The following is a 72,089-nucleotide window of genomic DNA, read 5'->3' on the forward strand; positions in this document are numbered from 1 at the left end:
TGGCGGAAACGGGCTTCCATACCTTCATGCTAACTTTTATCGAGTGAAAAGTGTTAGCGTTGATTCCTCCAGCTTCACTGTTTATGTTATGCTCTCTCTCTCTCTCTCTCTCTCTCTCTCTCTTTCCTTGTTTGAGGTGACCAAATACTTATTTTCCACCCTGATTTACGAATAAATTCTTCACAAATCCTACCATGTGGATTCATGGATTTTTTTTTTTCACATTCTGTCTCTCACAGTTGAAGTGTACCTCTGGTGCAAATTACTGACCTCTGTCATCATTTTAAGTGGGGGAACTTGCACAATCGGTGGCTGACTAAATACTTTTTTGCCCCACTGTATGGTCTACAGGTGATCTAATGGACACTAATAGTAATTTATTGGATTATGATAATTTTGTTACTAAATACAATTTTAATGCCTAATAAATTCACTAAATTATGTAAAGCACTACAAAAGAGTTTGTGTTTCTACCTAAAAATATAAAGGCACAACAACCTATGGTGCCACAACGCACCTCACTGGCAATTAAAGGAACACCCCTTTTAAACAAGAAATGGAACAACAGTTTCATAAGAAGCTGTTTACCAGATCAATTATTCCCCGGAAGACAAAATCGGAATTACATCCTACATAAATATATTAAAGATTCAATTAACAGATTTAGAACAATGGACTTTTTCTTTTATTCTTTTACACAGACATTCTGGTTTGATGTTCATTAATGGATAAAACCAAAGATTTAATCAATCCATGATTCTTTCTCCAGAGACAATATAACATTCGGTTTGATTTCACAAGATAAGAATGACGAACTGTGTTGTAAAACTGTTTTAGGTTTAGCTACATTTTTCATACACAAAAGTAGGATTACAAAATCATGCCCTGAGCCTGTTTTTTTTTTTTTTAAAGGAATTTAAATGATCTATAAAATCTTTGATATTACTTAAAATAAATAAACCACAAAAACAACATGATATTCTAAAGCATCTTCCCACTGATTTGGATACCTCAGATAAAATACATCTCCCCCTTGGGTTTTTTCCTTCTTTTTTGGCTTCACATTTGTGGCATTTAATTTAGTGTTACATCCTGTTCATTTTCTTACATCTGCATAGATGTCCATATTCACCATTTGTTTTTATTTTTCTTAGTATTGAGTATCGTAATCTTGTTGTAATTGATTCTACCTTTTGTATCTGCAAATTGCCATATTTATATGTATGCCTAAAATAATAATAATCATCATCATCATCATCATCATCATCATCATCATCATCATCATCATCATCATCATAATAATAAGTTTACTCTTTGGCCATCCCCAGGGATGAATGACATTTATCCCTCTAAAGAATCCCCAAGGGGATGACCAAAAGGTGGCCTTCCACCTTTTTGGAAAAAAAATCACCACTACACTTCTGCATCTGGTCCGTCTAATTATTGAGTTCCCAAAAACACTACCATTTTCTTTTCTTATTTTTTTCTTTTAGATTTCTCTGTGTTATTTCTATGTTTATGCTATCAAAAAAAGTTTTTGTTGTTAATCCTAAATTATTCTTCTTGGTCAGGAAATTGAAAACCACAGAGAAAGGGCATTTTACTTTACACAAATTAGGAAAATCAAATTTTCTAACCAAGACTCAAGAAAAACCTCAAATGATAAAAGTACACTTCCTTTCTGTTGTTGTGATGACAACAACGTGTGAGGGTCCCAGAATCTGGGACTCTCCACCATTTGACCCTAGAACTGAAGAAGCTTTTCAGATGAGAGGTGAAACATCTTTAAGCAACTTAAAGAAGTCCAGGTGCTTTTCTTTCCAAGCTTCTTAGACTATGTACCTGTTAGAAATAAAGACTTGGTCTGAATAGAGTTTGTGTGTGAGTGGTCTGAGTGATGGGGTCCCCAACTATTTTTGTGCCACGGACCGGTTTAATGTCAGACACTAATTTCACAGACTGGCCTTTAAGGTGTTGCGGATAAATACAACAAAATAAAATGATACAACCAAAACAAAATGTGTGGTATTTTGTAAATATAATAACAAATGCAAATTCACTGTGGAATTGTGTAACTTTATTAGCAGCCTCCTCCTGAAATGCGGCAAAAACATTGAGAGTAACATCCTCCTCTCTGCCCCTTAATGCTCTCTGGTCGCTATGGTAATGTGTAAACATTTCTTTCAAAATAAGATAACTACAAAACAAATATAAAGTATATGAGTGCACGTGGCACCAGGACGCTCTAGGCCGTAGGTCGATGATCGATTTTGTAATCATATCACCAGACCTGCGACCATATGTTCTGGACACTCGGGTAAAGAGAGGGGCTGAGCTGTCAACTGATCACCACCTGGTGGTGAGTTGGATCAGGTGGCGGGGGAGGACGCTGGACAGACCTGGTGCACCTAAACGCGTAGTGAGGGTGTGCTGGGAATGTCTAGCAGAGGCCCCAGTCCGCGAGATCTTCAACGCACACCTCCGGCAGAGCTTCAACAGCATTCCGAGAGAGACTGGGGACATTGAGTCCGAATGGACCATGTTCAGCGTCTCCATTGCCGAAGCTGCTGCATTGAGCTGCGGCCGCAAGGTGGTTGGTACCTGCCGTGGTGGTAATCCCCGAACCAAATGGTGGACACCAGAGGTGAAGGGAGCCACCAGGCTGAAGAAGGAGTCCTATCGGGATTGGTTAGCCTGTGGGACTCCGGAGGCAGCCGACAGGTATCGACAGGCCAAGCGGAATGCGGCTCGGGCAGTGGCTGAAGCAAAAACTCGGGTGTGTATGAGGAGTTCGGAGAGGCCATGGAAAAAGACTTTCGGACTGCCGTGAAGAGATTCTGGCAAACCGTCAGGCGTCTCAGGAGGGGAAAGCGGTGCTCTACCTGCACTGTGTATAGTGCTGGCAGAGCGCTGCTGACGTCGACTGAGAAAATTGTCAGGCGGTGGAAGGAATACTTCGAGGACCTCCTTAATCCCACTGACACGTCTTCCGAGGAGGAAGCAGAGTCTGGGGATGACCCGCCAATTTCCGGGGGCGAGGTCACTGAGGCAGTTAAACAACTCCTTGGTGGCAGAGCCCCTGGTGTTGATGAGGTCCGCCCCGAGTTCCTGAAGGCTCTGGCCGTTGTAGGGCTGTCCTGGTTGACACGCCTCTGCAATGTTGCGTGGAGATCAAGGGCAGTACCTGTGGACTGGCAGACCGGGGTGGTGGTCCCCATCTTTAAGAAAGGGGACCGGAGGGTGTGTTCCAACTACAGGGGGATCACACTCCTCAGCCTCCCTGGGAAAGTCTATGCCAGGGTGCTGGAAAGGAGAGTTCGTCCGCTAGTCGAACCTCGGATACAGGAGGAACAATGCGGTTTTCGTCCTGGTCGCGGAACACTGGACCAGCTCTTTATCCTCTCGAGGATACTTGAGGGTGCATGGGAGTTTGCCCAACCAGTCTACATGTGTTTTGTGGACTTGGAGAAGGCATTCAACCGTGTCCCTCGGGGTGTCCTGTGGGAGGTGTTGCGGGAGTATGGGGTGTCTGGCCCATTGCTACAGGCCATTCGATCCCTATACAACCGCTGCAAGAGCTTGGTTCGCATTGCCGGCAATAAGTTGGACTCGTTCCCGGTGGGTGATGGGCTCTGCCAGGGCTGCCCTTTGTCTCCGGTTCTGTTCATAATTTTTATGGACAGGATTTCTAGGCGCAGCCAAGTGGCGGAGGGCTTTTGCTTTGGTGGCCTCAGAATCTCATCTCTGATTTTTGCGGATGATGTGGTTCTGTTGGCTTCATTGGGTGAGGGCCTCCAGCTCGCACTGGAACGGTTCGCAGCCGAGTGTGAAGCAGTGGGAATGAGGATCAGCACCTCCAAATCTGAGGCCATGGTTCTCAGCCGGAAAAGGGTGGAGTGCCCACTCCGGGTCGGGGATGAGTTCCTGCCCCAAGTGGAGGAGTTCAAGTATCTCGGGGTCTTGTTCACGAGTGATGGGAGAAGGGAGCCGGAGATCGACAGACGGATTGGGGCTGCAGCTGCAGTAATGCAGACGCTGCACCGGTCCGTCGTGGTGAAGAGGGAGCTGAGTGTAAAAGTGAAGCTCTCAATTTACCGGTCGATCTACATCCCTACCCTCACCTATGGCCACGAGCTGTGGGTAGTGACCGAAAGAACGAGATCGCGGATACAAGCGGCAGAAATGAGCTTCCTCCGAAGGGTGGCTGGCCTCTCCCTTAGAGATAGGGTTAGAAGTTCGGCCATCCGGGAGGGGCTCAGAGTAGAGCAGCTGCTGCTCCACATCGAAAGGAGCCAGCTGAGGTGGTTCGGGCATCTCACAAGGATGCCCCCTGGGCACCTCCTGGGTGAGGTGTTCCAGGCATGTCCCACCGGGAGGAGGCCCCGGGGCAGACCCAGGACACGCTGGAGAGATTATATCTCTCGGCTGGCCTGGGAACACCTTGGTATTCCCCCGGATAAGCTGGAGGAGGTGGCTGGGGAGAGGGAGGTCTGGGCCTCTTTGCTTAGGCTGCTGCCCCCGCGACCCGGCCTCGGATAAAGCGGATGAAGATGGATGGATGGATGAAAATATATAGAAAATTTATTCATAACACACTGGAAAAGACCCAGGGAAACCGAGTTAACAATAAAAACCCTGAAAACCATACATTTCACATCCGAGCCTCAACTCTCATCGCCCGGTACCAAATCACTCCGGTCCGTGGCCTGGGGGTTGGGGACCGCTGACTCAGACCATGGCTCATATTAATGAGGTGGGTGGGAGGGAGTGGGGTGTGAGGGATAGTGTTTACTGACAGCCTGAATCGGGAAGGGGAAGAAGCTGTTTGTTAGCCTGGAGGTGTGGGACCTAACTGATGTTAGGCACCGAAGAGAGTGCAGTAGGTCAAAAAGGTCGTGGGCAGGGTGCAAGGGCTCACCTGTGATGGCCCTGTGATCCTGGAGTAGGGCTGGGCCATATTATACCATTCACGGTAATACCGGTACAATGTTAGGCAACGATAAGAAAATGAAATATCGCGATATAATGTGGTTGAAATGCGCATGCGCAGTGCCTTTGTTTTCATATGCACAATGCCGATAAACCATGGCGGCAACAGAGAATGAGAAGGGAAAAAGCAATCATTGAGTGAAACGGATGAACCAGAATTAGTTTGTAAAAATGGTGCCTCTTCAGTGATGTGGAACTGGTTTGGTGTTTGTCTGTCAGATACACAACAAAGCACTTTTTTTGTAGAACATGCAAGCGGGTCGTCATTATTGCCGTATTTGTCGTACACGGGTATTTTTGAAAACTGAGATTTTCCATTTTCGTTTTAAAAAAATAATCCCGTCCACACGTAAACGCAGAAATGAAGGAAAACGCTGCTAGGAACATGCCAAAGCAACAGGTGGCAATATATTCCTAACCGTGTAGAAATGTTGGCCAATCAGAAGTCTAGAAGCCTCCGTGGGAAATAGCAGAGGTGGGACCAAGTCATTTTTTTGCAAGTCTCAAGTAAGTCTCAAGTCTTTATCCTCAAGTCTCAAGTCAAGTCTCAAGTAATGTCAGGCAAGTCAGAGTCGAGTCTCAAGTCACTGGTGTAAAAGTCCGAGTCAAGTCACAAGTCTGAAACTTTGAATTTCAAGTCCTTTCGAGTCTTTAAAAAAAAAAAAAAAAACGAAAAAATAATGTTGCAGTTATATGCTAAATGTAAATATTAGACCATGTAATTTTAAAATCTGTTTTTCTCAACACATGACAAAATAGTGAACTTAGAAAATATACACAAATTGTGAAATTGCACCTCTTTAAAATGCAGCTCAATTAAACCTAGTTCCAAGAATAATTTTCACCGACAGTTCTGAGATAAGCTGCATGTTATTCTTGGATGCGGTTGTAGGACCAGCTTTAAAATCGCATGACAAAAATATCATACACATTAAAAAAACTGTATCACCAACGTAGCCTGGACAACATATGCTAGTTAGATGAAGTCAGCTATCTCATCTTAGCATATTTATATGCATATTTATAATCATACGGTTCTTGGAGTGAGTGCATACACTCATGAAGTTTAGTAACTTCAGGTCACTGCAACAAGCCCAGGTACAGTTTACCGACGGATGGGTACAGGACCTTGAAATGCACCGTGTAGAACGAAAGACCATCGTACCTATCATAAGTTTACCAGTCTCACAAATTGTCGTCATAAATACACATTCCTTAACCGTTTATTAATAGGACCTTTGAGCTCAACGGTAATTAATTAGTAGTGGAAATAATTTCTGGTACCCATCACAGAAATGTAGCAGTGACAACAATATTGTATGCTGTAATCGTACTGGGCAATTAGTGATACAAAAAACCTGTTTTATCCTGTGAATAAAAGTATATGTTTTTGTCAATGTACCATAATAACAGAAGCGAAACGCAATATTGTGTCAGGACAATTCACTATTTATGCACAATAAATAAAGGAGCATAGCGCGACAATTTCTGTTCAGCGCCAGACTTGCTTGTAACCTATATCACTAATTATGTTAGGAAAATGACGTATTAACTACTAAAAAACACTGACCTTCGTGTAAATGCTTGGAGCAGACTAACCTGTGAGCTGGAGTGTTCTGGGACGTTATATTTGATCTTTGAATGGCTGCAATCCAGGCCATCCGTCGCGTCTTTGTTACTTCGGAAACATGGCTTGAACAATTTCTCTTCAACGACGTAATCCGATAACAACCGATCTCTTTACCCGTCGGCTTCCCGTGGCTGTCATGCGACCGGCTATTGCAGTTAATAATACAACGGCTTCTTGACATTTTTGTGTTTCTTTTTATTGCTGTATAACTGATTTCAATTGAAAGCCTGCGTGCGCTAGTACCGCTTGCCACGAGTTCCCAGAATCCTTTGCGGTTCTACCCGTGAATGACGTCACATTTTCAATCTCTATATAATATGCATGTAAAATTTTATATTTGGGGTAAAATATCAAGTCTTTTCAAGTAAACCGGTTCAAGTCCAATTCAAGTCCCAAGTCATTGGTGTAAAAGTCCAAGTCAAGTCACAAGTCTTAGAACATTTTTTCAAGTCAAGTCTAAAGTCATAAAATTAATGACTCGAGTCTGACTCGAGTCCAAGTCATGTGACTCGAGTCCACACCTCTGGGAAATAGTAAACAAAGCTGGGGCATAGAAGCAGAACCGAGTTGTATGTGTGGAGGGACAGTAACGGTGTGTGTATATTTAAGCATTTAAACACTGCAGAGAGTACAATTAACAGTAACAGTATTGTAGAAATTCATTTCACCGAATACTTTGTTGACAGTGTGACGTCAAAAAAGGCGCACACCTTTGACGCTGCGTTTTCTGCGTTATATATATATATATATATATATATATATATATATATATATATATATATATATAAGGACAGGCCCCTGCACGGTATGTACCACCGGCAGGGCAGATAGAGGAGGTGGCTGATATCCAGAAATCCTACCAGTGGCTGGACAAAGCTGGACTGAAATACAGCACAGAGGCACTAATCATGGCAGCACAAGAACAAGCTCTGAGCACAAGATCCATAGAGGCTGGGGTCTATCACACCAGGCAAGACCCCAGGTGCAGGCTGTGTAAAGATGCCCCAGAGACAATCCAGCACATAACAGCAGGGTGCAAGATGCTAGCAGGCAAGGCATACATGGAACGCCATAACCAAGTGGCCGGCATAGTGTACAGGAACATCTGTGCCGAGTATAACCTGGAAGTCCCGAGGTCAAAATGGGAGATGCCCCCAAGGGTGGTGGAGAATGACCGAGCTAAGATCCTGTGGGACTTCCAGATACAGACGGACAAAATGGTGGTGGCTAACCAACCGGACATAGTGGTGGTAGACAAACAGAAGAAGACGGCCGTAGTGATCGATGTAGCGGTTCCGAATGACAGCAATATCAGGAAGAAGGAACACGAGAAGCTGGAGAAATACCAAGGGCTCAGAGAAGAGCTCGAGAGGATGTGGAGGGTGAAGGTAACGGTGGTCCCCGTGGTAATCGGAGCACTAGGTGCGGTGACTCCCAAGCTAGGCGAGTGGCTCCAGCAGATCCCGGGAACAACATCGGAGATCTCTGTCCAGAAGAGCGCAGTCCTGGGAACAGCTAAGATACTGCGCAGGACCCTCAAGCTCCCAGGCCTCTGGTAGAGGACCCGAGCTTGAAGGATAAACCGCCCGCAGGGGCGTGCTGGGTGTTTTTAATATATATATATATATATATATATATATATATATATATATATTATATATATATATATATATATATATATATATGAGAGGGCATAACATAAACAGTGAGGCTGGAGGAATCAACGCTAACACTTTTCACTCGATAAAAGTTAGCATGAAGGTATGGAAGCCCGTTTCCGCCACTAAAAAAAAAAAAAAAGATCCATAACTCGAAATTTCGAGTTATTAACTCAAAAGTTTGAGAAAATAACTCGAAATTTCGAGTTAGCGCTGCCAATAAAAAAATCTACGTGGCTGATGTCATTTCCTTGTTACCCAGAACGATATGGAGCAAAGGGGTGCGCACTCAAAACTGGATCGTGTAGTGAGCTACTGTATAACAACAAATGGCGCCAGGTTCTTCAGTTTTGAATGCCTTCCTACAAATGATAACTGGATAAACAACACTGGGATAAAAGGTATACAAAAACAGTGTGACAGCGATTGTTACATACAAAGTTGAATAGAATGCAACGTGAGGGTTAACCAAAGGTACCTATAAGGTCTCTGTTACACGCTAATGACACCTGTTATGTCTGATGAAACAGACGTTTTGCTGAAAGCATGCGTAATAAGTGTACAACACTGTATAAAACAAAATCACAAATCACCCAAAGCAGGGAATATGACTGACAACTATATAAATAAGGAACAAAACCAATAAAACTGTAACCAGATAACTGAGAAAATGTGGGATTGACTGTATTGTGATGCTGATTGTAGTTACAGTGCAAATGGACACTTAAAAATGCAGTTCCCACTTCTCCACCATAGTCAGAGCTCATAATGTAGGTAGGCACAGATACTTTGATGATAATATGGTGGCTTTATAATAGGTAATTTTAATTTACATCCTTCCTTACAGCATGGGAGACTTGACTGAATTCTTGAAACAAAGAGAAGTCTCTGAGGAAATTATACAGACCTTGGAGAATGAGAAGGTACTTAATTCCAACAAGATACTGGTTGAAATGCAACTTTTCCTCATTGTTCTTAAGTTAAAAATAGGATTGTATTTTCAAGGCTGGTTGTTTTAATAAATTAAATTATTTTTCCATCTTTAGATTGATGCCAGTGTCATAAGTCTAATGACAGATGAGGAGCTGAAGACTTATTTGCCATCATACGGTGATCGTCTAGCAGTACAGGGAGTGCAGAATTATTAGGCAAATGAGTATTTTGTTCACATCATCCTTTTCATGTATGTTGTCTTACTCCAAGCTGTATAGGCTCGAAAGCCTACTACCAATTAAGCATATTAGGTGATGTGCAACTCTGTAATGAGAAGGGGTGTGGTCTAATGACATCAACACCCTATATCAGGTGTGCATATTTATTAGGCAACTTCCTTTCCTTTGGCAAAATGGGTCAAAAGAAGGACTTGACAGACACAGGAAAGTCAAAAACCCTCTAGCAGATCATTACATGAAGGAACCTTTAAAAAAAAACAAAAAAAAAAAAACAAGCGCGTCCATGCTCACAGGTGTACACACAGGTGATCACACCCACAAACTACACCCTTTTTGGCTCCTACCTCAAAGCACACTGTGTTCTGTTGATCTTATGTGCTGCACAATAATGTTTAATATTTAGTATTTACTGTCATATTCCCATATATCATTGTGATGTTGTTTATTCTATTACTCTTGTTCTCTTCTGCTTGTTTTCTTTTTTCTTTCTCAGCAGGTGATCCAGGTGATCGATATATGCATTTTTTTTTTCTGCTCATTCTGTTGGTTTTTGTTTTTTGCCCTTCTCCCCTGTCCCTCTTCTCAGCTGTTTCTCTTTCCCTCTTTCTTTCTCCCCTTCTTTCCCCCAGTCAAGTCTGTCCTGTATTCAGTAAGTGAAAATAAAACAATAAAAGGGGAATCAAATGGACCATTACGGCAAGGCTGGGATGGTCAATTTGGTAAAGTAAATCCGTTGGGCATCTTTCTTTGCCTTTAGACAACAATTCTGATGGCAAAAGAGCCAAACGGGACAGGCAAGAGAAGAAAAAAAAAATAGTGAGATATCTTGCAGAGGGATGCAGCAGTCTCAAAATTGCAAAACTTCTGAAGCGTGATCATCGAACAATCAAGCGTTTCATTCAAAATAGTCAACAGGGTCGTAAGAAGCGTGTGGAAAAACCAAGGCGCAAAATAACTGCCCATGAACTGAGAAAAGTCAAGCGTGCAGCTGCCAAGATGCCACTTGCCACCAGTTTGGCCATATTTCAGAGCTGCAACATCACTGGAATGCCCAAAAGCACAAGGTGTGCAATACTCAGAGACATGGCCAAGGTAAGAAAGGCTGAAAGACGACCACCACTGAACAAGACACACAAGCTGAAACGTCAAGACTGGGCCAAGAAATATCTCAAGACTGATTTTTCTAAGGTTTTATGGACTGATGAAATGAGAGTGAGTCTTGATGGGCCAGATGGATGGGCCCGTGGCTGGATTGGTAAAGGGCAGAGAGCTCCAGTCCGACTCAGACGCCAGCAAGGTGGAGGTGGAGTACTGGTTTGGGCTGGTATCATCAAAGATGAGCTTGTGGGGCCTTTTCGGGTTGAGGATGGAGTCAAGCTCAACTCCCAGCCCTATTGCCAGTTTCTGGAAGACACCTTCTTCAAGCAGTGGTACAGGAAGAAGTCTGCATCCTTCAAGAAAAACATGATTTTCATGCAGGACAATGCTCCATCACACGCGTTCAAGTACTCCACAGCGTGGCTGGCAAGAAAGGGTATAAAAGAAGAAAAACTAATGACATGGCCACCTTGTTCACCTGATCTGAACCCCATTGAGAACCTGTGGTCCATCATCAAATGTGAGATTTACAATGAGGGAAAACAGTACACCTCTCTGAACAGTGTCTGGGAGGCTGTGGTTGCTGCTGCACGCAATGTTGATGGTGAACAGATCAAAACACTGACAGAATCCATGGATGGCAGGCTTTTGAGTGTCCTTGCAAAGAAAGGTGGCTATATTGGTCGCTGATTTGTTTTTGTTTTGTTTTTGAATGTCAGAAATGTATATTTGTGAATGTGGAGATGTTATATTGGTTTCACTGGTAAAAATAAATAACTGAAATGGGTATATATTTGTTTTTTGTTAAGTTTCCTAATAATTATGCACAGTAATAGTCACCTGCACACACAGATATCCCCCTAAAATAGCTAAAACTAAAAACAAACTAAAAACTACTTCCAAAAACATTCAGCTTTGATATTAATGAGTTTTTTGGGTTCATTGAGAACATGGTTTTTGTTCAATAATTTTATTATTGAACAACAACCAACCAACAACCAACAACAACAAGCATGATTTTGGGCAACCGGAGTGGGAGAGTGTGGGCAGAATCATTGCATTTGGATGGGTTAGAGAGACATATCTGCCTGTGAAAATTGCACCTGCCATTCTGGAACAAGCTGCCTTTGGATATGTAAAGAGTGATATTGTGGAGAATTTCCTTAAGTTCATTTCATTTATTTGTTCATTTTCAGGCACAACAAATACCTATATTGAACATAAAATGCACAAAACAAAAAACAAAAATTGCCTGAAAAAGGAGTGAGACGAAGAAAACTTATTAAATCCCACCCCTATACTCACTCATCAACAAAAAAAACAAACTTCCCGCAGCTACGCCCATCATTGCATACAGACCCATCAACAGCCCCGGGCACATACAAGCATCTAAACGGCAGCTCGCAAACAACAATTAGAGCCTTCATAACTGAATACAGAATATATAAATTATAAATTGCATTACCACAGGTAACAGGCAGTAATAACTACAAGTAACAAACACACATACATATACATACATATATATCTGCACACACATGTACATATATGTACATACATACGCACACTTTTTTTTTTTTGGAATCCATACCAGCAATGGTAAGAGAACAGACATTACAGAGCACACTAAAAGCATCATTGAGTATACTGTGACCAGACCAACTGTTTGTAGAGAAATTTAAATCTATGAATATTTTTGCATTGTTTCAATTGTAAACTCAGACTGTTCCAGATTTTCACACCACATACAGACACACAAAAACCTTTACGGGTTGTTCGAGTTCTGGGTAATTTGAATTCTCCAAAGCCTCTCACATTATAAACCTTTTCTCGAATTTCAAATCTAGTTTGTAAATTTGCCGGTAAAAGTTTAGTAAAAGCTTTATAGAAAATTATGGATGTATTGTAATTAACCAGATCCTGGAATTTAAGTAACTTTGCCTGAAGAAAGAATTTGTGAGTATGATCTAGATAACCAGCCTTGTGAATAATACGCAGTGCTCGTTTCTGTACTGTGACTAATGGATTAGTTGTATTTTTATATGTGTTTCCCCACACTTCCACACAATATGTAAGATATGGAAGAACCAGAGTACAGTACAGAGTACGAAGTGCATCTTTATCAAGGTATGGTTTCACTTTGTTCAAAACTGCGAGGCTTCTGGAAATTTTGGTTTTTATGTGTCTGACGTGGGGTTTCCATGAAATTTTGTTATCAATTACGACTCCCAAAAATTTGTTTTCACTCACATTATCAATTGGTACACCTTCAATGATAATTGGTAATTCTACATTATATTTTAAATTACCAAAAAACATTGCTTTAGTTTTATTTATATTTAATGATAATTTATTTATGTCCATCCATTTTTTTTATTAATTTTAGCTCCCTGTTTACGGTCATTACAAGATCAGTATAATCATCGCTACTGAAAAATATGTTGGTGTCATCTGCGAACAGTATGAGTTTAAGTACTTGAGAAACATCAAAAATATCATTTATGTATACATTGAAAAGTTTTGGTCCCAACACTGACCCTTGGGGAACACCACATGTAATACCAAGTTTCTCTGAATGGTAATGCCCTATGCTAACATATTGTTCCCGACCCGTTAGGTAACTTTTTAACCAGTTACCAGCTTTCCCTCGAATACCATATCTTTCCAATTTATCCAATAATATTGAGTGATTGATTGTGTCAAAGGCCTTTTTGAGATCAACAAAAATACCAACTGCATATTTATTTTTATCCAGTGTATCAGTAATTTCTTCTACTGCCTCAATTATCGCCATTGAAGTGGTTCTTTGCGTTCTGAAACCATACTGACCAACATTTATTATTTGATGTTTTTCAAGGAATTTTTCTAATCTGGAATTAAAAAGTTTTTCTAGAATTTTTGAGAATTGAGGCAGTAGAGAAATAGGCCTATAATTGGTAAAACTGTGTTTGTCATTACTTTTATATAGTGGTATTACTTTCGCAATTTTCATTTTTTTTGGAAATCAACCGGACTGAAATGATAAATTACAGATATATGTTAAGGGACTAGCAATATTCAGAATAACCTGTTTAACTACAGACATATTTATGTCATGATAATCCATTGAAGACTTACTTTTACATTTTAATGTGATATTTATTACTTCTTGCTCATTTGTAGCTGAGAGGAACAGTGAAAAGGGATTTGATTTTATATTACTGATATTTTCATTTTTATGACACGGGATGTCTGCTGCTAGTTCAGGGCCAACATTTATGAAGAATTTATTGAACCCATCGACAATATTACTCATGTTGTGATTTTCACCATTTGCATCAGTAAAATATTCAGGATATGATGTTCCAGAAGATCCTTGTTTAATTAAGTTGTTTAACACATCCCAAGTTCCTTTTATATTGTTTTTATTTTCATATAATCTTCTTCTATAATAAAGTTGTTTGCTCGTTCTTATAATATCAGTCAATTTATTTCTATATGCTTTATATCTTTGTTCCACTTCTTTTGTTTTTACTTTGATGAACTGTTTATACAGATTGTTTTTCTTTTTGCAAGCATTAATAATTCCTTTTGTGAGCCAAGGACTTTTTATCTTTTTTTTCTTTGTCATGTGTTCGTTTACAGGACAATGTTTATTGTACCACATAGTAAAAATATCTAGGAAATTATCATAAGCCTTGTCCACATCTGACTCTTCATACACCGAACTCCAATCTTGTTGTGCTAAATCGAAATTGAAGGCATGAATTGCTTTTTCATTTATTGTTCGCTTTGCTATCATGATCTTGGTATCTATTTTTTTTAAATCACAGTCACACAAAGTAAAAACTGGTAAGTGGTCAGTTATATCACAGACAAGCAGGCCACTATTAATTTGGAAATCCATGACATTAGTAAAAATATTGTCAATAATAGTGGCGCTATGTGAAGTTATTCTGCTTGGCTTTGTTATTGTTGGATATAGTGATAAGCTGTACATCGTGTCAGTAAAGTCATCAATGGCTTTTAACCTTGTTGGATTTAGCAAATCAATATTAAAATCACCACAGATAAATAGTAATTTTTGGTTCACCGAAGCAAACGTTTTTTCTATCCATTCATTAAAAGTGTCAATACTTGAACTGGGTGTCCGATATATGCAACTTATTATAACATTTCTCTTTTTGTCATTCATAATCTCAATAGTCAAACATTCCAAAATTCCATCAATAGCCATAGACATAGTTGTTACAACATTATAGTTTATAGAGTTATGAACATATATAGCAACCCCGCCGCCCGCCTTATTTAATCTATTCATGTATTTTAAATCATATCCATTCAAACAAAAATCTATTCCTTTATCGACATTGAACCAAGTTTCAGTGATGGCTATAACACTAAAGGGGCGAGAAAATTGTTGTAAATAGTCCTTAATGAAATCAAAATTAGAGTACATACTTCTGTTGTTAAAGTGAATTAATGAGAGCTTCCCGTCTAGGTTAATTTCTTTTTCATATTGTTCCTGAGTGAAATAATTACAATTTTTAACAAAAGTAGAGAGAAAGTTACTTTCAGAATCTATTTCTGGATCTATTATATTATGCTCCTTATATTCACAATCTAGATCAATTACTTTCTGTTGAAGAATTGATTTCAACGTGTCCATGTCATTTCCTGGTGTAATTGATACATTGGTGTCAGTTATACTTGTCCAGATCCTCCATGTTCCTCACTATCAGTACTTTTGCCTCTTCTGGTGTCCCGTTTAGCTTAATGAAAATCTTACAATTTGTTACCCATGTATATTGTATTTTACTGTTCTTCTTCAGTTGCCTTGCCTTCCTCGCGATGTCTGCGTTTTTTCGTGTCAGATGCTCATTAATGAAAACGTCCGTGCCTTTCAGTTTGCGTCCTTGTTTCAGCAGTGCGACCTTGTTCTTCCGATTGACAAATCTCATAATGACGGCCGGCGGTCTGTCACTCCTCCTGGGCAGTGAGTGACATGCTTCTATGTGCTCCAGATCCATCTCTATCCCCTTGCTTTGGAGGAAGGACGCCACCTGTTGCTCCACCGAGCGGGTCTCCTCGTTGCTGGGCTCCCCGACGTTCCCGGCCACCGCGCGCGCGTATGAGCGCGGCTTGATTTTAATACCGCTGATGACCACGTCGTTCGTACGGGTGTACTGCTCCAGCTCATCCACCCGCCGCTCGAGATCCATGATCCGTCTGTCCTTCTCGGCATTTTGGAGACGTAGCTGTTTTACCTCCTCCAGAAGCCCCAGAAGCAGCTCCTGCTGCGCCCTGACTGCGGCCACGTCTCCGCACAGCGCTCCGAGGGAGGTTTTAATGTCCTCAACCTCCTCTGGTGTTGGGCCTTTCTTGGGTGGCATACTGAAGCGAGAGCACGAGGCGGCCACCACGAGGGACCCGGAAGCGGAATTTCTGATGATGGCGCCTGGCTAGGCCTGCTGGCTGATGGTGGAGCCTGGCTGGGCCTGCTGGCTGATGGTGGAGCCTGGCTGTGGCCTGCTGGCTGATGGTGGAGCCTGGCTGTGGCCTGCTGGCTGATGGTGGATCCTGGCTGTGGCCTGCTGGCTGATGGAGGAGCCTGGCTGTGGCCTGCTGACTGATGGAGGAGCCTGGCTGGGCCTGCTGGCTGATGGTGGAGCCTGGCTGTGGCCTGCTGGCTGATGGTGGAGCCTGGCTGTGGCCTGCTGGCTGTGGCCTGCTGGCTGATGGAGGAGCCTGGCTGTGGCCTGCTGACTGATGGAGGAGCCTGGCTGGGCCTGCTGGCTGATGGTGGAGCCTGGCTGTGGCCTGCTGGCTGATGGTGGAGCCTGGCTGTGGCCTGCTGGCTGGGCCTGCTGGCTGATGGTGGAGCCTGGCTGTGGCCTGCTGGCTGGGCCTGCTGGCTGATGGTGGATCTTGGCTGTGGCCTGCTGGCTGATGGTGGAGCCTGGCTGTGGCCTGCAGAGCTATGGAGATGGTGGTGTCGATGGCACAAACAAAAGGCAGATGTCGCTGGATCAAATTTCCCCGGACAAGACACCATGAGTTCATGCCTGACTCTGAGCGTACAGTGTTAGAGGCGTGGCGATCAGACTTTAGCACCGTGGACCAAGAAGAACTTATAGACATACTTGATAACCACAGCTGCAGAAAGATACCAACAGCCTGCAATGCCACTGAAGTCCTATTGGAGCTTGCACACAAAACACTTGTCCAAGAGCCTGCCTACAGTGGGGCAAAAAAGTATTTAATCAGCCACCGATTGTGCAAGTTCCCCCACTAAAATGATGACAGAGGTCAGTAATTTGCACCAGAGGTACACTTCAACTGTGAGAGACAGAATGTGAAAAAAAAAAATCCATGAATCCACATGGTAGGATTTGTAAAGAATTTATTCATAAATCAGGGTGGAAAATAAGTATTTGGTCACCTCAAACAAGGAAAATCTCTGGCTCTCACAGACCTGTAACCTGACCTGTAAGTATTTGGTCAATAACAAAAATACAACTCAATACTTTGTAACATAACCTTTGTTGGCAATAACAGAGGTCAAACATTTACTATAGGTCTTTACCAGGTTTGCACACACAGTAGCTGGTATTTTGGCCCATTCCTCCATGCAGATCTTCTCGAGAGCAGTGATGTTTTGGGGCTGTCGCCGAGCAACACGGACTTTCAACTCCCGCCACAGATTTTCTATGGGGTTGAGGTCTGGAGACTGGCTAGGCCACTCCAGGACTTTCAAATGCTTCTTACGGAGCCACTCCTTTGTTGCCCGGGCGGTGTGTTTTGGATCATTGTCATGTTGGAAGACCCAGCCTCGTTTCATCTTCAAAGTTCTCACTGATGGAAGGAGGTTTTGGCTCACAATACATGGCCCCATTCATTCTGTCCTTAACACGGATCAGTCGTCCTGTCCCCTTGGCAGAAAAACAGCCCCATAGCATGATGTTTCCACCCCCATGCTTCACAGTAGGTATGGTGTTCTTGGGATGCAACTCAGTATTCTTCTTCCTCCAAACACGACGAGTTGAGTTTATACCAAAAAGTTCTACTTTGGTTTCATCTGACCACATGACATTCTCCCAATCCTCTGCTGTATCATCCATGTGCTCTCTGGCAAACTTCAGACGGGCCTGGACATGCACTGGCTTCAGCAGCGGAACACGTCTGGCACTGCGGGATTTGATTCCCTGCCGTTGTAGTGTGTTACTGATGGTGACCTTTGTTACTTTGGTCCCAGCTCTCTGCAGGTCATTCACCAGGTCCCCCCGTGTGGTTCTGGGATCTTTGCTCACCGTTCTCATGATCATTTTGACCCCACGGGATGAGATCTTGCGTGGAGCCCCAGATCGAGGGAGATTATCAGTGGTCTTGTATGTCTTCCATTTTCTGATGATTGCTCCCACAGTTGATTTTTTTCACACCAAGCTGCTTGCCTATTGTAGATTCACTCGTCCCACTCTGGTGCAGGTCTACAATACTTTTCCTGGTGTCCTTCGTAAGCTCTTTGGTCTTGGCCATGGCGGAGTTTGGAGTCTGACTGTTTGCGGCTGTGGACAGGTGTCTTTTATACAGATAATGAGTTCAAACAGGTGCCATTCATACAGGTAACGAGTGGGGGACAGAAAAGCTTCTTACAGAAGACGTTACAGGTCTGTGAGAGCCAGAGATTTTCCTTGTTTGAGGTGACCAAATACTTATTTTCCACCCTAATTTACGAATAAATTCTTTACAAATCCTACCATGTGAATTCATGGATTTTTTTTTCACATTCTGTCTCTCACAGTTGAAGTGTACCTCTGGTGCAAATTACTGACCTCTGTCATCATTTTAGGTGGGGGAACTTGCACAATCGGTGGCTGACTAAATACTTTTTTGCCCCACTGTATGTCTTTGTGCTCCCCTTTTCCCTGTTAATGCCCTATCGGCCCCCCTGGCTAAACTTTGCTAGATCCGCCCCTGCACAGTTACCAGCGTCAGCTACGTAAAAACAGATCCTGGTGTAGAACGTAATATTAAATAAATTCTAACAACAGCTTATCAAGCTTAAACGTGCTGCTGTTGTTTATCCACTGGTTTCCTCTTTCTGGTGCAAAGTGGGACAAAAACAAACAAGAGAGACGGACTCGCGACAGAAAAGCCGATCAGCTGATCATTAAGCAGTTTCGTGATTGAAGTAGCAGCAAGAAGAGGCAGTCGCCCCATATATCGTTTGTTAAGCTTAACGCAGGAATGCTTTACAAACATTCAGAGATGGACTTACACACTTGCTTTACTTCTCTCGGGATAACTTTGTCGGAGATGAATTGCCGCGTTGCTAGCGAAGCTCCAAATGCTATCCAGACCACCGACAGGTCCCGCATGCCACAGCCGCTCTATCACGTGATGCATACTGCTCCGACGTGCTAACGTTGTGAGGCGAGTTACGGCGTGTTGCAAGTTTTGTGAGGTGCTTTCGTGATATTTAATGGATCGGATTACATTTTTTATTTTTCTCCGATATCCGATCCAGTAATTTCGGTCAGTATCCCACCGATACCGATACGTAATATGATAAATATGATAAATGACCAGAATTGTAATATTTCTGACTGAGGCAAAACTTTCCAGATTCCAATCAAATTGAATCGGATCCTGTATCGAATCAAAAATGATTCTACAAATCAGTGACGATGCAGCCGTACTCAGCCCCCTAAACATTTTCCCTTTCCAGTTCACAATCAATCCTACCCCTAGGTCAAAAATATGTATAGGACAATTGGCCTAATCTAATATTTTGTATGAACCTGTCCAGCTGTCCAGTGATTGAATGACAAGTAGATGGAGGCAGGACTTCACAGCAGGGGCATACTCCATAATGTGGTGTGCATTATCATATGTATAATATATATATTTCTCACTTATTGTATTTACCAACATCAAGGAGTTATGAGCAAAGGAAGGCCACACCATAGTGCATGTTTAAATAGGGAAAGTTTATTCATCAAAATGTATTACGCAAATACACATTACATTTTTTTTTCAGCCCCCCAATCGAGAAAACAAAACCAATTACATGTTCAAAGCAACGGAACGGTGGCCCAATATCAGAGAGAACTCCACTCTTGAGTGAGCAGTGATAATTGAGCAGTCCGTTTTATTTTGCAGATTCAAGCTGCTCTTCAAAATTTTCGCCACCAGATGTCACCGGAGAGGACTGTGTTGAAAAGCTTCGAGTAATGAACCGTTTTTCAATACAAGCTTCAGTGTTTCAGAAAGCTTCATTTGGCCATCACTAATAATAATTAACAAAACTTCAAACAAACATATGACAAACTGACCTGCTGAAATGACACACGGGGGAACTTAAATACTGGTTTAGCTAAACCAAATGACACACATGGGGGAAAACAAAATGGCTATAAGCAACTAATACAAAACAATTAAACAAACATGAAACACCCCCCAGGCAATGAAGCATGTGGTGCAATCCAATTAGGCTGTCAGTGGTACTTCAGGTCTCCCAGCCCTTTGCCAGACAGGAGGAGAAGCCAACCCCCAGGTAACTCAAACAAAGAAAGATGTATTAATATAACATAAAACAGAACTTTGACCTTGCAAGGTTAATATGTGTGCACGCCATATAAACATTGGAAGGTGTGATGGAAAAATAAATACATTTAATAAAGAAACAATATTGAACAATAAGTAGAATATTTTAAAGTAGTGACTGTAAATTAAATTAAGTGAATCAACGGGTGGTGAGGTGTGGAGCTTACCATGTGTGGCATGCCATCACACCTGATAAAGTGTGTTTCTGCCAAATGATGATGTTTGTGGTGAAAGTCAGTATTGTTTTTTTACTAACTGTTCTGAAGACGTAGCAGGACGTGTCATTTGCAGGCCTGGCCACAAGAGGGTGGTCACAAACTTGGCTTAGTGCAGACAAACCAGTTATAACCAGTTCAGCCATATACTTCTTCTGGGTTAGGTTGATCAGGTTTAATGCTTATGTCCATGTGTATTCACCGAGGGAGCTGTAAGGTACAATGTAGCATTGTACCTTACCAGAATATGTTAGTGTGCCTCAGTGAATTACACTTTTCCCACTCAAGTCCTGTGGAGTCATCTGAATAGGAAGAACATGATCCAGGCAGTCAACACCTATGCCGCACCATGACATTTACTACTGTCAGATAATGGAAGTGGCTGATATTGAAAAATACTACAAATTGCTGGATAAAGCTGGACTGAAAGACAACACAGAGGTACTAAGCTGGAAGCACAGAAACAAGCTCTAAGCACAAGATCCATAGAAGCTGGGCTCTTTCATACCAGGCAAGACCCCAGGTGCAGACTGTGCAAATATAGCTCTGAGACGATCCAGCACATAACAGCAGGGTGCAAGATGCTAGCACGCAGGGCATGCATGGAACGCCATAACCTTGTGGCCAGCATAGTATACAGAAACAATTAGGGCATGCATGGAACGCATAGAGGCTGAGTATGGCCTGGAAGTCAAAGGGTCAAAGGATACACTGAGAATGACCGAGCTAAGATCCAGTGGGGCTTCCAGACAAACTAGCGATGGCCAAACTACTGGAATAGTAGTGTTGGGCAAGCAGAGGAAGTCAGCTAGATGTAACATTAGCAAGTGATAGCAACATCAGGAAGAAGAAACATCAGAAACTCAAGAAAATTCAAGAGCTGAGAGAGGAGCTAGAGAAGATATGGAGGGTGAAGGTAACAGAGCCCTCCGCCCAGGAGAAATAAAGATACTGCACAGGCCCCTCAAGCTCCAAGGCCTCTGGTAGAGGACAAATGCATGAAGGATAAGAGACCATCTGAAGGGGTGAGTGGGGAATTATACATACATACACACACACACACACACTTATTTCTCACTAATTCCCTAGATCTAGATTACTAAACTAGTAATCTGGCATACTGGGTGCCCGATGCCTGATGGACTGACACACGTGTGGGCTGATGGGTATATATATAATGTTTTAAATATAATTTGATATAGGGGCAGCATGGTGGCACGGTAATTAGCACTGTTGCCTCACAGCCTGAGTTCAATTCCCCCATCAGGCCAGGGTCTTTCTGTGTGGAGTTTGGATGTTCTCACGGTGTTTGTGTGGCTTCTCCCAGGTACTCCCACACTCCAAAGACATGCAGTTAGTGTAGATGGGTTAATTGGAAACACTAAATTGCCCACAGGTGTGAATGTGGTAGTGAATGTGAGTGCGACTGGTTGTCTCCTGTTTATATGTTAGCTCTGTGACAGACTGGCAACCTGTCCAGGGTGTACCCTGCCTCTTGCCCTAAGACAGCTGGGATAGGCTCCAGCGCCCCCCACGGCCCTAAAAAGGATAAGTGGAAATGAATGGATGGATAATTTTATATAATTATATAGGCTATGTGCCAGCTTGAAGGGCTGTTGTGCACCAGCACTGACAGCAACCCGTTCTTTACTTTTCATTAGTAATGCTGAATTGCCCAACCAAATCACTTAAAGCAACCAGCCCCATCCCTATCGTTCTTTTCAGAGAGAAAAAAATAAAGTAAAAATAGATACAGCAAAGTCCTCACTGTTGGTAGCATCAACTATAGAGAAGTGCATGATAAGGGACAGCAGAAAACAACCCACAAGCACAGGTGCATATTAGATTTATCAAAGTAGTAGTAGTAAAAAGAACTTCGCACCACCTTAAGGTAAGGGTAAATTTAGTTTTATTTCCAAAATATATATAAGTTCAGTGGTTCTTCCTATTACAAAAATATAAATGACAATAAAATCAGTTTTGCAAGGCTGCTTTTCTAATAACTGAAAGAAAACACAACATAACGTACCTATACCTACCTAACTGTTAATGAAAAGTATTTATTTTTTCCGAGCAAACATTTGGAATTTCTTTATTAGTACTGCTAACTTAACAGGTCAGGCTTAGTAGATTACAGATAGATTAAAAACATTAAGAATAATGTACAAACCTTCATTTTTATTTTAAGGTTTTGATTAAAAGCATTTGCTAAAAGCAAAACAGTAAATAAGCACAAAAGGGTATTAGCGCAAGTATACTGACACACATGGCCTACTTACTTCTGAATAGTTTTGTAAGATCTATGAAATAATGTAGCATTAGAATAAAACCTACATGTAGTATGCAGAGGCTGGGTAGAGCAAATAGGGACTGAGTTTACGATCTTCTGATGGAAAGGTGCTGTTCTCATGAGCCTGACGACGGTAGTACCTGCGGAGAGCAGGGCTGCCAGGGTGGCATTGTCTCACATGGAGGAAGTACTCATCAGGCCGGCTTGATGTATAACCACAATCCTCACATACAAAGATCTTGGAGCGTCTCTGGCGGTAAGCATACTGCTGATGTACGCCATGAATCTTTCTCATATGCGACTCCAGAGAGCAACGCTGTGTGAAAGCTTTCTCACACAGCTCACACTTGTAGGGACGGATACCTGTAGCAGTGAGAGACAAAAGACAGTTTCTCCTTTAAGCTTTCCACCAAGGCTGACATTGTCAGAGAGCTCATGTAATGACTGAACGCAGATTTTCCATTTATTTAAATTTTTTGTTGTTGATTTCCGTTAATGCCAGTCACTTTAAAGTTACTGTAAATCCCACAAAGGAATTCTTGGAGATTTCAACCAATTGTAAAAAGCTTGGAAAGAAAGTGACTGGACTTCTTAAAGTTTTTTTTAAGACGTTTCATCTGTCATCCACAAAGCTTCTTTAGGTTTAAAACCAAATGATGGAGACTCCCAGGTATTTAAACCCTAGCGCAGGGGTGGGGAACTCCAGGCCTCAAGGGCCGGTGTCCTGCAGGTTTTAGATGTGTCCTTGAACCAACACAGCTAATTTAAATGGATGAGAGGTGAACGGTCTTTAAAAATCTTGAAGATGTCCAGTCACTTTTCTTTCCAAGCTTCTTAGATTACCATGAACTGGATGACTAAGAACCTACATTTCAATCAAGTGCAACTAATGATACACAGCAAACCCATTAATCCCTTAATTATATTATCAGTAACATATATAATAAAATGTACTCCCTTGTAATAAAATTGATTGTGATTCTTTTAACCCTTCTTTGGCCCTGGGACCATTTTTGGTCCCTTTAGTTTTTCAGTTACAAGCCATTTGCACTGTGTTGAATGGAATATAGCCAAATTCTCTAAAAAAAAGTTTGGCATAATTTCATTTCAAAATTCAAGTCTGACTTCCTTAAATTAGCTTCAGTGGCTAAGCTAACAATACACATCCTCTTAGAGCCCTAGGGACCATTTTTGGCCCATTGACTTCCATTATAAACGCTATTTTTCACTGCAGAATTATTACCGTTAATGTCTTGGTGATTACTTATGTCTCCGTCTCGTTTTGGTCTATGAGCCTTAGAGTTGTAATTTTTTTATTTGTCCACCGGGTGGCGCCCTTGCTCCACATTTGATCCCTGCTGGAAAACAGCGGGCTGCTTGGACAGACCTGCGGGAAACGAAGCCTCATTTCCGGCGTGCAGCAGTGGCTTCGCCCGCTGATCGGGCGGGACCATTTTTCGGTCCCTAGGACCGTTAGAGGGTGCTTTTTTTTTTTTAGTCAACAGGAAATGACGTATTTGTTGTCACGTGGTATTGGACGTGTGGGCTGGAAAAAGCAGTCCCCGGTGATCGTGCCCCGGTGATCGTCGCGACTTACCCCGGCAACATGCACTTATTTCGGCCTAGAGGAGGAGCATTTGCCGCCTGGAGACCATTTTCTGGTCCTGAAAAAAATAAATAAAAGGCGATCGAAATGACTGTTGGTGCCAATCTTTAGTCCATCTAAAGGCCTAATTATAATAACAATTGAATATTACCTCAAATGTTTTTTTTGGAAAATATTCAAGTTTTATGTTTTTTGGGGCAAAAAAGCAGTGCGCTCATGTGACGAAACCGGGATATAAAGGGTTAAAATCCGCGAAATGTAATTAAAACTTGACATGAATATTTCAAGGAGAAGTAGGTCTAAAAGATTGGCTAATTTAAAGTGGAATAAAATATTAATATATAAATTTTTTATAGCACTTTTTTGGGCGTGGTCGATTAGGACCGATAGTGTGTGCATTTTATGAAATGCGCTCCTGCAAAAAAAATAAAAGGCGATCGAAATGACTGTTGGTGCCAATCTTTGGTCCATCTAAAGGCCTAATTATAATAACAAACAAATATTACTTCAAATGTTTTTTTTGGAAAATATTTAGTTTTTTGTTTTTTGGGGCTAAAAAAACAGGGCGCTCATGTAATAAAACTGGGATTTAAAGGGTTAAAACAATGAAAATATAATTAAAACTTTATATGAATATTTCAGGGAGAAGTAGTTTTAAAAGACTGACCAATTTAAAGTGGAAAAAAATATGAATATATAATCTTTTTATTGCACTTTTGGGGCGGGACCATTTTTGGTCCCCAGGGCTCTAAAGGGATGCATTTTTAAGGGTCAGCGAAGGGTTTTAATTTGATAAAGATTAGTGGATTCAACAAAATACATTTAGAACATTCCTAACCTGTGTGTGTTCGCATATGTCTCTTTAGGTCGAAGGTATCATTGAATCCTTTGCCACAGAACCGACAAGGATGCCTCTTCACCAAGCTGTGGCACTTCAAGTGGCGGGTTAACATGCGTTGTAGAGGGAAGATCTTGTGGCACACTGAGCAAACAAAGTCACCTGAGACAGGGGAAGTACGGGGACGTGGCTGATGGGAAGAGAACTACTGAATAAATATGACAAAACTTCACTGTAACAATCATCTTTTCTCTGCTCTGTTTAGCTTACAAGTAACAAACAGGATTACAAATTGCTAATACATGGTACAGTGTACCAAGACACCAGTACACCTTCCATGCAAATAGTTCCTTTATAAGCCATTAAATCATAACGAGTGGGTACGGAGTTCTTGAATTGATCCTATATATACACATTTTATCTGTGCAGATAAAATATTGCAGCCCCAATAATTAGTCTAGTGCATCACCCCTAGCTTTTTCCATCTTTCAGCAAGCATGGCATAAAAAAGCAGTTTTTTTAAAAATAGATATATTTTCTTAAATAGAGCTAAATTAATCTCACTGTATAATATTAGCCTTAAAAGTTTAATAATATTATCAAGAATGCATCAAGAATTTTATTTTTATCCTTTCCACAGCAGTTCAAAAGCAGATATGTACAATGCAATCAACAGACCTATATGAATAATGAATTTCTTGGCCACTAAAGGGAGTACAAATGTCGGTCTACTGAACTCAAACTTGATTGCACAGAAGACCAGTGAATAAGAAATGGATAGTTTTACAATTTGATTTGCATAATATGGCACCTTTTTCTTGATAGATTATGTTCACAGTATGAGCATCTATGAAAGCAGATGAAATTGCCAGCCATGTGTCCGTGTTCAGTAGTTAGGGTGTACTGAGAATAGCTCTAGTAAAAATCACAAAGTCAGCTGTTCTATTAATTGTCACAAATGCTTAACAGATTTTCTGTTAACAAAATAAATGGGAAGTTCAAAAGGGTCCTGTGTTTGAGTTTCTTTTCCCCTTTTTTTAGTGGTTATGACCTCATAGGGCAGTATTTTTCTCACATGTAAAGTAGTTCTGTCCCTCTCCAACATATCTGGCTATGTGTATATTTCTGGACTTACCTACTGCCTTAGAGTTGTATGAAAAATATGATTTTTAATCTTAATAACTAATTTAAAGAACTTGAAATAAATGGTTGTTTTTTAGTTAAATGGAAAATGTATCAGACGTGTTACATAAACTTGGAGCATTCCACATTATAGGTCAAATAATGAGCACATCTAAAATGACCTGAAAGTCCTCTACCAGAGGCCTGAGAGCTTCAGGATACTGCACAGTATCTTATCTATTTGCATGATTGGACAGGGAACTCAAATGTCATTCCTTGAATCTGCTGGAGCCACTTGCCCAGTTTGAGGGTCACCACTCCGATTACCACTGTTGCCTATATATATGGAAAAATGAATTCTGCTGTCTACCAAAACATCCTGACGGAGAATGTCTGGTCATCTGTTCATGACCTCAAGCTGAAGCCCCCTTAGGTTCCTGACCTGAGATTCTGTGGCATGACCTTAATAAGGTGGTTCATGCTCAAAAACCCTCTAATACAGTGGTTTCCAAACTTTTTTTGCTAGGCCCCCTTTGTTTTACAAGAAAAATGTTCGCGCCCCCCACCATGTGCCTTTTTTCACGTCACGCTGTGTGACACATTATTGTTTACATGAGATGAATTGCAGAATGGCGGATAGAGACAAAATACTGTTAATCTTACCATCTTCAGGTTTTACACGCTTGCATATACACACGTAGTTACTGTCCCTCCATTTAGAAAGGCAGAGGCGTCACAGTGTAATTATTTTACGTGTAGTTGTTTTTTTCCTGTGTAATATTCAACATTGCTATTAATACATTTTTCAAAAAATGCCTCTCTGTGCAAAATGGGTTCAAAAACATAAACAACTGTGGGATCCTGTTTGTCTGTGGTTTGGACAAGGGGAACAAATTGTGGCAGGATCAGCCTGATGTTATTTGTATCTCACTGTAACTTTAATGTATAAAGAACTAACATCTCCAAAATGTCAGGAATAGTTAGTCATTACAAGAAGTGTTTGTGAACTAAAAATCAAGAATGTGGGATTCTGTTTGTCCGTGATTTGGAGAGCCCAGCGCGTGCTCTCAACGCAGGGAAAACCAAGGCAGGGTAGACCTACCTTGGCACTTGTGTAGGTGAAACCAAAAGGAAGATATGCTTCACCATATTTTCTAGTCTTTGACTTGGAAGGATATTGGTTTGGAAACATATTTGGTGTTTTGGAGGAAGGAAGGTTCAGAGTTTAAGTAGTCATCATCATGGGCTCATCCGATTAGAATGAGAATAAGCAGTCAATCATTTACAGGTTTTGTCATTTTATTGAATTATGGTTAACCCTCTGTAGAACCTGGGACCATTTCGTGGCCTTTCCGTTTTTTAATTCCACGCCATTTCCACTGTGTTTAATGGAGTATAGCCAAATTTTCAAACATGTATTTTTTTCCCATTTTATTTTAAAATTTCAGTCTGAGTTTTTTAAATGAGCTTAAATGGCTGAATAAAAGGCATACATCCACTATCGAACCTCGTGGCCGATTTGTGCCCCATTGAAACCCATTATAAACGCTATTTTTCACGCCAGAAAAATTACGGTCAAATCGATCGTCAGGTTTCCGGCTTAGGTTTTGTTTTGGACTACAGGCCTTAGAGTTGTAATTTTTTTATTTGTCCACCGGGTGGAGCCCTTGCTCCACATGTGACGCCTGCTGGAACATACACATGTTCTCCAGCGGCCTGCTCGAGACAGATACCCGGAAAAGGCAGACTAATTTCCCGCGTACAGCAGCAGCTTGGCCCGCTGCTCGTTCCGGACCATTTTCTACCCTTAGGTTCGTTTGATTTTTTTTTTTTTTTTTTAATCAACAGGAAATGACGTATTTGTTTTCACGTGGTAGCGGAAGTGTGTGCTGCAGACACGGGAACCGAACCATATGCTCCGGCGCTGCGCGAAACACACCCGCGGCAGAGGCACTCCTCCCCGGGGGAGCAGGAGCAGCAGCGCCGCCTGGGGACATTTTTGGCTTCTGGAAAAAAAATTAAAACCGGATCGAAATTAATGTTCGTGCCAATCTTTTGTCCATCTAAAGGCCTAATTATAATAACAATAAAATATTACTTCAAATGTTTTTTTTGGAAAATATTTTATGTTTTATGTTTTATGTTTTTGGGGCAAAAAAAGCAGTGCGCTCATGTGACGAAACCGGGATATAAAGGGTTAAAATCCGCGAAATGTAATTAAAACTTGACATGAATATTTCAAGGAGAAGTAGGTCTAAAAGATTGGCTAATTTAAAGTGGAATAAAATATTAATATATAAATTTTTTATAGCACTTTTTGGGCGTGGTCGATAGTGTGCATTTTATGAAATGCGCTCCTGGAAAAAAAAATAAAAGGCGATCGAAATGACTGTTGGTGCCAATCTTTAGTCCATCTAAAGGCCTAATTATAATAACAAACAAATATTACTTCAAATGTTTTTTTTGGAAAATATTTAGTTTTTTTGTTTTTTGGGGCTAAAAAAACAGGGCGCTCATGTAATAAAACTGGGATTTAAAGGGTTAAAACAATGAAAATATAATTAAAACTTGACATGGATATTTTAAGCAGAAGTAGTTTTAAAAGATTGACTAATTTAAAGTAGAAAAAAATATTGATATATAACATTTTTAGAGCACTTTTGGGGCGGGACCATTTTTGGTCCCGAGGTTCACGAAAGGATGGGATTTTGAGGTTTTACCAAGGTTAAAGGAAGGAAAGACACACATGGACGGCTATCTCTCAGCTGCCGCCCCATGTGGGAGTGAAGAAAGAGTGAGGGGTAGGTGAGTGCAGTCCTTATATAACGAGTGACAGGTGAGCGCAATTAAGGCCAAGCACCACACCCAATCAAAGGTGAGGAAAAGAAACAAGGTGCATCTGGTGAAGTGAATGTGCTAAAAGGTGAGCCTTTACAACATTTGGCGATGCTTCATATCCTGCTTTGCGTTTGTGTGTGTATATTATGAACTCAATCAATCAAAAAAAAAAATGTAGTTATGGTTGTATTGAACTGAACTGATTTCCCAAGCACAGTGCATCTACCCCCCCCCCCCCCCCCCCCCCCCCCAACATACAAAGTTGTGATGAAAGCCACATATATATATCAAGTGGAAGAGAAAAAAATTACCCAGAGAATGTAATATAGGATATTACCCTTTCACTGATTACTGATTGAATTCACTACCATCTCATGCTTTTGAACTGTAAGCTCCAACAAACACCTCTGTTAACTCTGTGTCTTACATCACAAAAAATGTGAGTCTGATGATGCATATATTCCAAAGGCAGTCGTCTGTGGTCCTGCCTAAGGTCATGTCCTAAGAATCCTTGCCCAAATTTCTAACCTCCTACTAGTCCACCACTAGTCCAACAGTCACATGATGCTAATAACTATGCACTAAACACTGGGTTAGTTGTTCACATTAAAGGAGTGATATTGTATTTTGGCAAAGAAAACCTTTCTCACCTTTGCTCTGCTGACCAGTGCCATTGTACTGGGATGGTAGGAGCCCCGGAGCATCACAGTAGACCAGTCCGGCCTGGTATCAGCTCTTGGTCCTCCCAGTCCTGCTAAAGGTACTGGCACTATAATTCCTCTTGTTGCATCACGTCCTGAGGGGATTACTGGCTGAGGCATGGCGGCAGGCTCTTGGGTGCCAGGACTGCAGGATATCTGTTTTTCAATATTTTCACTCACTATGTAGTTAGATAGATAGACAGATAGGTAGATTACATGACTAAATTACGACATTGAAGTAAATTACTGTGATACAGACTAATTGTTACGGCTTTAACATTTTGACAGCAGAAATTAAACTTGAAGCCACTTGAAATTCATACCTTGTGGATTTTCTTCTTTCCACTCATGTTGTTCTGATTCTTTCCACTGCCATGCTCCACATGGCCCACGTTTCTTTTTCACAAGGAAAGACCTTGGCATCCTTTAAATCTGTCACTTCTTGGTTTTCTTCTATTTCCTGACCTCTCTCTTATTTAAACGTTGCCCCCTGATCCTGTCACAGTGCTAAGAGATTTAATTTGCTAATGTCCAGTGTTCTGCTCTTACAAGTGCAACCATCTCCTTTGACAGTCAGCAAGTAGAGTGTCCTAGTAAAATCACAGCACTCATTTTCATAACACTCTCTGGAAAGGATGGTGAATGTTTTAGCTCTGGTAAAGGATGGGCGGTTGGAGCGTCACTCTTAGCAGGAGTACACCTGTGCTGATTGTGCGTGTGTGCCATTTTAACTGGTCCTCCACCAGTTTTGCATGTCAGGTAGTGAGAATCCGGGGAGCTTCACATTCAAGTGGCCCTTGGCATGCAAATTTTTGGATCTGGACCAAGCCCTGGCCCCAGACAAAGGGCATGGCCTAAGTAACAGGAGCAAGCACAGTGGAGCCACAGCCTTAACTGCTAGGTAAATCAGCCCTTTCTCTTTTTTATGGCTTTTCTGTTGCAGTTGTTTGAAGGAATTATAGAGCTTCTTTGAACGCATACAAAGGACATTCATACTCAATAAAAAAGATGGCAAGCACTTGCAGTCTATTGACTGAATTGTTTACATAATTGCATATATGATGGCACCTTTTGTGTTGTCCCCTGGTACTTGCACAGTGAATATAGGAATAATTTACACCCTCTGTAGCACTGAACAGAAAAGCATTATATGGAAATATATGACAGTGAAAAAAGTATCCAGTATCCAGAAGTCTGTTAGATACTGATTAGGCAACATGAACATATAGAAAAGATTTTCCCTCAGTCTTGTGAGAACTGTAACAACAATTAATTTTGCTGATTTACAATCCCCCTTTGCTGCAGATAAACAAATGGACCCAAATTATGCCAGAACCACTAGAAGGTAAAGAAGCAAACTGCCCACTCTTGTCCAATTGTCTGCAGTTGGTGTATGTTTAACAGGAAAATGAACTGCATGTATCTTATTTCACTGGGCGTGCATAACAAATTCAAACAGTCTGAGTGTAAGTCAGAGTCTAAACCTCATCATGCAAATCTCAGTAGAGGTCACTCCAAGACCATCAGGAGGATCATGTAGTATAAACTGTACAGTAGTACAAACACAGATCTGCTCTACCTATCTGCTACATTTATGTGCTGTAAGTCCCATATTTTAACTGCTTACTAAGCATTTATATTGTAGATATTGGTCATTGAATATGAGGGTTCAGAAAGTGATGAATGTAATGCAAATCTGGAAAACACAACTGCAAAGTCTGTATTTATTTCACTTTATAAAGGAGGATAAGCATATATTGTCCTACTTTACTCAAGATATTAATTTGTGTAAGTAAAATATCTTCAGACAGACTAATTGAATTCAGATTTTGATAATAAATCTTTTGCTGTGTAATGTTAGTGTTTGTATTGTTAGTGTATTGTTGTATTGTTAGTGTTTCCTAAATGTGCTTTAAGGCTATTGACTATACTGTGAGGTTCCCTTCTGAAGCTGCACTCTAACTGTATGCAAAGCACATGCCTGTGTGCAGCAGCATGAAAATTAAATGGTAACAAGGCAGCTCCACATTATTTTGCAGTAAACAAAAAACTGTCCGTTTGAATAATATCTAATACCTATCACTCTGTCTACTCACTGACGTGTCAGTATAGTACAGAGTGAAAGAAAAAGCCACAGATTAAGATATTCAAACACAGCCTTCCTCAGAGGATAGTCACTGTTGCAAGTTTTGACAAATGCATATTAAACTTGAAAACATTTGAAGATTAAAAAAGGTAACCTTCATGTCAGTAACAAGAGGAGACTTGATAGCTTTCTTTCTTTCTTTACATTTAGGTGAACGGCTTGTCTGAACTTGAACATGAATGTAAAAGAGACTGAGTTTAGCTGTTCATGTGTGTCATGGTTAGCCACGCCCTTGTTTTCTTTTTCAGTTGGATGTAAAAGTGTGCTTGTGCATTTGTCTGTTGATTGATAGCAACTAATCTTTAGTAACTGAAACCACAATTTAGAGTTAGGAACATTTTATCAGCTGACATTAATGCATTGTATGAGGTACAAGGCTGCATAATTACTTCCCCAGGCTTTATATTACCTTTCACTGTATATGTATTGTGTCATAAGAGCTTTTTTAGTTTAGCCATTCAGTTAGTTTTGGACAGTTTCTCATATAGTGCTGCATATTGTATATACTCTCTCTCTCTCTCGATCGCTCCAACAAACATATCGATTCAAACTGACAATAACTGAGCTACAGTTCATTTGTCATTTGTTTGTCACTGTGAAATTTATATTTTACAACAATTTCATTCATTTGCAAATTTTTTAAATGTAAAAAAAAAAAAAGCTGTAACAATGTTTAAAAATCATACATTGTCTTTTCTGGTTATGTTATGACATCTTACCTTAAGAAAATGAAACATCTTGCATTCCTCTTTAATCAAAATTTGAGTCAAATCACAAATATCGATCCATATGATTATGTCAAGGCCTAGCGCTGTCTAGTCTTCCTGCTTGAGACTCTTTCATGGATGTCTGCCACTATGATGGTCCCTGGATCTTGTTCAGGGAGGTTATTGTGGTCTGCTCTTAGATCCACTAACCACTGAGCAATGTTTCATCCTTTTCCCATATTCTCTTCCAGTATTGCTCTTTCTCCAGCCTTGGCAGGGCTGTTCTAATTTCTAAGGCCACAGATACGGACTGCTTATTGTACTTCTTAAGCATCCCTTTCTTCATCACATCTTTTAACAGCTCTGGCAGTTAGTTGGCTGTCCTTTGTTCTGCCTTTATCTTGGCCTCTAGTTTCCTTCACCATAGAGGGTACTGCTTCTTGTGGCTGTTATCTTTTCAGTTGGTTGGTTTCAGTAACAGTAGCCGTAAGGATTGGACATAAATACTGCATTCACATCTTCTAGTTACTGCTGAAATCTCAATTTACAAAGAACCCAGAGTGGAGAACAAGTAAGATCAAATTTAATTGCTGACTATATTATGATTTTTAAAAGACAAATTAGTTGATTTAAGAAATTTTAAATGACTGTGTTTGGTAAGAGGGTCTGCAAATCAGGGATTATTTCTGTAAACACACTTGGTTTTGGCCTTGGTGTTGATCACCTAGTGCAGTGGTGTCCAAACCCAGTCCTCGAGAGCCGGTGTCCTGCAGGTTTTAGATGTGTCCTTGACAGTGTTGGGTAAGTTACTTTAAATGAGTAACTTAGTTACATTACTACTTACTTCTATCAAAAGTAACTCAGTTACTTCAAGTTACTCATTACTTTCAAAGTAACTAGTTACTAGGAAAAGTAACTTTGGTTTTACTCTGAATTCTCTTGTTAATGTGTTGCTTCTGTAACTGGATACCCAGCAAGACTGCCAGTCTTCTAGCTTGCTTACTTGCCACAAGTGCACTGTGCCACCTACTAATAGAAAGGAAAAAATAATGTGCATATTTCCACGAGAGAAATTCCACACCTGGACTGTCGCTGCCATGATTCGAGCCTACATCACAGCGTCATGTGCGCTTTTTACATCCAACACAAAAACTGCAGTCGTGGTGCTTTCGATTGTACTCAGAACTCGGAAATTCTGCCTTCCGAATAGGAAGATGTAGGTAACACCAGACTGCAGATGAGCTGCATACAGGGCTGGACTGGGACAAAAAAATCGGCCCAGGCAGTTTGACTAGAGAGCAGCCCGCCATTATAGGAAAAAGCCTTTGAATGAAAACAATCGCTGTTGTGACAGTGATGTACACTGTTCTGATGGTATATATGCATCAATCTATCAATCGTTTGTTGTAAGACTCAGATAATTATTTTTTAAAAGCTAGATATTTTAAATGAGAATAAGAAAGAAAAGTACTTCTTTGTGCCCCCCTCTCCCTGTTAATGCCCTACCTGGCCCCCTGGCAAAACTTTGCTAGGTCCGACCCTGCACAGTTACCAGCTGTCAGCTACGTAAAAAAATTATTATGGTGTTATTTGTCTCTCAGAAACGGTTTATAACTTCCCTTCAACTCATTCAAGTCACCTAAAAAGTAAACCTGTTTCTCCATCACCTGTTGAGCTCTGATGACTCAGTAAGAACATCTCCTGGTTTCATCTTCATGTTTCCCTCTCACCAGATAACCAAACCGATATCATGACCAGCAGCTTTTACGGCTGTGGCTCCAGCAAACATCAGCTGATACTGGAAGGTAATATTAAATAAATTCTAACAACAGCTGATCAAGCTTAAACGTGCTGCTGTTGTTTAACGCGACCTCCGCTGGTTTCTTGTTTCTGGCACAAAGTGGGCAATAAACAAACAAGAGAGACGGGAGTTGCGACAGAAAAGCCGATCAGCTGGTCATTGATCAGTTTCATGATTGAAGTAGAAACAGTTAGTTTCTCTTTGTGTTTTTCTACCCCTGTATTTAAGTTCCCTCACCCTTTGTGTTCCATGCTGCGTGTCTTATGTTATCAAGTTTGTATTATCGTGTCTGTCACATTAACCTAACCCAGGTTTTATGGACTGCCTGCCTGCAGACTTAAAGAACTTTGCTACAGCCACTATCTCCTCTGCCTCACCATCATCGTCAGAGCAGCAGCTGCCCAGTGTGCAGGCTGAATCACCCCAGCCTGTCATGGTCCTGGGCCATGTTGGCCCAGTATTCTTAGTTTTTGTGTGTTTTGTATTTTGTTCCCTATTTATGCCTTGGTTCCTAGGTTATTCAGTTAAGATGTTCCTTATTTGGTTACCTCCTGTGTGCCCTTGTGTATCTGTGAGCCCTCGTCTTTCCTTGTGTTTTATTCCATGTTTTCCCCAGCCCATTATGCCTGTGTTCTCCCCGTGCTCTCTCTCCTCCTGTCTGAACCTCTGTGTACTTCCTGTTTTACTTTACAGTCTCTCGTCAGTATGCGTCATGCTGTGTTCACTCCTGCCCTGTCTCGTTATGATTATCTGTGTCAGCTGTGTTCCCTGTGTGCTCCCACTTCCCTCGTTAGCCCTCTGTGTATTTATGTGTATGTCTCCATCAGTTCAGTGTCGCGTGGTCAATGTCTCCTCCCCGAACCTCTGTGTCTTTCTGTGTTCCCTCGGTCTTCTGTTAGTATTCCCAGTTCTGTTTCGTTTTAAGGCCTGCAATAAAGCAGTGATTTTGAGTTCAGTTCCTGTCTCCGTGAGTTTTGCGTTTGGGTCCTCATCTGCCTCCACACAGCCAGTTCATGACACAGCCCTGCGGTGATGCAGCTCTTTCTTCGCCGGCTACGGGAGTACGAGTCGGCTTATCCAGTCTCTCACCTGTGTCCATGCCTGTGTCACCACTGCAGCAGACAAGTGCTGCATTTTCTTCACCTCAACCGGTGGCTGCTTCCAGCACTACATTCATCTCAGCCGTAGCGGCACCGGCCTCCACAACCACGGCTTCCAGGAGGAGGCGGCGTCCAAGTCGTCACCACGGCTCACAGCAGCATGAGTTGGGAGATTATATTCTGAATCCACGTGTGTTTTTTAAGGAGAACAAACACTGCCTTAAAGGTTCATGGGCATGTTTATGAAATGACTGAAAAATCACCAGCCAAGTCTTCCACGGAACATCTTATCCCTCTGCACAATTACCTAGCATCCTTGTGTATTGATCATGCTACGCCCCCCGAATTAATAAACTGTGGACTTTTGTGCAGTCACCCTCCAGGTCGACCCCCTGATCCGCCTGACTGCGGACTCCTATGCCCTTGTGTTTGGACTGAGTGCTTCGGATTCCTTGTTTTTTGTGGTTTTGTTTCAGTTCTGAAACATGAATCAGTTCTGATGGACACGCATGGCCAGCTGTGCAGAAACCTCTGGAAGAGACTGAGCAGGGCCAGCAGGTGTGGAAACCTCTTGCTGTTGTTGAAGCTCAGGTTGAGGACTGGGCTTTGTGTCCCTTGGAACTGGAACAGGTGGTGGAATTGGCCGAACCCTAGTCGTCCCCACCCGAGGAACAGATACAGGTGCGGGGACTGGTTGGGTCCTGGCTACCCTCAGCCGTGGTGCAGGGACAGGTGCAGGAGGAAACGTACACCACGCATTTTAGTCACATGATGCAGTCATGTGACCAATTCAACTAAGATGGCAGACGGCACTGTATAGCTATTGTTTTGTTTGCTCTCAATTTTGACTGCCCTATTAAAGATTAATATCAGCTTTTACATGCTCTAGATAGCTCGCTTGCTTTTGCAACTTTCACTCTTGTGTTACTTGCAGCAACAACTCCACCTCATTGTCAGTCCATTTAAAAAACTCTGTGCTTTTCCTCGACAAAGTTTCAAATAGCTGGAAAGTAAATAAACAGCAGACAGAAATGACGCAGGTTCACCCGAGGAACAGGAACAGGTGAAGAGGGAGGCAGGGTCCGAGCCACCCTGTGAGCAGGAACTGGCTGACAGAGAGGTGTTGTTATAGTGACAGCAATGTCACAGGTGTGAATGTCCTAAATAGGAGCCTGAGATGGCAGAACAGTTTTTTGGGATTCAGGCTGATAAAAAACAGTCTTAAGTTTTGACAGGCTATCGGTGTGTTGAAGAGTCACTGGATTATTAGCAGAAGAAACAGGAGTCTTTTTGTGATGAGCAGGATTAAAAAAAACTCAGTTTCACTCAACACCGGTGAGTGCTCCGACTGCTCCAAATGATAAAAGCGGCAGTGGTGTAAGACTCGTCTCCTGTTGGCTTTGATGTATCTTCATGGCACAGGTCTTATTCTGTCATGGTCCTATTGAGGGGATGGAGAAGAGAAGACCCAAACAGGTTAATTGAGGATGTGGACAGTGTTTTTTGTGAAGACAGAACAAACGCAGCATGGGACTGACTGAATGACTGGCTGGGACACAGCGGGGTTGACATTGAGGGTTTAAATACAGCCCCCAACAGGGAACTAAGATCAACAGTCCACAGCCTATGCAGGTGGCCTTGAGGAATAGGGCAGAGAGTCAGTTCGTTCTCGTTATCATATCTCCTGGAAGAATGTTGTTGTTTTCCTCGGCGTCAACCTTCACGCAGCTGGCGCCATCGGGGGTGGGGGTATAGCCGCATTAGAGATGGAGGTAACTGGTTTAGGTCGAACGAACTGCATCCATTTTACACTCGTTCTAATGTCCATCACTGGTCTCCAGGTGTATCTCTCTTTTAAGAGCCATGAGCACCTCCAAGATCTTTCCCATATTTCGTTCAGTAAGAACAGTCTGAGCACTCACTGCTCGTCCCACAGTTTCGATCAGAGTGGCTAGCCTTGTGGGGTTTTGAATAGCAGTCACTGCTTTATTCAATTTCCGATAAGCCAGGGCCAAGCCAGCTCCAAACAGCAAGAACCCTGTTATCATGGTTCCGAATAAGTAGATGTCTTCAATGTCCTCGATGACGCTACCACCCTTCCATCGTGTATCCAGCAGGGAACGTCCTTCCGGGACACTCGGGCTCTCCCGAACCCAGGCTTCTGGTCGAGAATAGCGTGTCATTTGCATTAAGGGACCAGTTTATCAAATCCATAGTTCTTCTTTAGTTTTAGAGAACAAGAGCCAGAATGAGAGGCTCTCTCAGGGTTAGAGTCAGACAAGACAACGACATAGAAGCAGCAGCAGGGAAGCTAAGGGAAGGAGAGGGTGAAAGATGCGTCTGCCTACTCCAAAAGCCAGAAGAGAAGGGGGAGTTCAACTCCAGTGTGTGTGGGATGTGATGCTCCTCAGCCTCACCAGCTGTTGCCTATACGTCAGGAAGCTGGTGACCCACTGACAGGTGTTGGCAAGGATAGTGAACTGAAGAAGGTAACTGACGAAAGAGGTAAGTGACGGAAGTGACGGACAAGGTAAGCGACGCTGTCGTCAAAAAGACTTCGCCCGGCAGATTCCCCCGGCACAACATCGCCAGCCGGCAAAGATATTGTCGACATACTGGAGTCAATCGACCAACGATTGTCCAGTTTCAATGCAAGGCTGTCCTTGGTGGAGATTCTTCACCGCGAATTTAAATCCTTGCGAGAATCCCTGGAGTTCAGCCGGCAGCAGGTGGAAACGCTCGCTGCTGAAAATGCCATGCTAAGGGAGTCGGTGAAATGTCTCACAGACAATGTTACCCAGCTAAATAGAGAAAATAAAAAAATAAAAGAAACAGTTATTGATCTACAAGCTTGTGGCATGCGTGATAATCTCGTATTTTCTGGTATTCCAGAAGCTGCTGGAGAAGACGCGGAGACTACGGTAAAAAGCTTAATCAAAACCCACTTGAAGCTGCCGGAGAACACGGTGAAGAACATCGCCTTTGATAGGGTGCATCGCATCGGCCCCATGCAGGGCTGCGACCGGGAGACCACGTCCTATTGTGGCCAAATTCGGCCACTTCAAACAAAAGGAACAGGTGAAAAGCAGGGAATTAAAAGGAACGGACTTCAGCGTGAATGACCAGTTCCCCAAAGAGATCCTGGAACGATGTAAGGTCCTCTTCCCAATCCAACGCGGCTTCACCCAGAAGGGCTCCTGCGCTGTCATTGCTGTGGACCGGCTGTACGTGGACGGACAGCTTCATCGCGACCCCAATATCACTCCGTGGCTGTATTAATTTCACACCAGATAAGAATCCGCTACACCTTTTTCATATCCACTCACACTAACTTGCATTAAGTTAAACATCTGTTTAACTTAATGCCAAGGTGTGAGCCAAGGTGTGAAACTGGGCGTGGGTCCCAATCACGCCCAGTTTCACACCTTGGCTCAGGCGATTAGAGGATCATCAGGGGGTCCTTTTGTCCCTCTGTGGGGGGTTACGCCCACTAGGTTTATATCTGGGACTCTCCACCATTTGACCTTAGAACTGAAGAAGCTTCTCGGATGAGAGGTGAAACGTCTTCAAGCAACTTATAGAAGTCCAGACGCTTTTCTTTGCAAGCTCCTTTGACTGCGATGACCTGGATGACTGAGAACCTTCACAGACACATTGTTGGAAATCAAAGAAAAGGGCAGACTTCCATCAAATATGAATTCTGCAAACATTAATCTCCTGCTAAAACCAGGCAAAGACCCTGTATATCCCTCAAGCTGTCGTCCAATATCCCTTATAAATGTAGACCTTAATATAATCTGCAAAGCTCTCTCAAAGAGACTAGAGAAAATAACCCCCCTCTTAATTCATCCTGACCAAACTGGTTTCATAAAAGGTAGGCACTCATCAACAAATACACGTAGATTACTTAATTTGATAGACTACTCACACAGTAAAAACCTTGAAACTACAATATTTTCTTTAGATGCAGAAAAAGCATTTGACAGAGTTAACTGGAAATTTCTATTTGCAACTTTACACAAATTTGGTTTTGGATCCTCTTTCATTAACTGGTTAAAAATATTATATAATTCCCCAACAGCTTGTGTCAAAACAAATGACCAAACATTCTCCAGCTTATGTCTCCTGAGGGGCACCAGGCAGGGATGCCCACTCCCCCCTTCACTGTTTGCAATTTTTATTGAACCACTAGCAGCAGCAATTAGACAGAATTCAGTAATTAAGGGCATAAAATGCAAGAACGTGGAACATAAAATCAGCCTTTATGCGGATGATGTGTTACTTTTTCTCCAAAACTCACAAACCAATATCTCTGAGGTGATTGAATTGATAAACTCTTTTGCAAGAATATCAGATTACTCAATTAACTGGTCAAAATCTACAGTCCTTCCGATTAATTGCTCCTTCCATAATTTTTCTTCTACACCACTGCAATTGGGAAATATAAAATATTTAGGTATTAATGTTTCTCCCAAGCTTGCAGATCTAACTAAATTAAACCATATCCCACTTTTAAAGAAGGTAGAAGGCGATCTGGCTAGATGGAAATGTTTACTCATATCACTCATGGGAAGGGTTGTTGCTATAAAAATGATGGTCTTACCAAAAATAAATTATTTATTCTCAATGATCCCAACTAAACCGCCACAAGATTGGTTCAGATCTCTAGATTCATACATGTCCAAATTCCTTTGGAAAGATAAACCCCCACGTATAAGCTTAAAAACACTACAAAAGACCAAGGATAAAGGAGGATTAGAACTACCTAACTTTCAGCAGTCAAAGGAGCTTGCAAAGAAAAGCGTCTGGACTTCTTTAAGTTGCTTGAAGACGTTTCACCTCTCATCCGAGAAGCTTCTTCAGTTCTAAGGTCAAATGGTGGGGAGTCCCAGATTTAAACCTAGTGGGAGTATCCTCCCAAACAGGGACAAAAGGACCCCCTGGTGATCCTCTAATCGTCTGAGCCAAGGTGTGAAACTGGGTGTGCACAGAAAAGAAGATCAGACACCAGCGAGGGAGGATAAGAAGGACAGACGCAACAACATTGTCATCCCCTATGTAGCCAGTGTATCAAAAAAAACTCAGTTGAGTTTTCTCCAAGCATGACATCCCAGTGCATTTCAGACCCAGCAACACGCTCAGACAAAAACTGGTTCACCCGAAAGACAAAACTCCAAAACACAGACTTAACAATGTGGTGTATGCTGTACAGTGCAGCGAGGAATGCTCAGACCTCTACATTGGAGAGACCAAACAGCCACTTCACAAGCGCATGGCACAACATAGAAGAGCCACCTCCACAGGACAAGACTCACCAGTCCATCTGCATCTTAAGGATAAAGGACACTCTTTCGAGGATGCCAATGTTCACATTTTGGACAGAGAGGACAGATGGTTTGAAAGAGGAGTGAAAGAAGCCATCTATGTCCACTGTGAGCGACCATCTTTGAACAGAGGCGGTGGATTACGACACCAACTGTCTGCCATCTATAATCCAGTTTTGAGTTCCCTCCCCAGACGCCTTAATGCCCACTCACATCCTGGGCCATCTGACCTCAGGAATTCGCATGATAAGGTGGGGCCAGGTCTCACAATGAGCTCACCCGAAACCCTGGCTGATTGGGACCCACACCCAGTTTCACACCTTGGCTCAGGCAATTAGAGGATCATCAGGGGGTCTTTTTGTCCCTCTTTGGGGTCATACTCCCACTAGGTTTAAATCTGGGATTCCCCACCATTTGACCTTAGAACTGAAGAAGCTTCTCGGATGAGAGGTGAAACATCTTCAAGCAACTTAAAGAAGTCCAGACGCTTTTCTTTGCAAGCTCCTTTGACTACAATGACCTGGATGACTGAGAACCTTCACAGACCTAACCTTCAGCACTACTTCTTAGCCAACAGGCTTCAGTTTATCTCAGGATGGCTAAAACATATCTTCTTAGATGAACCTTGGCTAGATGTAGAACAAGCACTTTGCAATAATCTAGAGATTTCAGATCTACCATTTATCAGCTCAAGTCTTCATTAATCCCATGCAAACGTACACCTATCTGGAACAACCCTGACATATTACAAAACAATAATATGATAAACTTTTCAGATTGGAGTGGTAAAGGAATCAAATATTTAGAACATATATTAGAAGGAACAGAATGTATTTCATTTTACAGACTAGTTACACAATATGGGATCAACAAGAAAAGATTTTTAGAATATCAACAAATTAAATCCATAGTAAAGAATTTTTTTAAACCAGGTTAAAGTTGAACTACAAACACCACCAAGTGTGGTTCAATTTCTTGGTCTTAAAACCCCCAAATTACTTTCCAAAATATACAGAATGCTTTCTAAAACAGATGAATCAATATCACTTCCTATTGCAAAATGGGAAGCGGATTTATCAGTTAACTGAGACCAAAACTTCTGGTCTCATATCTGCTTAAAGACCTTTGATCTAATTAGAAATCCCAGTCTTCAATTAATTCAATACAAAATACTACATAGAGTGCACTATACAGGTCATCGGATGTCAAGATGGGTTTTACGTCTACCAACAACTACTCACACTGCCAAACCAATTCACTGGACAATTATATCCACGCTTTCTGGTTCTGTCCACCAGTTCAGAAGTTTTGGCGCAAGATATGTGAAGACTTATCAAAGTGTCTGAAATGTAACATTCCAACTTCCTCTTTAGTGTGTTTGTTGGGCAGCTTAGATAATGTCACTACAGAAAAGAATATACAGTATCCCATATGGTTTTCACTGCCCTATGCATAGCCAAGAAAACAGTCCTCGTGAACTGGAAAAATAAAAATAATCTGTGGGGAGGGTCTGTGCTGACGGACGTGGGTTACTGACCTGGTAGTCTGGCTGCCCCTGGGTGGGTTCGGGACTGGCGAGATGTTCTGGGGGCGCTTCGTCTCTGGGCTGGGGCTCTGGCTGGGCCTCGGGGGCTTGGGTCCTGGTTGGTGTGTTGCCGGGGTTGTGGGCGGGTGGGTGTATGGGGGCCCAGTCCTGGTGCAGGGTGCCACCGGTGCATCGAGCCACCTGGGGGGCTCTTCAACTGGTGGGGGAGGTTGTTACATCTTGCAGGAGCTCTCCTCTCTTCAGGAACTCACTCTGCAGGAGGGGGAGATACAGGAGAGGTGGAGGAAGATCTGGGCGTCTATTGTCTTGTGTAGTCTGGATGATGAGTGGCTGACGGGGTGGGTGCAGTTTTCTCTGAGGTGGGGTCGGGCGGGCTGTCCCGGGCTCTGTGGGGCCGGGCGGCGCTGCTGTACTGGGCCCCGGTCTAGATGGGCCTGGGCCCCCTTTCCCTGGCGGGTTGCAGAGTATGGGGGTGCCTACTGGGGTCAGCGGGGGAGCTGGCCCCAGGGAGGGGTCACTTGCCCCTCCCTTCCTTCCCTCCCCATCTCCAGCTGCCTCCCTCTTCCCGCTCCACCACAATCACCCAGACATGCAGGGCCTTGCGGTAAAGATGTGTCACCAGGGTGCAGGGGAGGCATCCCCCTCTGTCCCCTACTGGCTGCCTGTGCCTCAATTTTATCTCACAACTTAGACATTCACATTACTCACACTCTCATAACACATACATATAGGATCTTGGGGGTGGGCACGCTACACGGAATCCAAAAGCCCATCAGGGTGTACACCTCACCCCTGGCGTCGTTGCCCACCTCTCAATTTTAAATACACGTAGACATTGAGGGCTAGCAGGAGGGGCTATGCGCTTAGGAGGGGCGATCGTGGCTCAAGAGTTGGAAGTTCCCCTTGTAATCGGAAGGTTGCCGGTTCGAGCCCCGGCTCGGACAGTCTCGGTCGTTGTGTCCTTGGGCAAGACACTTCACCTACCGCCTACTGGTGTTGGCCAGAAGGGCCGATGGCGCGATATGGCAGCCTCGCTTCTGTCAGTCTGCCCAGGGCAGCTGTGGCTACAACTGTAGCTTCCCTCCACCAGTGTGTGAATGTGTGTGTGAATGGGTGGATGACTGGGTGTGTAAAAGTGTGTAAAGCGCTTTGGGGTCCCTAGGGGGGACTAGTAAAAGCGCTATACAAATACAGGCCATTTATCATTTACCTGCTACTCTCTGGCAGGTAGCTCCATGCCCTCCTGGGTTTTAAAGGCACCTTAGAACACACATGCATCAACACTACATATGAGCGGGCGGAGGGAGGTTTGGAGTCTTCACACACCCCCGTTCTCTGCGGCCTGCTGGAGCGGGGGGGCTACCCTGCCCAGATACACCTGCATCCACACACCCACACACACCCACACACACATACCTGCAAGCAGGGAGAACGAGGGACAGCAACACCATCAGCAAAACACATCTAATATAATACAAGTCCATAACTACTCAGGAACTCTGGGTCACTCAGATCCAGGTGTGCGATGTATGTGGGAAGACAGTTAAATACTATGGAAACACAACAAACCTTGTTACAAAAAAAAGTCGATAGCTGGCTCTCACTCAATGGGAATTAGTTCTTCTGATTCACTATATAGCCCATGGTTTTGCGAATGTCATATCACTAATGGCAGTCCTGTTCGTGTATTAATCACCAGGGGATGCCACATAAAAAGAGATGATGTGTGCCATGTCAGGGGTTAAAAATGGAATGGTATTGTGGTTTTTTCTTTTGTTTTTGTCACAACATGGGAATGACTGCAGTTGTCCATAAGTTGTGCATGTGGTACTTCAGCATCTAGCAGGCCTATTGAAGAGGAGGGAGCATAAAGAGGGTGACTTTTTTTAAGTGGCAGGTAATTTCAAATGCAATGTTTCTATCAGCTAAAAAAACATCATTAAACATACAAACTGTTTGCGTGCAGTTTGTCACAGTGTGATGCTAGCTAAAGGTCCAGCTGCTGTATTTCACAGAGAGAAAAGAAAGAGGATTAAATTTACTCAGAGATGGATAAACAAAAAGACAGGACAGGAGAGGAAGAGGAGAGTTTAGATTTAAAGGTAAGGACTGCTCAGTGGTACTTGATAAACTGGAAATTTAAAGCTAATGTAGCGCCTCTACTCAGGACCAGTACACTCTCACTTCAAATAGAGACCCTAGACATCTTACTAGGTTCAGAATGAGGTTTTGTTTTGGAGACTCACAAAAGGAGTTGGCTTGGAAGTGAATAACTGGGACCTTTGTCTCAGTACCATTTATTAGGGGTGGGGGAAAAAATCGATACTGTGTAGTATCGTGATAGTTTGTTTGCTAATAATGTATCGATACAGGGACAGCAGAAATCGATATTTTGTTACAAAAAAGGTTTTTGTGCTCAGAGCATGTTGATCCTTTTTCTGAGCAAGAATCCTGACATTCCTTCACTGTCCAAATGTGTTTAACTTGTTTTTTGATCTTTAGCAGGCTACAAAGGCTTGGTGTGTATTCCACACTGGAATGCACACCTACATCCTGGGAGCATGGGAAGAGGTCGTACCTTGTTTTATTGTTTTATGGTAGGATAAACGTAGCTATATCTGTTTTAGTCTAAATGCCTTTTGTTTAGATGAACTGCTGGACTTCCAGACCAGCAGGTTTAGGGAAGTCTTTATGGGGTCACACTCTGACCCCCCCCCCCCCCCCCCCCCCCCTACACACACACACACACACACAGTATAGGGCTTTGGAGTTGACGTCACGCCGCAATGCATTGTGGGAGCGCAGCGCCATTTTCGGGGTCTACGAATCAAAAAAACACACTGTGTTGGAACGACGACTACAAGAAAGATGCTTAAAAGCAGCTCAAAAGAGAGTGAACTGTATAGAGACCGATTGCGTCCAGAGGCGAAGCAGCGGTACTTGCAGAAAATAGCGTGCATTGGAAATGTGGACCCGTATGAAATACAGCCGTGGAGTAGAAACCCCGAACACCTAGCGCTACTGACGTAGCCTGACATATTTTCGTACCTTGTCTGTGGAGTCAGCGCGTACAAGTCGTCATTCAAACAAAGGTAAGTCAGCTCGAGTACTGCGTGTGAAATGCGTTTGATTTCCCTGCAAACATTCACATTAGTGCAGCATAAATTCATTCATGAGGGGAAATTACAGTGAGAACATGTGGAGGCTGTTAGAGGGATAACAGTGAGTTCAGTGCATTGATGTGACATTGTCCTGAAGGATTTAGTTATTCTTTATGGTTAAAGAAATTGCACTAATTTATTCATATTTATTATAAATAATCCTAATTATACATCTTGCTTCCATGTTTGTATCCTGTGTCACTAAAAATACATTTTATTTTAGTTTTATACATTGATTAATGACCTGCAGAATCTCCTTATCATATTAAGTGATTCATAATTGTCACTTTATGCTTTCCCCATCTCTAAAGTGATGACATCCTTGCATTACATACTTTAGGTTCATTCTCTGCAGGCAGGTTTCTGACAGAGAACAGACAGATTTACACTATAACATGCAGCGATGGACACATAAAGAAATGAAAAATCACATGTATGTGCTAACTTTCTAAACACTTTGTTACATTTATGATAAAGTAGATAAAACACATTTATGTCGGCCATGGCTCATTAGTTCTTGTCTTTAAATGAACTTTGTCTGTGTGTGTTTCAGGTGCTGCACTCTCAAAGACTGAATGAACCAGCATTGCAGCCATGGGTCACTGTGAGCATCACAGGGAAGGTTGAAGTCGCCCACTGCAGCTGTATGGCCGGAGTCGCAGAGAACTGCAGCCATGTCGCTGCTCTTCTGTTTAAAGTAGAAGCAACAGTCTTGATCGTGGCACAAGGACTGTTACAGATGAACCTGCTTACTGGGTTTTGCTGGGTAATGTGACCAAGATACAGCCAGAGGTTGGCCATAAGATAGACTTGTCCTCTTCAGCTGCCCAAAAAAAGGCTCTTGATCAAAACATAAACAGACCATCCGTAGTGACAGGTAAAAGAAGCCGTCCTCAAAAAAGGAAAATCCCACCTGCTACTGTGGAGGAGTCTAGATGTATGCCTGTAGTGCACTGCCGTGTAAATAATTTGCATTTACTGAATATGTACTGACTGAGTCCCACTGTTCAAAAGTTGAATAAAGAAACAAACTAATTTTTGCCTCTTTTTATTTTATTTTATTAAAACCACCTTATAGAGCATCACATCAGTAACAGTGTAGAATCCATGTCATTTATAGTTTACAAATGACAAAATGTTTACACAAAATCATGAGTGTTTACATGATATCACCCACTACTAACATTACTTTATTTACTGTATCTTTTGAAAAAATAACAGCACAAGACTTAAGAACATTTAACAGGAGCAGGTTTCATTCTTCCCTGGTTTTATTATCACACTGTTCACCAAACGCAGCAAACCTTCACCATCTTATCCAGGAGGGTCACCTCTTCACCCTCACATGGAAGAAGTAATCTGATTGGCATGGTGGTTTGTTTGAAGCAGGTCCCTCGTGTAGCGCTGGGACCCAGTCACGATGTTTCATCCATTTCATAGGCTGGTTTGCTGCAATAATGCCAAATAATTAGCAACTCTATAAATAGACGGTAGTTCTGCAAAATCACTCAGTAGGATGTTTGTTCTAATTTGCTATGAGCTCAGAGTGCATTGAAAATGAAACTAATAGGCTATAAAGAGTGATATGAACATATTTAGAACTTACCGGAATGAAACTGTCTGGAGCACCAACAGATATTTGGAGATGGAAGAGAACTGGAGCTCGTCTCACAGCTGCTATCCAGGCTGGACGCCTTCGTTTGCTAACATCGATACACGAGCTGCCTCATGTTGCTTCCAGGTTGGGAAAGAATGAAAAGATAAACCCTTTTCAAGCTTATTTTCTTGCTGGTCGTGCGATCGAACATTGCAGCCGACCACACAGCAAATACGAACCATGGCTGTTGTGTGTGCCTTCGCTCCCTTTTCACTTGTGCTAGACCCCCAAAATGGCGGATCAGGCCAAAATCCTTTCCACGCCCACCCCCGTGACATCACGCTCCAAAGCCCTATTCTTTGTTCACATGTATACCTATGTAGGATGTTATATGTTAATGACCCTGTGCATATTCATGTAACCACAATAAAAGGAGTGCTATGGGGAACCTGGCTGAGAGTCTGATGGAGGTCAAGTGGTGGGACGACACTTGGCTCCAGGCAGGTCTCCCTCATGCATGAGTAACACAAAGAACTTTGCCTACTTGGTGTTCAATGCTTTTGCTGTGTTTTTAAATTGTCTCGTTCCAGCGGTGGGCCTGTGCTAGACAGACCCAACAGGGTGGCTAACAGCTATTAGCAGCTAGCATCGCATCTAGCATTGGCGTCGTTTAGCTCAAAGCACACAACACTTATAACCAGTGTTGGGAAGTAACGGAATACATGTACCGCCGTTATGTATTTAAAATACAAAATATGAGTAACTGTATTCCGTTACAGTTACTGTTTAAAAAGGTGGTATTCAGAATACAGTTACTTTGTTGAAATCAATGGATTACACTGCGGTACTTTCCTGTTTCATTTTGTCGCGGGTCAGGACTGTTTGGGTTTTGTTTGACAGCTACGTTCTGTTGTTCCAGGCGGCAGCGTTACGGTTGCCATGGTTACAGGGCGACGCTCTCTCTCTCTGCGACTGTGCGTTTCCTGGGTGAGAGAGCGCCTTTTCGTTGTTGATGTTGTTGTGCTAAGCTAACAGGCAGAATGCTACAAGCATAGCTCTAAAGAATGTAGCATCATGGGCAGTGTAGTCCGTGTTGCAGGGAGAATGGACTGCCATACACGTTATGGGTCTGAGCGCGAGGAGAGAGAAAAAGGGGAGTGGAAAGGTACGAGTTGTCATCGAGGAAAAACGGGAGCTGGAAGCATGTAAATATAATAATAACCACTTCAGCCAAGAAGAGTGTCTGACGAGCCTAGTTGTAAGTAAGCTATTAAGACTCGACTGTACACCGTGTTCGTGTTTTCCTCCAAAAACAATAAGTTCCGTTGGAGCAGCCTTTCAACGCCTCTCTCTGTCTCTCACAAGAAAAGTTGACCCACACAACAAAGTAAAGCTATTTTTCGGCTACAAGCCGACAGGGACCCCGCCGTATTAATCAGAGGTCCCTTTACTACAGTTCGGAGTCGCGGACCTTCAGTAATAGTAATAAATCACACAGCAATAGTACATTCACGTTGTTGTAAAAAGCATGATAATATATTAAGTAATCCAAAGTATTCAGAATACGTTACTGTCATTGAGTAACGTAACGGAATACGTTACAGAATACATTTTGGAGCATGTATTCTGTATTCTGTAATGGAATACATTTTAAAAGTAACCTTCCCAACACTGCTTATAACACACTGTAAAAAACAACAGGAGAAGTGAAACAACACGCCAGATTCTCATAGCTCCCGATTGGTTTTTGTTCAAAGGTTTCTGAGCTGAATCGGCTAGTGAAATACATTATCTAACTTAACAGGTAGCTAACAAAAGCATGTGACTCACCGGGATTTTCAGACACAAATAACTTGACAGACGTTATTCCCTTTGTGGTAAGAGTTCGGGGCCTAATAAAAGAGTACCTTATTAGCATTTATACGTAAAACAATCTGGTCTCATTAACCGGGTTGCAGTATTGCATACCAAGATACTTTTTCCATGTGCTCCGACACATACTTGACCGCCATCAAAGGGAAGATCTCACAGGAAGAGACAGGTAATACTTCCGGCGCACTAGACGCAAGGTCGTCAGAACACAAAACTGCATCACAGTACCCCCTTGTGACAATAACAGGCTATAGCCTTAGATTACAAAAAGGGATTTTGCAGCCCTGTATTTTACATGGGTTACACTAACATGTAACTCCTCATGTTTTTAAATCAGATATTGGGTCTGTACACGTGACATTATGTTTTTCGTGTTGTTAAATGTGCTGCAAAACAAACTGAGGTAGACTAACTGCTATTTAAAGGCTAAATGAGAATACTCTGCAGGTTAGAGAAGGATAAACAAGTTGGTTTGCTGTACTATGATGGATTTAAAATAAAGAACAGTGTATGTGCCTCACTGGCTGTGGTTTCATGGTCAGAGTAAGGTTACATTAAGTGTAGCAGAAATTCATATGAATTTTAGCTGATGATACTTAGATCCACTGACTGAATTCCACCTTCATATCTTGTTGAATTCAGTTGTGTACATTCACAAAGAGCAGCAGGTCAGCTGATCACAGCATGTACCCTAAAGAAAATCTACTGGAGCTCTCAACAGAAATTATTGTGAGTTATGATTTTTTTCCCCACACTGAGCCATTATAACCAACTTTGGGGGTTCCCCCACCTGCCAACCCCACTTTAACCCTGTTTAGAGCCCACTTTTTCTGTTTAGAGGCAAAGTCACCCTCTACAATGTAGGCAATAGAATATATATATATATATATATATATATATATATATATATATATATATATATATATATATATATATATATATATATATATATATATAAAACACCCAGCACGCCCCTGCGGGCGGTTTATCCTTCAAGCTCGGGTCCTCTACCAGAGGCCTGGGAGCTTGAGGGTCCTGCGCAGTATCTTAGCTGTTCCCAGGACTGCGCTCTTCTGGACAGAGATCTCCGATGTTATTCCCGGGATCTGCTGGAGCCACTCGCCTAGCTTGGGAGTCACCGCACCTAGTGCTCCGATTACCACGGGGACCACCGTTACCTTCACCCTCCACATCCTCTCGAGCTCTTCTCTGAGCCCTTGGTATTTCTCCAGCTTCTCGTGTTCCTTCTTCCTGATATTGCTGTCATTCGGAACCGCTACATCGATCACTACGGCCGTCTTCTTCTGTTTGTCTACCACCACTATGTCCGGTTGGTTAGCCACCACCATTTTGTCCGTCTGTATCTGGAAGTCCCACAGGATCTTAGCTCGGTCATTCTCCACCACCCTTGGGGGCATCTCCCATTTTGACCTCGGGACTTCTAGGTTATACTCGGCACAGATGTTCCTGTACACTATGCCGGCCACTTGGTTATGGCGTTCCATGTATGCCTTGCCTGCTAGCATCTTGCACCCTGCTGTTATGTGCTGGATTGTCTCTATATATATATGTATATATATATATGTATATGTATATATATATATATGTATATATATATATATATGTATATATGTATATGTATATGTATATATATATATATGTATATATATATATACATATATATATATATGTATATATGTATATGTATATATATATATATATATATGTATATAAAAAAAAAAAAAAAAAACACCCAGCACGCCCCTGCGGGCGGTTTATCCTTCAAGCTCGGGTCCTCTACCAGAGGCCTGGGAGCTTGAGGGTCCTGCGCAGTATCTTAGCTGTTCCCAGGACTGCGCTCTTCTGGACAGCGATCTCCGATGTTGTTCCTGGGATCTGCTGGAGCCACTCGCCTAGCTTGGGAGTCACCGCACCTAGTGCTCCGATTACCACGGGGACCACCGTTACCTTCACCCTCCACATCCTCTCGAGCTCTTCTCTGAGCCCTTGGTATTTCTCCAGCTTCTCGTGTTCCTTCTTCCTGATATTGCTGTCATTCGGAACCGCTACATCAATCACTACGGCCATCTTCTTCTGTTTGTCTACCACCACTATGTCCGGTTGGTTAGCCACCACCATTTTGTCCGTCTGTATCTGGAAGTCCCACAGGATCTTAGCTCGGTCATTCTCCACCACCCTTGGGGGCATCTCCCATTTTGACCTCGGGACTTCCAGGTTATACTCGGCACAGATGTTCCTGTACACTATGCCGGCCACTTGGTTATGGCGTTCCATGTATGCCTTGCCTGCTAGCATCTTGCACCCTGCTGTTATGTGCTGGATTGTCTCTGGGGCATCTTTACACAGCCTGCACCTGGGGTCTTGCCTGGTGTGATAGACCCCAGCCTCTATGGATCTTGTGCTCAGAGCTTGTTCTTGTGCTGCCATGATTAGTGCCTCTGTGCTGTCTTTCAGTCCAGCTTTGTCCAGCCACTGGTAGGATTTCTGGATATCAGCCACCTCCTCTATCTGCCGGTGGTACATACCGTGCAGGGGCCTGTCCTTCCATGATGGTTCCTCGTCTCCCTCCTCTTTCTTGGGTTTCTGCTGCCTGAGGTATTCACTGAGCACTCGGTCAGTTGGGGCCATCTTCCTAATGTATTCTTGGATGTTCGTTGTCTCATCCTGGACTGTGGTGCTTACACTCACCAGTCCCCGGCCCCCTTCCTTCCGCTTAGCGTACAGCCTCAGGGTGCTGGATTTGGGGTGAAACCCTCCATGCATGGTAAGGAGCTTTCTTGTCTTTATGTCAGTGGCTTCTATCTCCTCCTTTGGCCAGCCTATTACCCCAGCAGGGTACCTGATCACGGGCAGGGCGTACGTGTTGATGGCCCGGATCTTGTTCTTACCATTCAGCTGACTCCTCAGGACTTGCCTGACCCTCTGCAGGTACTTGGTGGTTGCAGCTTTTCTAGCGGCCTCTTCATGGTTCCCATTCGCCTGTGGGATCCCCAAGTACTTGTAACTGTCCTCTATGTCTGCAATGTTGCCTTCTGGTAGTTCAATCCCCTCAGTTCTGACTACCTTCCCTCTCTTTGTTACCATCCGACTACACTTCTCCAGTCCGAACGACATTCCAATGTCATTGCTGTATAGCCTGGTAGTGTGGATCAGTGAATCGATGTCTCGTTCACTCTTGGCATACAGCTTGATGTCATCCATGTACAGGAGGTGGCTGACAACTGCTCCGTTCTGTAGTCGGTATCCGTAGCCAGTCTTGTTAATGATCTCACTGAGGGGGTTCAGGCCTATGCAGAACAGCAGTGGGGACAGAGCATCTCCTTGGTAGATCCCGCACTTGATGGTGACTTGTGCTATGGGCTTGGAGTTGGCCTCTAGTGTTGTACGCCACATCCCCATTGAGTTCCTGATGAAGGCTCTTAGGGTCCCATTGATCTTGTACAATTCTAGGCATTCCAGTATCCAGCTGTGGGGCATTGAGTCATAGGCCTTCTTGTAATCAATCCAGGCAGTGCACAGGTTGGTCAGTCTGGTCTTGCAGTCTCGGCTGATTGTTCTGTCTACCAGTAGCTGGTGTTTTGCGCCTCTGGTATTCTTGCCAATTCCTTTCTGTGTCCCGCTCATGTATTGACCCATGTGCCTGTTCATCTTAGCCGATATGATGCCTGACAGGAGCTTCCATGTAGTACTGAGGCAGGTTATTGGTCGGTAGTTGGAGGGGACCGGTCCCTTCTTGGGGTCCTTGGGGATCAGGACCGTCCGGCCTTCAGTTAGCCATTCCGGGTGTCTCTCGTTAACTAGCAGCTGGTTCATTTGTGCTGCCAGACGCTCGTGGAGTGCAGTCAGCTTCTTCAGCCAGTAGGCGTGAACCATGTCGGGCCCTGGTGCTGTCCAACTCTTCATACTGGAGACCCTTTCTTGGATATCTGCCACTGTGATGGTTACTGGACCCTGTTCAGGGAGGTCGCTGTGGTCAGCCCTCAGATCCTCTAGCCACTGAGCATTGTCGTTATGGGTTGCATCCTTCTCCCATATGCTCTTCCAGTATTGCTCCGTCTCCAGCCTTGGTGGTGCTGTTCTCTTATTGTTCCCTTGCCACTGAGAGTACACCTTTGCTGGTTCTGTGGAGAACAGCTGGTTTATTCTCCTGCCTTCTATCTCTCTGGTGTACCTCCTCAAGCGGCTGGCCAAGGCTGTGAGTCTTTGCTTGGCAGTTTCCAAGGCCTCAGGTATGGACAGCTTGCTGTATTTCTTAGGCACCTTATTTGTCGCACCTTTCTGCAACTCCGTTAGTTGGCTAACCTCCCTCCGTGCTACTTTGATCTTGCCCTCTAGCCTCCTTCTCCATGGAGGGTACTGCCCCTTGTCGCTGTTCAACTTGTAGCCAAGCATCTCACTGATCACTGTTGCCGTATTGTAGATTAGCTTGTTAGTGTCGGTAATCGTGGTTGTAGGTATTGTCCGTAGTGCTGCATTAACATCATCTAGCAGACCTTCTGAGGGAACTTCACGTAATCTTGGTAACCGGCTACGCGGGATCCAGGTTTCAAGCTTGGCCATGATCCTATTTTTCAGGTCAGTTCCTCTCGCACTCAACGATCCTTCTCCTATCGCACTTGGGGCTATGTACCCAATCTCGGGTGGGGGTGATGATATCTCCCCCCTGACCTGGCGTCCTGACTCCTCCTTGCCGTAGCATTTGTGTTGTACCTCGTCAATCTCTAGCTGTGAGAGCAGTCCCTTCTTTCGAATGTTGGAACACTGAGCTACTAGTTGTTTCGCCGTCATTGTGGATGTTGGGTATCGAAGAATCCATAGGTCCCTCATCCTATTCATGTAGCCCCTTCCGCCGGGGTTACTTGCATAGTAGCATTCCAACAACGCCCTGTTTTCGTCTCTTGCCCACCGATGCCTTCTTGTTATATATACATATATATATGTATATATATGTATATATATATATATATATATATATATATATATGTATATATATATATATTGTTCACTCAGGACAAATTGCCTTGGGAAACAAAATCAAAGTAAAATTGCTCCCAGCAACACAACTTTTTTTTTTTCTCATAATGTTCTATGGCTCCGTTCCTCTTCACCATCTACACTTCTCCCACATCTCTACCCAGTGCTTTCTGCAGAAGTTCTCTGATGACGCTGCAATAGTCGGCCTCATCACTGATGGGGATGACAAGGAGTACAGAGGACTGACCCAAGACTTTGTGGACTGGTGCCAGCTGAACTACCTCTAGATCAACACCAGTAAAACCAAGGAGCTGGTGGTAGACTTTCGCAGGCACAAACATCCTCCACTGCAACCACTGAACATCCAAGGTATGGACATTGAGGCTGTGGACAGTTACAGGTACCTTGGTGTTCATCTGAACAACAAACTGCACTGGATTCATAATTTAGAAGCCTACTACAGGAAAGGGCAAAGCAGACTGTACCTGCTGCGGAGACTCAGGTCGTTTGGAGTAGAGGGCCCACTCCTGAAAACCTTCTATGACTCTGTGGTGGCCTCAGCTATCTTTTACGGTGTGGTCTGCTGTGGTGGCAACATCTCTGCCGGGGACAGGAAGAGCCTGAACAGGCTGTTCCGCAGGGTCAGCTCGATTCTAGGATGCCCTCTGGACCCAGTGGAGGTGGTGAGTGACAGGAGAATGGTGGCTAAGCTGTCATCCCTGATGGACAACATCTCCCACCCCATGCAGGAGACTCTGACAGCACTGAGCAGCTCATTCAGTGGCAGGCTGCGGCACCCACGGTGTGGGACGGAGAGATTTCGCAGGTCTTTCCTCCCCACTGCTGTCAGACTCCACAACAAAGACTCCAACTGATCAAACACACACATCCACACATGTGCAATAACTCTAAGTGCAGTACTCTTTTTCTGACAAAGTTGTATTTTTACTCAGTTGTATAAAGCATTTGTACTCTATTTTTTATCCTACTGTATATTTTATTCTACTGTATATAGTATTTTATTCTATTCTGTACAGTTGGGTACAGTATTTTATTCTTATTGTATTCTAATTTTTGCTATATAACTTTGCACTGTCCACTTCCTGCTGTGACAAAACAAATTTCCCACGTGTGGGACTAAAGGTTTTCTTATCTTATAGTCTGATGTTGTAGTCTTCACACTTCTTTTCTAGTCTGCTTAAGGCCTCAGTCACACTTGAGTTAAAATAGGACAGCAACCTCCATGCAAGGACAACTGGTGGTTGGGGGGGGGGGGATTGCATTTGCTGTCTGGGACCGATTGCATGTTTTCTGCACACTACATTAAAAACCCAAAGGAATGCAAGCATTTGCCCACATGGGACAGTAATGTTATCTATCTTAGTAAGAAAAGACTTTCTCTTTCCAACCAAACAATACCTAATTGTACTGTGATTAACATTAACATTTAGCATGCTGACTGAAGTCTCAGATGTAGTTCTTGGGCTTTTTGCAATTTCTCTGTCCTGGAACAATCTTTCTGAACACCTGAGATCAGCTAAAACCGAATAAATACACCTAAACATAGTTATACATCTGAGTAAATTATTTTCTGCTAACCTCTTCATAGGTCTTCTCTCTGTTAGTATCATATTTTCACTCTTAATATGTTCATTTTACCAGAGTTCACAGGGATACTCTGTAACCCTGAGTGTTTGCATTTTTGAGTGTTTGCACTCTTTAATAGTGCTAAAAAGCTGAATCCATGGGTAACGAAAAAGACAAGTTATAATTTTTGACCCAGCACAGGGTTTAAAATGCTATTATTTGTAATAGCTTATCAATAAAGCAAGTCTAAAACCTCTTTTAACATTTTTTTTATTTTAATTTCTAGTGGATTGCAGAGACATTATAAGAATGAGGAACTGCAAAGTGATCATGAAAAGTAAGAGGAAATGAACAACATTCAAATACGACTAGAGATGGCTATTAAAGGAACAAAGCTTGTCACTGACGAGGTGTTGGTTTCATACATATGTATGTGCATACAAATGCATAACTATTTAAAGTCAACACACATGCGAACATGCTAAAACACTGAAGCTGTGCGAATACATATTTAAAAGCAAACTTCAATATTTCAGTAGATGGGGGTTGAAAGTTTGGCAAAGTGCTGTATAAAGCACCAAAACACAAACAGCAACAACACTAATGATAATAGTTAATAGAAGGTAAGAATACACCACTCTTATTCTGCAACAAGAGGATAGTAAAGCAAGATCTGAAGCAGTCACAATTGTTGTAATGAAGACTGAGGGATTACTCATTAGATTTTAATTTGTAGGTTGAAGCCTAAACTTGTTGCTGTTACTTTACTATGACTTTTATTTTTACTACCTACCTATAATACAATGAATACAAACATAACAGTATTGCACAAACGTAATTACAGAAATTTTTGTTAAACCACACATGTGCTCTTTATCTGAAATAGTAATAATAATTATGTCAAGAGGACTCGCTCTAATTAAAAACAACAGCTTGATAGAAAAGAAAAAGCAGACAGAAATCAGAGCTATACCGCAGGGAGACAGAAAATGGGGGAGGTGTGAAAATATGAATTTGAAAGAGCGAGTTGAGACGAGAACAGGAAGAAAGAAAAAAACTGTCTAGGAAATGACAATACAAAGGCAGAAGTGCAAATGCTTGCTGCTAAAAAAGTCACAGAGCGAGAGAGCAACTCAAATGTGCAATCAGGGATGACAGTAGGTTCTACAGACACGATTCATTTTGAAGTGAAGAAATATTGTTAAAAAACAAGTGAAACGCTGGATATTGACCAAAGCTGAAATATGGGGTGAGTCATTTTCTTACATTAGTTATATTAATAAAAATTTTTAAACTGAGGAAAGAAACATATGTTCATTCTAATTTTGAATGACTCGTGTAAGAATGTGTAAAACAACACCGACTCTCATAGTGCTCTCTATATTTTACCGAAAAGATATTTAGTTCTGACTACATTTCCTGTTGTCTGCAAGTGTCTGAAGCTTATAACAGGTGCTTCAATTATTATAGTTATTGCGCATAGACTAAACATGTATCTGCATTTCCTTTTTTATGATAATGTTATTTAATCCAAGAAAGCATTCTGGGGAACCAAAACCTTTTGAGAACTTGGTGCATATGACAGGTGAAATACAGTCCATATTAGGCATTGTACTGATCACAGGAAGTGGTCAAAACATGAAAACCTTTGTGACAGGAAGTAAAGCTTTCCCACAGGCTACAGACATTGCAAGTAGCAGACTGAAAACAAGTCAGTGTCATAATGACTTGTAGAGAGATGTAGTCTTTTTATTATTTCATTAATTTTTGCATACAAACATTCAAACCACACAGGATAAATACATAAAGGTATAAATGTATAATTGTTTTAATGAAATAATCATCAAAAATACAAACACATATTTGCCCCATTACTTTACAGTGTACAAATTTAGGGTTCTGAACCTCTGTAAAGCTATGAAGCATTACTTACTTTTCAAATGTGCTAAACAGATTGACTAACTAGAGGAATTAATTTGATTTTATATACAAAATTTGAACAGTTTAGAAATAGAAAAGAAAGTCCACCCTGTATGTATTTTATAGAATTTGAAAAGTTCTATGTGTCAGGACATAATAAATAAAAAGTATATAAAAGAATATGATTATTTAAAAAAAAAGGTCTTTGCTAGGTTCTAAAATAATTTTAATATAATCTGGATGTGGAGTTATATAGGTCATATCACACAATTATAACATATTTATTTAACAAAAACCCAAATTTAGTGTGTTTGTGCTTATATAGTATGTTTGGGATTTGCCAAATATTGCATGGTTCAGTTCCCAAATAGCCAAACTCTAGTGTGGTCTGTCTGGAAAACATTGTTCCAGAAAGCTTGTGGTTTATTCCGATAAAACTTTGCAAATATTAAATGTTCTTTAGCAAGAAGAAACTGTCTCCTGGCAGCTCTTCCAAACAAGCAACAATGGTCTTTTTATGGATAGAAACAGTGAAGAGTGACAGGAAAGCAGCGGGAGAGACAGAGAAAGAAATGAGGCAAAGGGCCGCAGGTTGTGTTAAAACCCGCACCGGCTGCTCCCAGCCATACGGCATGTGGTCACCTGCTCATCCCAGTGAGCTAAACCAGCACCCAGTCGGTCTATGCTTCAAGCTTGGGTCCTCTACCAGGAGTCCTGGGAGCTTGAGGGTCCTCAAAAGTATCTTTGCTGTTCCTAGGACTGTGGTCTTGTGGACAGAGATCTCAGATGTCATTCCTGGGATCTGCTGGAGCCACTTGCCCAGTTTGGGGGTCAGTACCCCGAGGCACCATTGCTGCCTTCACCTTCACATCACCTCATGCTCCTCTCCTAGCCCTTGGTATTTCTTGAGCTTCTCGTGTTCCTTATTCCCAATGTTGCCATCTTCTTCTGTTTGTCCACTAAGTCAGGGCTGACTTGGCATAGATGTTTCTGTACACTGTTCCAGCCACTTGATTATAGCGTTCCATGTATCCCCTGCCTGCTAGCATCTTACACCTTTCTGTTACGTGCTGGATCCCAGCCTCTATTGATCGTGTGACTTAGACTTCTCTGCATTTAATCATACTTGTTATTAATATCTGGCTCTCTTCTACAGCATGTCATTTGTCCTGTCTTCTTTCTCTCACCCGAAATGGTCACAGTATATGGCCACCCCTCCCTTAGCCTGGCTCTGAAGGAGGTTTCTTTTTGTTGAAAGGGAGTCTTTCCTTCTCACGGTCACCAAAGTGCTTGCTCATTGGGGGTCACATGATTGTTAGGTTTTTATCTGTATGCACTATTGTAGGGTCTAACTTACAATATAAAGCACCTTGAGGTGACTGCTGTTGTGATTTGATGCTGTATAAATAAAATTGAATTCAAGTCAATTGAACTGAATTGTGCTTAAAGTTTGTTCCCATACTGACATAATTAGTGCCTCTGTGGTGTCTTTTAGTCATTGTCCTGTCATTGGTAAGATTTTTCAATAACAGGTGCCTATCCTTCCATTGTGGTCCCTCCTCTAGCACTTCTTGTGTCTCGGGTTTCTGGTGCACTAAGCACGCGATCATTATAGCCAGCTTCTTGATGTACTTATGGATCTTTGTTGTTTCATTCAGAATAATGGTTCTGATACTTACTACTACTCGGCGTCCTTTCTTCCACTTAGCGTACAATCTGAGGATGCTGGACTGGTGATACCCTCTAAGCATGATAAGGAGCATTATTGTCTTGACTCAGTGGATTTTATCTCATCCTTTATTTAGTGGAGCTTATTATCTCAACAGGGCACTGATGTTGCATATACCTACAAACATTTGTGAAAGAATGGGTTGGTCTAAGGGGCTCAGTGAATTCCAACATGGTACTGTTCAGAGCACTATGTTGGAGTACCAAGCAGAGTTGAGATTCTGAGGCCACAAAAGTGGAAGCCTTCTGCCACCTGGCTACTTCTAGAAATTCTGTACATAAAAATTATTAACAGAATTGGTGAAAAGGGGTAGCCCTGGCGAAGACACGCACCAGGAATGAGTCTGTCAATGTCTGTTGGCAATGCATACATTGCTCCTGCAACAGTTGTACAGAGACTGAATGGCAACGCCTGAAGCACCCCCCAGTAGGACACTCCAAAGGACACAGTCGAATGCCTTCTCCAAGTTCCCCATACACATGTAGATGAATTGGACACACTCAAATATTCTTCCAAGGATAAAGAGCTAGTCCAGTGTTCCATGAACAGGATCTGCATTGTTTGTCAGTTAGGTTTGACTAATGGACAAACTCTTTTTCAGCAACCTGGCATACATCTTCTCAGGGAGGCTCGTATTCATAAAAAAGCATTTTGTAAATTATTTATCATAACCTTGGTTTTACTTGGCCTATTACAGTTTTTCTCGATTGCTAAAACACATTTCTTGAAACTACGCCTCATATCCTCACAACTGTAAACACAAATCCATAACATCTCACTCAATTTCCCAAACATCCTATTTCCAGGTCAAAATGAAGCTCTACACCCAAAACTATTCACTCCTGCTGAAAAACCAAACTTTGCCCTCAGACATCAAACACAAGCCCTCAAAAACACACACACCACAACAGAGTTTTGCACACTGGTACAATTAATTCAAAACAATAGTTCCAAAACAAATAGGTTGCTTATGGTTCTCCCCTTCAAAACCCTTGTCACATGATAAACACAAAAGACACAACCAATGTATGTACAGTGGCACATTGTCATTCATGTACTATACAGTACAACACACACCAGAAACATTATCCCACCTCAGCATCTTGTCTTTGGTCTGGGTCAGGCCAGAGAATCTCATCCACATCACAGGCTATATTGGCCCCAGCCAGGCAGCGGGGGTAAAATCCTCTTGCATGCCTGATCCACCCCTGGCATGCATCTACTGATATGTCTAGGCAGGCCTCTTCCATGGCCTGAAGGAGGTGAACACGGACATAAGGTTCTCGGTCATACACTTTCCACCGCCATGCCGAAAATAACTCCTCTATCGGGTTTAGAAAGGGAGAGTATGCAGGCAGAAAGATATTAGAAAACCTTGGGTTATTGGTAAACCAGTCACGAACCAGAGCAGCGCGATGGAAGCTGACGTTATCCCACACAACAACGTAGTGAGGCTGCTCTGGCTGTGCTGGTTCCCTGTAGTCCAGCTGGAACATATGTTGTCTTAAACCATCAAGAAAAGCAAGGAGAAGCATAGTGTTATAGGGTCCTAGTACGGCATGGCGGTGGAGTACCCCTCGTTGGCTGATGGCTGCGCACATAGTGACATTCCCCCCACGCTGACCAGGGACATTTACAATAGCCCGATGGCCAATTATGTTCCTCCCCCTTTTCCTTCTTTTGGTCAGGTTAAAACCTGCCTCATCCACAAAGATTATTTCATGGGGAACAGGCCGTCCTTCAATCTCAAAGATTCTCTGCAAAACACATAACACAGTAGAGTCAATCGGTACCCTGAACCACAGTTCAAGAGTGCTGAAATGGCAGCATAAACTGCCATGCTGTGATGGTACACAATACTTTATACAGTATCAAAACTCATACCTGAACATATTCCACACGTTGGTTTTTCACTCTGTCAGAGTTTCGTTCGAAAGGGACTCGGTATGCCTGTTTCATCCGGAATTGATTCTTTCGGGGGATGCGGTCAATTGTGGAGAGGCTGATGGCATTTATGCCTCGAAAAAGATGATCATCCTCAATCACTCTCCTTTGAATCTCTTGCAGGCGGATTACATTATTTGCAATTACCATGTTTACAAGTTCCCTCTCTTGCTCCTCCAACAAAAGCCTTAACCTGCCTCCACCAGGTGGTCGTCTCTGTGTCCTACAAAAATAGAAGCACTCATTACTGTAACTGTCACACATTCATTTTACAGGCAAATAATGGAAACATACTCAAGACACATAAGTTCAGTAACTTAAACGTTACTGTACAAAGCAGTCTTACTGCAAGTACACCTACCTGTTTTCCTCCCTGAAGGTTCTGATGATGGAGGCAACAGTGAAGCGACTCAAATTCGGTTGTACTCGTTGCCCAGCCTCCCTCATAGTCATCCCATGGACAAGGACATGGTCAACTAAAGTGGCTCGAATTTCATCCGAGACTGACTGTCTTCTTGCCCTTGCTCTTCCCCTTCCTTGTCGCCGTCGTTCTCCACCTCCTTCACCACGTCCTCCTCCTCCTCCACCTCTCCCTCCTCCTCCACCACCTTCCTGTTGTCCTAGACCACCTCCTCCTCCTCTTCCACCACGTCCTCCTCTTCCACCACGTCCTCCTCTTTCACCACGTCCTCCTCTTTCACCATGTCCTCTTCCTCCACCACGTCCTCCTCCTTCAACACATCCTCTTTCTCCACCACGTCCTCTTCCTTTGCATCTCTTTGGATCCATTGTTTCAAACCTGAATGAGCTGACTTTGGCCCTTTTATCTATCCATCGCAGGTTCTGATTGGTGTGTGCTAAATTTTGACTCCTAGTGTTTCCACCTGGTTAATTGTGTGCTAATTGAGCTCAAGCTATGCTGACTTAAGTTAACATTATTGCATGCTAGTGCTTTCTAAATGACTACATGGTGTAAGCACTGTAAAATGTAGGGATTTGTGTGTAGAGTTTTGCAGTAACAGTTCACCAAATTTGAGTCATGTGTCAAAGCAGGGAATAGTGTTTATAGTTCAGGGAAATGGGTGAGCTTTTTGAACAATAGCGTTACGGTTTTGAAATTTTAGTTTAGAGGCCTGGTTATAGTGTTTAGGCAATCGAGAAAAACTGTAACACAATTTAAAAACTAACCTATAGTTTATACACACTCTTAAAACAAACAAAAAAAGAAATAGACTCCACATGGCTGCATATTACTGCTATGTCATCTTAAATCAGTCATGTGATTTGGACACGCTCATCAACTCCAGGGGATTAATGACCTCAGTGACCTTGTTTTCAGTGATGGGAAAGTTGTCTCCCTCGTCCCTAGAGTCTGCTTTCTCTACAGAAGTCGAGAAGGAGGTATTCTTTCCGCTACCCGATTATATCCTCTGTTTTTGCTTCAGCTACCGCCCGAGACATGTTCTGCTTGGCATGCTAGTACCCATCAGCTGCCTCAAAAGTTCCAAAGGTTAACTAAACCTGATAGGACTCCTCATCTCTGGTGTCCACTAGGGATGGGTACCGGTATCCGGTGCCATTATGACATAAACGGTAGTAACCAGACCGAAAAGCAGCACACATTTCGGTGCTTTATTTCGGTGCTTTTTTTTCCCTGAGATGTCATACACTTTGGATTCCAGCCAATCATTTTACCTTTGCAAGCGCAGTAGGTACGTACGTACGTATGTTCTTTTAGAGCAGAGCTACAGATTAAAAACGCCCAAGGCGAAGCGGTCAAAAGTCTGGCTGTACTTCACAGCAAAAGATGCAAACTCAACAGCCTGCAACAAGTGCTTTAAGGTGATACTAAGGTGATGCAAAGGAGGTAACACCTCGAATCTGATGAAAAACCTGGCGACGCATAGCATTTTTTTAAAAGCCGTATTTGATAGCTTGCTGCGAGACCTCACATCGAGCACATCTACTGCGGGTGTGGTGCCTGTTATCGGTCCCGGAGTTAGCAACACCCCCCAAAAACCCGAAGAGGAGAGTCCTGGCCCCTAGCCCTGCCAGTGTAGCAGAAATGATGACGGATGATGATGGCAGCAGCAGCCATTCTTCTCTGGGTCAGTAGCTTAATGTTGTTCGTGTGTAATTTACGTTGAGTAGGCTAACCACGTTATTAAATTAATGCACGTAAGGTGAACTAGCAAACACCGTCGTAGTTACATGCGGCTGTCTTCTTGTTTGATGGCAGATACTCCCTTCACCCTGGCCAAAAAAGCTAAAATGACCAAAGAAAAAGTTGGAAACAGCTAAACATGAGAGGTTTTTGGACAAAGTTGGTGTTTTTTTCCCCCCATTGATTAAGCACTGCTTCCAGCCAAGAGTGATACCATAAATCCCCTATAGCTGCAGAAAAGGCTAACATTGTTGTCTTTTTTACAAAAAAAACAGCTAAACATGAGAGGTTTTAGGACAAAGTTTGTGTTCTTCATTCTTTAAGCACCAGTTTGAGCACCGTTTAAGCACGGGCACCGTTTCAAAAGTACCGGTTTGGTACTGGTATCGGATAAAGCCTAAACGATACCCATCCCTAGTGTCTACCATCTGGTTCATCTGGTTACTGCCATAACAGGGGCCAACCACCTTGCAGCATCTACTTGCAGCTGCCTCAGCAGTCTAGGTGCAGATTCTTTCTCCAGCCACAGAATGCTGTTGTATTTCTGCCGGAGGTGAGAGTTGAAGATCTCCTGGATCAGGGGCCAGCACACCCTCACTGTACGTTTAGGTGTGGCACATGTGTCAGGCATCCTCTTGCCACCTGATTTAATTAGCCACCAGGTGAATGGTAAATGGCCTGCATTTGTATAGCGCTTTTCTAGTCCTTAAGGACCCCATAGCTTTACACTACATTCAGTCATTCATCCATTCACACACACATTCACACTCTGGTGATAGCAAGCTACATTGTAGCCACAGCTGCCCTGGGGCGCACTGACAGAGGCAAGGCTGCCGGACACAGGCGCCACCGGGTCCTCTGACCACCAGTAGGCAAACATGGGGTTAGTATCTTGCCCAAGGATATTTGGCATGCAGCCAGGAGGCAGCCTGGGATCGAACCACCAACCTTCTGATTAGTGGCTGACCTGCTCTGTCACCTGAGCTACAGCCACCCATAAGGTGGTTGACAGCTCAGCTTCTCTCTTCATCCAAGTGTCCAGCTCAAAGGTCGTAGATCAGATGATATGATTACAATATTGATCGCTGATCTGTGACCTAGGATGTCCTGGTGCCACTTACACTTATGGATACCCTTAACATGGTGTTGGTCATGGACAAACTGTGGTTTGCACAAAACTCCAATGATGAAACACTACTCAGGTTCAGATCAGGCAGATAGTTCCTTGAAGTACTCAATGACCATAAGAAGGCTGGGTACTCTGAACTGTTGCTTGGCGTGTAACTCCCTCCACCATGGGTTACACGAGTCCAGTCATAAAATTTCCTCATTAATAAATGTAACTCTTAGTGGAATTACAAACAAATTGGAAGCGATTGGGAACAACAGCAATTTAGCCATGAAGTGGTAGGCTGCATAAAGTCATAGTGAGGGATCTCAAACTTTCTGCGATTTCATCGCTACACACCTCCGAACTTCATGTGACCTTCAGATTAGCTCAAGAATAGTGTGTTTCATTTAATGGGTTCATTTAATGCTTCATTTACTGGGTTTCCTTGGTAGAGCAACTGCATCCAAGCCTTACATCACCAAGCGTAATGCAGAGCATTGGATGCATCACCAACACTCTATAGATGTCGAAACGCGTTCTGTGGAGTGACAAATCATGCTTTTCCATCAGCAATCCAATGGATGAGTCTGGGTTTGGCAGTTGCCAGGACAGTAATACTTGTCTGACTGCATTGTGCCAAGTGTAAAGTTTGGTGCAGGGGTATTATGATGTGGCCTTGCTTTTCTGGAGCTCAGCCTGGGCTTCTAGCTCCAGTGAAAGGAACTCTTAAAACTTCAGCATTCCAAGATATCCATAAAGACATTGATGAGCAAGTTTGGTGTGGAAGAACATGACTGGCCTGCACCTGAGCCCTACCTCAACCCAACTGAACACAAATGCACTTCTGAAAGAATTATCAAAATTTCCTGTAAACTCACTCCTAAATCTTATGGAAAGCCTTCCCGGAAGAGTTCGTGTTATAGAAGAATGTTCATGTTTCTTTTATCTGTACACTTACACCATTTTAGTATTTTGTTCTTGCACTGCATCTGGTCATCTTTTTTTTCCTAATCATTCCCTCAAACAGTGAGTCCAGTATCTGTCAGGTGAGGGCAACAGTCATGCTGTATGATGACAACAGCAAGCGCTGGGTGCCAGCAGGATCTGACAGTACATCTATAAGCCGTGTCCAGATCTATCACAACCCTTCAGCAAACACCTTCAGAGTAGTGGGACGCAAACTGCAGGCTGACCAGCAGGTACAAGAAAAGCATACACACGAAACCAGACAATTGCCTTCTCATGTTCTGATTGGACAGACACTAACACACACACACACACACACACACACACACACACACACACACACACACACACACACACACACACACACACACACACATATATATCACCCTGGGATTTTGCAAGTTCAGGGTGATCAATTTATTCACAAATACACTGTTCAAAAATCATACAATGTGATTACCGCATTTTTCTTTTCAGATTCTGTCTCTCACAGTGGAATGTGTATGTGTGTGTATGTGTGTGTGTATATATATATATATATATATATATATATATATATATATATATATATATATATATATATATATATATATGTGTATGTATGTATGTATGTATGTATGTATATACACTTTGAGACACACAGTGTATTCTGTTCACCTTGCACAGACTTAATAATTAACAGATGAATACCCACAACATGTATTGGTTTATTCCATGCATATTACAATCTACTGTGGACCAAGCATCAGCAATATGATCTCACATATAATTATATATTTAAACAAATTTACTTCTGGCCTGACTAACTTTATATTTAATTTACATTTATTATCCTTCGCTTCCTGTTTTCATCAGGTGGTGATCAATTGTCCCATTATCAAAGGAATGAAGTATAATCAAGCCACACCAAATTTCCATCAGTGGCGTGATCACAAGCAGGTGTGGGGGCTAAATTTTGGCAGTAAAGAAGATGCTACTCTGTTTGCCAACACCATGACGCATGCTTTAGATACTGTCAGTGCCCCGGCAGTTGCAGGTAACCACACCAGTGCAAGAAGACATGTTAGATCCAGATCGTGCAGTATTCCTGTCTGTCAGATTTGGTGAAGACTGAGGACCCTTAATGCAGACTCTTAGACAGGCAGGTTCCAGTGAATATAATCCTTTATTGAAGGTAAACCAAAAGCCATAAGAACACACGGAAATGCCTGGAAAACCCTGGGAGCTAGGAAACAAAGATGTAACACAAGGAACAGGATGCACAGTAAACAAGAAACAGGTTGATGCGAAAAAAAAGCTATGGGGAGATGAAGGCCAAAAACACACAAGGTAATTAGGGAAGATGGGAAACATTAGGGAACATAGCTATTACTGATAAGAAAAACGGGAATAGCAAAACAGTAACTGGTACAAAAGGCACATGGGAAAAGGCTAAAACAAGGAGCATAGCAATGTCTTTATATTCTGACAATAATCTGTAAGTGTGGTATGGTGGTGGGGTGGGGATAATATGTGAGTGACACAGAGTGGAAAAAAGATATAAGAGATATAAGTATGTAAAAAAAAGTGTGTTGCTAATCTCTCTAAGATTAGAAATCACAAAATCAAAACAAATAGTACAACATGAATTGCATAAAGAAATGTATTAGGCACACTGAAAACTAATAAGCCTAAAAACCAGTGTACTGTCCTATAAATAAATGTTAGTTAATACAATTATTTTTGATTATTAGGCATTTATTCCAACTACTTTTTGGAGTTGGACTATAACTCTGTTTAGATACTTATACAGAAAAACATTTCTATGCCTGAATTAAAACAATTCTTCAAAAAAGTGAGATAAAATTTCTTCAAACCATTGTAAAAGATTCCCTGCCAGTTATCAAAAGGGCTCAATAGCATTTTTTAATTGTTATTAGCCACCAAGTGGCATTTGAGACTCAATGTGGTAACTCAGTTCACACTGGCAGTAAATACAAATAACTGAATTTGCATGAATGTGTTATCATCTCGTTGGCTTTGAGAGCCCTAATATAAGCATACATGCATATTTTATATTATCTATGTAATATATTAATTTTAAATAATTTTAATGCTTTTTCTTAGGCCCAGCTCAGAACGGCCCCACTGCACAGCAGCTGGAACAACAGAGAAGGTACCGTTCATTCTTAATTATACTAAGGCTAATATCTATTTTATGTCATTGGTTTTTAGGTTTTGTTTCTGCTTTTAATTAACATTTTCAGCAGTTATTACAGACTAATAAAGACTACAATGCAAATGCAGAGATATGTTGTTTACAGCAGATAGTCCACATATCTATTTTCTCCTTGATACAAGTCATGAGTTCATCAGTCTGCAGGCACTAGTATACTCTGCACTGGTTGCTTGCTCTGCACAGTCACTTCTATTTATGCTCACCATTAAGACGTAAATAGCAGCTGCATTATTTTCCTGAACAACAGTTTTCTCTGCTTAGACAATAGCACCACATCAGCGCTGATACAGAAAGCAAAGTCATTGCCAAGTATTTTTCAATAAAGTCTCATGTTATCAAAATGTTTCCACTCCCTCTGTAGAATTTATGAAACTCTGACCTTCTGATATATCACTAGAATTGCAGAATAAACTAACATGGCTGTACACTTGACTGTCAAAACCTAGCTGTGGCGGCAGCAGTGCAATGCACCAGGTTACAGAAGCTGAGGCTACGTCCACACTAATGCGTTTTTGTTTGAAAACGCATCACCTTCTCTCCGTTTTGGCCTCCCGTCCACACTGAGATGGCATTTTCCCCAAGGAAAAATGCCATCTTTTTGAAAACGCTCTCGAAAACGCATACATTTCAAAATGGAGCTGTCCCATCGCAGTGTGGACACTTGAAAACGCAGACTTGACAGATGTTGGTCATATGATGCATGTTGTTGGATTAGTTGAAGGGCTTAAAGCATCAAGGAAGGGTTAATGAGGAATATGAGTGAGGTTTGTAGGCGGCTGCTGGTGGCTGCAAGCACATCATCTCTCAGATCTCCAGCTAAGCACGTTTCCAGGGAGGGAGCAGGGGAAAGAGGGCAGTCTGGCAGCGCGCTAATTATCCCACTGCAAGCGAGCTAGTTGGAACACAAGTGCACAGTCAGCAGGCACTAATTAGGGTTTCTCTTATGTGGATGTGACATTATTTTTGGAGCACACAGCCTAAAAGCAAAGATGTTTACACCTTGCTTATCTCACCCACCTCCTAGACCTCTTCTGGAGGACACCAAAGTGTCTCCCAGCCAGCCAAAAGTAATGATCTCATGGCTGGCTTGTATGTTCTGGGTTTGCCCTGGCGTCTTCTTCTAGTTTGGCATGCCCAAAATACCTCAGCTAGGAAGCACCTTGTAGGTGTCCTTGTTACATTCTTGAACCACCTCAACTGGTTCCTTTCATGATGGGGGAGTAGCAACTCTACCTTGTGCCCTTGCTGAATGACTGAGCTCCTCAATCTATCTTGAATGCTTCTGCAGTGGTCCTATGGACAGACTACGCTTTTTCTGCTGATAAAGACCTCCTCCCAAACTACACCAAAGTGATGAGTTAGATGACAAAAATAAAATGTCCTTTTTTCCACTATCTACAATGAAAAGTATAAAATATGAGAAATATGAGAAAATAAACTACAAAGTTGCTTTTATTAAAGTAAAGAAAATCACAAAGTTACATGAGAAATTTAACAAGGTAAATCAAACCTGCAACTCAATGGGGGAAAAAAAAAAAAAAAAAAAAAAAAAACATACTGCAAGGGAGGACACAACTTTGAGGGATAACATGACAAAGAACAAATGGAGAAAATACATACCCACCAGGGAAAACAGCTGGATGGAATTAGACTAATGAGACAGGGGCAAACAAAACTAAACACAGCACAAGACACAAGGGACTATCAAAATAAAATAGGAAGTAATACACTGAGACCCAGGACTAAGACATGAACTTAAGGGGAAATAAACAAACATGGAGACATGACTGACTGGGGTGACAGAAAGGGAACACAAAAACAATGATAACTGAAGAAAACATAACCAAATGAGGAAGAGAGACTAGAAACAAAGGAAATATAACATGATGAAAAAAGAAACTAGAATCATGAACCAGAAATATAGATACTACGCTATCTATAAATATAAAACATAAACAGAAGACTGTAGAGCTCAAACACAAAACGCATCTTTACCTAGAATGCACCTAAAGACCTATAGATTAGGAGAGCAAAACTATAATACAAAGATAATAAAAAATGAGTCAAACCCAAAAATCTTTTTTTTTTTAAAAACCATAGCACTTGGACTGATGGAAAGGAGAGTTTCTTTGGTCCAGCCCACTTAACATCAAAGTGGTTTGTATGTAGCCCACAACGTAAAAATGAATTTGACCCCCCTGGTCTACATATTGTAGCTGTTTGCTGTAAATAAGGGCAATGTCACAAACAACTGTTCTGTGGCACACTCTCCTTGTGCTGTGGCTGGTCCTTCACTCACCCATAGAGAAAACTGAAACTATAACGCCTGAAACCAGGTGTTAAACAAATGAAAATTGTCTTCTGTAACCACCACTTCACTTTCATGCTTTTATATTTTTTGGGGCTTCTACTAAAATTTGTGGTGAACTCTGCTGTCACTGCCTTACCATGATCCACTTTTCAAACAGTCAGCCAGTTAGTCACACCTATCCATAGTGTTTTTGGAAGACTGCACGAGAGTTGTTTGCGTATGTTGAAAACCCCTCTCCATAGGTTTGGCATAGGCAAAAAGGTACGCAAATGGACACATTCACTGTATCGTAAATTAAACATAAAAGAAAGTTCAGACACACTCCAGGCAAAGCTTATTTGAAAATCACTATAGACCTTCATGTGACTTTCAGATTAGCTCATGAACAGTGCATAGAAAGCTTCATTTAATTGGTTTCTTTGGCCAATCAGCTGCATCCAAGCCTTACATCACCAAGCGTAATGCAGAACATTGGATGCATCACACCACCACTTCACTCTAGGGAAATGGAAACAATATCAAAAGTGACCCACCGTTGACAATTTGGGCTTCTCCATCTAGTAATCTGGTGGGTGAGTCTGGGTTTGGCAGTTGGCAGGAGAATGGTACTTGTCTGACAGCACTGTGCCAAGGATAAATATTTGGTGGTGGATGGATTATGATGTGGCAACCTTTTTTCAGGAGTAGGCCCTGGCTTCTTACTTCCACTGAAAGGAACTCTTAATGCTTCCGACATGTCAGACATTTTGGACTATATCATGCTCTCAGCTTTGTGGGAACAGTTTGGAGATGCCCCCTTTCTGTTGCAACATGACGCACCAGTGCACAAAGCAAGGTCTATAAAGACATTAATGAGCAAGTTTGGTGTGGTAGAACATGACTGGCCTATACAGAGCAACAATCTTAACCCAACAGAACACTTTTGAGATGAGTTAGAGCAGAGACTGTGAGTCAAGCCCCCTCATCAAAGATCAGTGATGAGGGGGTACCCCAGCTGGGTAGCTTGGGGAGCCCCTCTGTAAGAAGGCCAGATACTCTAACCTGCTGCTCGACACGTAAGCACAGCCAACAGTCAGGACCTGTATCGTTTACTCGAGAGTTGGTTCTGTACTACTCCATCAGATCTGCTTAACTCTATGTTTCTTGGCTGTAGTTTAAAACCACAAACTCTTGGGACCAATCTGGACTCTTTGCATCTCAGATTTAATCAAAGGGGAATTTTATAGTATATAATTTCCTGGATTCTCTTTCATACTCCCTTACCACTTGAAAAGTGTTCCTCCCATCCATGTCCATAACAAACAACTACAATTGAAAAGAGGTGGTTGCTTTCAACACCAGCTATGAGGAACTGATATTGTAGTTCTCAGGCACTTCAACTGCAACTTACACCTTGCCTCAGTTGACCTTAATAGGTCACATGATAGGGTGGGTCTCACAGAGGTTTCACCCTTGTCCCCTTCTGATGGTAATGGCCTATGCCTTTTTTGACTCACATGATCTGTATTAGGTCAACAACCACCTCCAGAGGGGACACCACTACTTGTTAAATACCTGGAATTCTTTTGTTTGTCTTTTGTTTCTGGAACCCTGGGATGGGAGGTGAAGCATACTCAGAAACTTAAAGAAATCAAGTTCCTTTCTTTTTCTAACCTCTTAAAACTACCACGATTTGCACGACTATGAACCTCCACACACAATATAAAGGATGGATTTTCAGTGAAATATAAACACATGTATTATACCTGTTGAGGTTTTTATACAAACAGCAGCACTTAGCTCTAATTTATCTGTCTATCTTCGTCTAGACTCGAACGTCAGAAGCAGGAACAGCAAGAGAAAGAACGTCTGGAGCGAGAACGCCAGGCCACTGTATCAGCACCTCCTGCCCCTCCTGCCCCTCCTGCCCCACCAGCTACTTCACCTGCCCCACCAGCACCCCCACCACCTCCAGGTCCACCCCCACCTCCTTCTGGGGGATGCCCACCTGCACCTCCACCACCTCCATCTGGAGGTATGGTTCCACCTGCACCTCCACCCCCACCGGTTGCAGGAGGCAGTGGAGGGGGTGGAGGTGGCAGTGGAAATGATCTGGCTGCAGCTCTAGCAGGAGCCAAATTGCGCAAAACAGTAAAGGTATGAGCAAAT

The 72,089-nt window shown here is 42.5% G+C and overlaps 2 protein-coding genes and 1 long non-coding RNA gene across 3 annotated transcripts in view; 1 reads left to right on the top strand and 2 right to left on the bottom strand.

Moving 5' to 3' along the window:
• Positions 1 to 22,489: 22,489 nt before the first annotated feature.
• On the bottom strand, positions 22,490 to 30,237 carry LOC146660241 (putative transcription factor ovo-like protein 3). Its single transcript, XM_085419538.1, has 4 exons — positions 30,066 to 30,237; positions 29,692 to 29,921; positions 25,082 to 25,271; positions 22,490 to 23,000 (listed from the first exon to the last, which is right to left on the bottom strand). Exons 1-4 carry the CDS (start codon positions 30,163 to 30,165, stop codon positions 22,678 to 22,680), a joined length of 843 nt encoding a protein of 280 aa, XP_085275664.1. The 5' UTR covers positions 30,166 to 30,237; the 3' UTR covers positions 22,490 to 22,677.
• Positions 30,238 to 56,674: 26,437 nt separating this feature from the next.
• Positions 56,675 to 72,089, top strand: part of LOC146660242 (vasodilator-stimulated phosphoprotein-like) — a 19,160-nt gene continuing 3,745 nt past the window's right edge. Inside the window, exons 1-5 of the mRNA XM_085419539.1 lie at positions 56,675 to 56,827; positions 65,474 to 65,645; positions 66,268 to 66,448; positions 67,519 to 67,567; positions 71,750 to 72,077. Of these exons, the coding sequence (XP_085275665.1) occupies positions 56,823 to 56,827; positions 65,474 to 65,645; positions 66,268 to 66,448; positions 67,519 to 67,567; positions 71,750 to 72,077 (735 nt within the window). The 5' untranslated portion in view covers positions 56,675 to 56,822. The remainder of the gene's footprint in view (positions 56,828 to 65,473; positions 65,646 to 66,267; positions 66,449 to 67,518; positions 67,568 to 71,749; positions 72,078 to 72,089) is intronic.
• Positions 60,849 to 61,799, bottom strand: LOC146660243 (uncharacterized). Its single transcript, XR_014913446.1, has 3 exons — positions 61,533 to 61,799; positions 61,112 to 61,394; positions 60,849 to 60,984 (listed from the first exon to the last, which is right to left on the bottom strand). It is a non-coding gene; the product is annotated as an uncharacterized LOC146660243 (long non-coding RNA).

This window comes from Rhamphochromis longiceps, linkage group LG10 (genome assembly GCF_057381845.1).
Source record: "Rhamphochromis longiceps isolate RC_006_pf linkage group LG10, R_longiceps_female_GT1.1, whole genome shotgun sequence".
NCBI lineage: Eukaryota > Metazoa > Chordata > Actinopteri > Cichliformes > Cichlidae > Rhamphochromis > Rhamphochromis longiceps.

Bases quoted from the DNA above. Each gene is read 5' to 3' on its own strand.
- LOC146660241 (XM_085419538.1), bottom strand. From the start codon at position 30,165: ATGCCAAGGTCTTTCCTTGTGAAAAAGAAACGTGGGCCATGTGGAGCA. The intron at 25,272-29,691 runs GTGAGAAAGGTT...TCTTCCCATCAG, and splicing joins CACTGGTCAGCAGAGCAAAG to CCACGTCCCCGTACTTCCCC. The intron at 23,001-25,081 runs GTTAGGAATGTT...TCACTGCTACAG, and splicing joins ACATATGCGAACACACACAG to GTATCCGTCCCTACAAGTGT.